Source organism: Ipomoea triloba, chromosome 12 (genome assembly GCF_003576645.1).
Source record: "Ipomoea triloba cultivar NCNSP0323 chromosome 12, ASM357664v1".
Taxonomy (NCBI): Eukaryota; Viridiplantae; Streptophyta; class Magnoliopsida; order Solanales; family Convolvulaceae; genus Ipomoea; species Ipomoea triloba.
The window spans coordinates 24115717-24186048 of NC_044927.1; the positions used below are offsets into that span (position 1 = coordinate 24115717).

A 70332-nucleotide genomic window follows, 5' to 3' on the forward strand; every position below is an offset into this window, starting at 1 on the left:
TTCTATATTCATGCACGCCCGCACGTTACATTCACATACATAGAGCTATGCTTTCTGTTTTTTAATTTTATTTTTTATTTTACTGTTTGTAAACTGCTTCTGCACTTTTCAAGAGTAGCTTCGGATAGTGATTTTAGCAAATTTTTTTGTCTTTGGATTGGGGGAGTGGTTGAGTGGATTGACTGTTGCGGCGGGCGTGAGAATTCGACGTCTGTTTTGCAATTTAATTTACGCCAATGCTGGAAATCCTAGGGATTCGATTGATCAACAGTATCTTTAGCTTCAGTAGATCGGGATTATCTTACTTTTCTTGCTACTTTGTTTGTTTTGCAGCAGGAAGATGACGACATGCTAGTTCCTAATTCCGACTTCCCAGTTGAAGGCCCTCAGCCTATGGAAGGTATCTTTCTTCACTCTCGCTATCTATCTACGTGTGTGTGTGATTTATGTGGATTGTGATTGATAACCTATATAAAGTTTTGTTGTTTTAAACTTCATTTATCAAATATGCATGAATATACACTGTTGATTGAATTTCATAATGAGGTATCGTGAAAAGCTTGGCCTTTGGCCTTTTGCACATGTTATGATGATTTTGGGGTTGAAATTTTGGTAGTTGCTCCGGCTGAAGCAACAAACACAGTAGATGCTCAGGCAGTGGATGATCCACCCACAGCTCGGTTCACATGGACAATTGAGAATTTTTCAAGGTTGAATGCGAAGAAGATGTACTCTGAAATTTTCTATGTGGGAGGATATAAATGGTACGGAGTATTATATTTGCCATCTCTCTCTTCATTTATTTAGTTATTTTTAAATATAACTTTTGATGGATTTCTAGATGTTTTCTGTTTAAACTTTGTTTGCACAGTGAGAATTGGCATTTGATTTAGTTAAAATTTTAATGTGGCAGGAGGATACTGATTTTCCCAAAAGGGAATAATGTGGATCATTTGTCAATGTATCTAGATGTTGCCGATTCTTCAACACTGCCATATGGATGGAGTAGATATGCTCAGTTCAGTTTGGCTGTGATTAATCAGATTCATAACAAGTTTACAGTGAGGAAAGGTGAGAGATTCGTGGTGTTGATTGCACGAATGGTTTTTACAAGTTTGTGTTCTGTTTAGAATAATTGTCAGGTTGATTTTGCCAATATTGCTACTTTTAATTGTCTTATCACGCCCTTGTGGCATTAAATTTCTCACTCATGCTTTCATCATTCATGAGAAGAGGTTAAATGAAATATAAGGACTCTGCTTACTGGAGAAAGGTATTCATGTGACCATTTATTTCATGGGAAGTGGGGTTTCATTATTGTGATCCATGTAATTTTGGTTTTTCCTGTTGAGACTTGAGAGTTTCATACAAGTCACGATCAATGGTTTTTTTTTTTTTTTTTCCCTGGTTTTGGGTGGTAGTGTAAACCCACTGTCTTAGTAGCACCTTCTTTGTTAGTTAAACAAGTAAACAACTGCTTTCCAGTCTTCTATGTTTCTTTATTGTGATGTTCAATTGTATATGATTTTTGGAGTGTTTTAGTAAAATGCTTGCTTTTATGTAAATATTCATTTTTGTCCTAGTTGTAACTTAGTCTGCTCAATTAAGTACTTTCAAGTTATGCCGTAGATTTCTTTTGCCTGATGGCAATCGTTCTGTACAAAACCGAATAACCGATTGACTTTGTGGCCTGGTTTCTGAAACTATTTTTTTTAGTTCTGGGGTCTTGTTGCTAATTCCTTTGGTAGTTGTAGTCAGGGAAGGAATAAGCATACTTATTACTAGACCTTCTTTATAAGGTTGCTAAGTTGCTTTGTATTTCTATTTTATTGGTTTCCATCCTTTTAATTATATTTAATTAGACATTTTCTTTTGTCTAACCCACAGTCTTTATGAATTTGTTATCTCATATATCATTGATTGTTAAGTTTGAACTGTCAAGGTACTATCTAGTGTTCGAATATTTCTATTGATGACTGGCTCTTTGAGAGTTTTTTGATTTCCATGTTTTAGATACCCAACACCAGTTCACTGGAAGAGAGAGTGATTGGGGTTTCACATCTTTCATGCCTCTTAGTGAGCTCTATGATCCCAGCAGAGGCTATCTTGTGAATGACACAGTCATAGTTGAAGCTGATGTGGCTGTGCGTAGGGTGGTCGATTATTGGTCACATGACTCAAAAAAGGAGACTGGCTATGTTGGACTTAAAAACCAGGGAGCTACTTGTTACATGAACTCCCTCCTCCAAACATTGTACCATATTCCTTACTTCAGAAAGGTTAGTATATACATTTTCCCCTCTCTTAAGTCATTCCACAAAATGACTAATTCAAATCCGTGCTTTAGGCAGTGTATCATATGCCAACAACTGAGAATGACAATCCATCTGGGAGCATACCTTTAGCTCTGCAGAGTTTGTTCTATAAGCTCCAATACAGTGATACCAGTGTAGCAACAAAAGAGTTGACGAAGTCCTTTGGATGGGACACATATGATTCTTTCATGCAGCATGACGTGCAAGAGCTTAATCGTGTTCTTTCTGAAAAACTTGAAGACAAGATGAAGGTGATAGATCTAGTAACACCACACCTTTGTTATTGAGAAAATTAAATCTTGGACTCTCTCTCCTAATATTTCACTTCTCAAAAAATATTTATAGCCAACGGTTTCCAAGTTACATTCTTAAAATTGCCAATTTTCTTTGGCTCAGGGAACAGTTGTGGAGGGTACAATACAACAATTGTTTGAAGGCCACCATATGAACTATATAGAATGTATCAATGTGGATTACAAATCTACTAGGAAGGAATCTTTTTATGGTATGCTATTAAATCTGTAACTCTGTAAGACTGACATGACTTGCTTTATGCAGGATTCTGAACATAAGCTTATATTTTGGTCCATGTAATCTGCATCTTAAGACTTTGCCTTTGTCCTTTTTGTTTCTTTTTTTCCAGACCTTCAACTTGATGTCAAAGGGTGTCGGGATGTGTATGCTTCCTTTGACAAGTATGTTGAAGTGGAACGCCTTGAGGGTGATAACAAATATCATGCAGAACAGTATGGTTTGCAGGTCAGATGCCTTTAAACCTTTATGCATGTTGATTGTATTTTGGAAAGCGAGGGAAACATGTTTATTTTGTATTCTAGTTTAACTCTTTATCGATTAACTTATCAAGGTTTTCATACAACTTTTTTAAACCAAAGATGGTGAAACCTTTTGCATATCAAGATAATAAGAAGACAACATGCACACTCACAAAAGAGAACCACAAGTAAATTTACAAATAATATAAAATAGTCATTGATGAAATATGTCAAAAATCAAATACTGCATACATATCTCTTACTTTACCAATTATTTTGGATTGATTTTGTGGTAATAGTTTTGGAGTAGTTGATTTATTCTTTATAAAGTTATATGGTTTAATTCTATTTGTTTTTTCAAACCATGTTGGTTTTATTGTCTTCTAATGCTATAAATTTGACATTCTCAGGATGCTAAGAAAGGTGTCCTTTTCATTGATTTCCCTCCTGTTCTTCAACTTCAGTTAAAGCGATTTGAATATGATTTTGCACGGGATACTATGGTCAAGGTAACTAATTAATAGTCACCACCTTGTCTTATATGTAATCTAATGTGGCACCACTTATGTATTCTTTGCATGATATACAGTTTTGGGTTGACAGGAAAAAATGAATATAGTGCATCAGTGCCTTTTGGCCTTCTATGATTCTTATTATTTGGAGTTGGACGTGTACCTATATCTTCTGGAATAAAATTCCCTATCTAATGGTTTGATCAGCCTTATATCACTTTCTAGCAATCTATAGTCTGAGATTAATGTATACATTTGGGGTAAAATGTGGTCACCTAGAGACAGCTTTGAGCTGTTGCTAATACCTGTCTTCCTTTGAGTGCTCTGGAGTACTGCTGTACCAAACCTTGTTTTGTCATTACATATCTCTCTTGAAGTATGTAGTACAACCTCCTGTTTCATCACAGAAATCATTTGTTTGATATGATCTTACAGATAAATGACAGATATGAGTTCCCTTTGCAACTTGATCTTGATAGAGAGAATGGAAAGTATTTATCTCCCGAGGCAAATCGAAGCATTCGCAATCTCTATACTCTGCACAGGTATCTACTCCTTTTGTGTTTTTTTCCATGATATTTCAGATGTTACTCTGCTGCCATATTTTGGTTAAATGAGTCATTTCTTTTACTTGTAATCTGGCTAAACAAAGTTGTGTATTGTTGTTCCATGCTCTATATTCTGTCACTGGCAATTGATATCTGGCTAGATGTTGACAAGTCACTGAAGCCTTTTGTGCTGACACCTCTGTTGGTTGCTTTTAGTGTTTTGGTACACAGTGGTGGGGTGCATGGTGGACACTATTATGCTTATATCCGACCAACTCTCTCTGATCAATGGTATGTAGTATGTTCTGGATTGTGCTGTAGCATGTATATTTGTCTATATTCCTGTTTTCCATTTTCTAGGCTTAACAGGGGCAAATTGACTCTTTTAATTTGCATCTGCTTCCTGCTATACCTTGGGTGCTTCATTGTGAGCAGATATAGACATTGAGGCCTTTATTGCTGCTTTTCTTCTTTGATATATTTTTTCTGGCCTGCTTTGTTCTTGACCTTAACTGATTTGTACTTTTAGGTTTAAATTTGATGATGAACGGGTGACAAAAGAAGATATGAAGAGGGCGTTGGAAGAGCAGTATGGTGGTGAGGAAGAGGTATGAGCCCCACATTTTGTACGTTGAGTCATGTGTTTCAGTTCTTTCTTTACATTGTGCTATATTAATAATCTCTATTGCAACAGTTACCACAGACAAATCCTGGATTTAACAACTCGCCATTCAAGTTTACAAAATATTCAAATGCATATATGCTTGTGTACATTCGGGAATGTGATAAAGACAAAATAATTTGTAATGTGGATGAGAATGACATTGCAGAGCACCTTAGGGTAAGGTTTTGATTCTGTATTGTAATTTGCTTATTTATGTTTCCCCTCCAATGAAACTAATCCTATATAAGCAATGGTTCAGATAAGACTAAAGAAAGAACAAGAAGAAAAGGAACAAAAGAGGAAGGAGAAAGCAGAGGCTCACCTTTATACGATCATCAAGGTTTCACTTTGAACCCCTAAGTTCTGTATTTCAAGTAGTGCTTCCATATAACAGTTGCTTTTGGTTCTAGGTTGCTCGTGATGAGGACCTTCGGAATCAGATTGGAAGGGACATATTCTTTGATCTTGTGGATCATGATAAAGTTCGCAGTTTTCGTGTTCAGAAACAAATGCCATTCAATGTATTCAAGGTATTAATTGTTGTCACTTTATTTTTCAATAGATGGCATGCAAACATGTTTTTGCTACCAGAGTATTGGAAAAGTTCAAGGGGCAAATTGCTTTGAATTTCCTTGTGGTGATAGTAGCAGAAAGTTATGTACTTTACATTGTGTTCTAGACTTCTATTTTACCTTTTCTTCTCTGAGTGTGTTCTAGACTTCTATTTTTTTTGGATCCATGCCCTCCATTATGGAAGTGGCAATAGATATCTGTGTACCACCTTTGCAAATGTGTCAGCACTAGCTTAACACACTGAGTGAACTTGGAATGCTTTTTGGCTTGTTGCTTTATATGCTGTTTAATTCTGTGAAAAAGTGTAAATACCATTTAGTTGGAAGGGAGTTTGACATCCCATGTTTTTCAAATTTCAAGAAATTGAGGAGGTAAATTTAAGGATTGAAGAAGATTGTGAAATTGAGAACACTGGGGCATTCTAGGACTGATATAGTGGTATACTTGCACAGTTGCACCCAAGAAGGGAATGGAAAATTCTTTAGAAATTGGGTTGTGCAAAGGTACTGGTAAAAGCTTTTGGCTTACTAGGCCTTTTTGTGTGCCAACAACTTGTCTTCTAAAACAACCTTGATTCTCCTCAAGTTACATTTATGCTTTGGATTTGATTAGTAGCATTAATTTGCAGTAGTTGTATAATTTTACAATCCTTAATCTACTTGGTATAATGTTGTTTATTTGTTCATATGTCTGTTTTAGGAAGAAGTTGCCAAGGAATTCGGTATACCAATGCAATATCAGCGTTTCTGGTTATGGGCAAAGCGACAGAACCATACATATCGTCCGAATCGATCATTGACAGCTCTAGAGGAAACTCAGTCTGTAAGTTCTTTTTTTTTTTTTTTTTTTTTTTTTATTTCCAATCATTTTATTGTGCTGTTTGAAGCTAAAGTTGACATATGATCACTTTTGAAAGGATCCAATTATGGCAAATTTTATGTTTTTCAATTGCTTCATATCAGCAATTTGTCATACAGCAAAAGTGTGATATAAGCATCTGCTTAGGGCCAATTACCTAGGGATTTCAGTAACTATTTTCTGAGGCATTTGATATTAAATGCCCAGAACCGCTATGCTAAGACTGTTGGGAAGTGCAAACATGTACCCTGCCTTTTACACTAGGAACTAATGTGTAATGGATCGATTCTTCTTCAATGCTGGTCATTTCATGACTTGCGTTTAAGCCCATATGTTGTGACATCTTTTTAGGGAGGATACTTCTGAGAGGGTGTGGTGTTATCTTGAGTGTGACATGGAAAATTGCTAGCTAACAATTATTATGGAAACAGTATGGTTTTATGGCTTCCTTTGTTACAAATTACAATTATTTGTTATTCTTGACAACCTTTATGTTCTTTCATGATCTTGCTTGATTTGTTTTTTAGGTTGGGCAGCTGAGAGAAGTATCAAATAAGGCAAATAATGCTGAGCTAAAATTGTTTTTGGAAGTTGAACTTGGCCTGGTAATTCCTTGGGTGCCCATTTATCTTCCTCCTTATGAGGGCAGCAGTTATATTCTTATCTTTCCTAATGTAATCATTGAGTTTTAATTTGATATTCTATGGTGCATTTATGCAGGATTTAACACCTATTCCTCCACCAGAGAAGACCAAAGATGATATTCTTTTGTTTTTCAAATTTTATGACCCTCTGAAAGAGGAGATACGGTATGTGTTCTTGATCTGCATAGATTGAACACTTCTTTTCCATAGGATTTTGTTGCAAGTTTTTCTCATTTGATATCTCTTTCAATTGTTCTCCAAATGTTTTTTTTATGAAAAGGATGCATTGACATTCCAGACACTCTTGTGAATGTGATCATGTGATTTTGAAGTTATAAGGACATACTCTTATGCATTGACCTACTCAAGTGTATGGAAATGCTTAATACCTGATACTGTGTTAATTCTTCATCCAAAATTTAAATACTCAAATTCTCGACTTAATCACTACTTTGGCCAACTATCACTGTTATTGTCTCATTCACATGGTCTTAATGAGAACTTGCTGGAAAAGATATTTTTGTGCTTCAATTCTATATGATTCGAAGCTTGTGAGTGAAGTCTCTTGCCTTGGCATTGTTCTCAGTGGGCTTTTCTTCAATGTCAGGTATGTTGGATGTCTTTTTGTCAAAGCCAGTGGCAAGCCATTGGAAATTTTGACAAAGCTCAATGAGTTGGCTGGATTTTCCTTGGATGAGGAAATCGAACTCTTTGAGGTTAGTGTTTCTTCTTACTGTTAAATGCATCGCTCTCCTTTATGTTAGTATATGTTCTTTTTTCAGTTTCCTTATTCTTCCCCTTTCATGCACAGGAAATAAAGTTTGACCCTAATGTTATGGTTGAACACATTGACAAGAAGGTCAGCTTTCGTGCAAGTCAGGTATATGATATTCATTGCCAGTTTGTCTTAGCAATTTGATTTTCAATTATTCCATCTCTGCTGTTTAGTGACAGATTGATAGTAGTGGAAAGCATTGAGTTACACTTTTTAATTCTTCCAATTCTGAGTTCCCCCATTATTGCAGCTTGAAGATGGAGACATTATTTGCTTTCAGAAGTCTTTTCACAGTCAAAGCAGTGAGCAATGCCGTTTCCCTGATGTTCCTTCATTTTTGGACTACATGCATAATCGGCAGGTATATGGTTCTACCATGTTATAATTCCTCAGACTATGGAACCTTTTTTGAACAAATAGTTGGTGCTTAATGCATTTGTAGGCTTTCCTTGTGATGTGGACCACATTCTAATTCAAAAAGTCGCTGGAAACTTGTCTATATTGTATTTCTGAGAATCACAGAATGTTTTTGTATGAATCTCTGGGCATTAGTGTAATTGTTGCAATTCATAGGATGCTAAATGTGAATGAATGCTTTGATAGGCAATTTATTCAGTAGATCATAATTTGTGCAAAATATATGGTTGGTTTGATTGTTTCTTAATTTCCTGTTTCAGTTTAGGGTGATTAATGATACTGGTAATAGCTTGTAGTTCTTTACCTTCTTCTTCGATTGCACTCCTACAAAACTAAAAAGCCAAATTATCAATATTGTTTTCTTTTTCCCAAAGTAAGGGTGAAACATATTTGGATGTTATCCATTGGAGAGTGGATTGGAACTTGTTTATCTCCATGTCTAATAATAGTTTTTAGTGCAACCACATAATTCTTTGGCATTCTTTCATGCTTGCTTTCCCTTTTTTGCAAAAAGCCATGTCTTTTCAAGTATAGAATTCTGAGTTTTGGATTTAATAGTTCTCATTTTTTTAATGGTTTACTTATGAAAGCATTATGGTTCTTAGGTTGTTCGCTTCCGTTCTCTGGAGAAACCTAAGGAGGACGAGTTCAGTCTTGAACTGTATGTATTTAGTGTTTTATCTCATTGTCTGATTTCACAAATTTAGTCTACTTTTTTTTACCTATTGTTTTTCAATTGATGATGAGCAAACATCTAGGTCAAAGCAGAATAACTACGATGAAGTGGTTGAAAGTGTAGCTCGCCATCTTGGCTTGGATGATCCATCGAAAATTAGGCTTACATCTCATAACTGTTATTCCCAGCAACCAAAGCCCCAACCAATAAAGTACCGGGGAGTGGAGCGTCTTACTGATATGCTCATTCACTATAATCAGGTAGTTTAGTGGGAAGTGCCCATCACTGCTCCACTTTTCCTTGATAATAATAAACTTGCCCATCTGCTTGGCTGTTTCTAATATCATTCTTATGTTTGAACAGACTTCTGATATTTTGTATTATGAAGTCTTGGATATACCTTTACCAGAACTGCAATGCCTGAAAACTCTTAAAGTTGCTTTTTATAGTGCGGCCAAGGATGAAGTGAGTTCTAGAAGTTTTGTTCTGTTTTCATGTTTTGCTCACGTGTTGTTGTTGTTGTTCGTTGGTTTTTTTCCCCCTCTTTCTTCCTAATTTGATTTAATTCTGCCTTAAAATTTTAGGTAACTATTCATACTATTAGGTTGCCGAAACAAAGTACAGTGGGAGATGTCCTCAATGACCTCAAAACAAAGGTAGGTGATATTGAACTTTTGTGATTTCACTGCTGATGTTGGTATCTTTCAAACCCCCTTCCATCAATTTGAAGAAAACAAAAGAGGGAGGAGCATATTGACAATGGAAATTATAATCAAATGAAAAAATCCAAGCAACATGCTCTCTTGGACCGAAACCCCAATTGATTTGATGGGAAAACTTGTATTCAATGTGCTTGCTGCAATCTCTGGGTTTTCGCATAATTAGGTTTCCAAACATCTCTTGAATGAAATCTGCTGATTGGTTATATTGATATGGAACAGGTGGAGTTGTCTCATCAAGATGCTGAGCTAAGATTGCTGGAGGTTTTCTACCATAAGATTTATAAGGTACTGGAATCTTTTTTCTATTTTGTGAAGGTGTGGTGATTCCAACCCCACCCAAAAAGTGTCAGGTTAATCTTTCTTGGGCTTTGCTTATTTGGATGCAAAGTTATTGATGACCAAACAAGTATTTTTCTCGCTAAACACTCCCTTTTAAACACTGATTATGTGAGTGAGATACAATGAAGTTAAAACACTACTAACATGGATTGTCTTTATTCTTTGTTTGGTTTTGAAAACTTCCGAAGATGATTACTTCTGAGAGAAATTTATGAGTTACTTCATGAACTTTATTGTTATTATAATAATAATAATAATAATAATAATAATAATAATAATAATAATAATAATATTTGACTTGTTTAATAAAGTAGTAAAAATTTTAAGCAAACTGAAGCAATCGAGTTATCATCTTTAGAAAGTTTGTGGTTTGTAAAGCAACAGGGGAATTTACCAATATGTACGTATATGTTTATGCAGATTTTCCCTCCCCAAGAAAGGATTGAAAACATCAACGATCAGTATTGGACATTACGTGCCGAGGAGGTATTCTATAGTGTCCGGCTTGCTTCTTTTAAGTAGTATGGTGCCTTCTCTTATTCCTATTTGTGAAATTGAGATTTGAAAAAACCATGGTTGAAAAAATCGCTAGGCGCTCCTTGGGCGCCCGGGGAGCGCCTAGTGCGGTGATTAATGCGCCTGTGTATTTTTTTTTTTTATTTTTTTAAATTTGTTTAATTTTTTTTAAAGACTAATAATTATAAACTATTTAATACTTTAATAGTTACTACTAAAATATTAAATATTAACTTAAAAAACACACTAGGAATGGGAATCAAAATCATAGTTAGTGTTTGGTTGACAACTTTTTAAAAACACAACTATGGGATTTGATTATCCTTCAATTAAAAATTCCATTCCTTAATTAAAAAGGGGTATCATTCCATCTTATTGGTAATCTAATTTTTTAAGTTTGGATTAGTACTTTTAGATTTTGATTTTGATTTTTTTTGTTCATATTGATGCTTTTGATGTCATTGTATTAGAGGATCAATTACCTTGATTTTTTATTTTTATATTTTTAAAACATTTATTCCAATTATAGGGCCATATACAACCAAACATCAATATTGGTAATCATTCTAATTCCACCCTACTACCAAACATGCAAAATCCTTTCACGAAAACCCATTACGTTTACCAAGTATTTGATTTTCATTCCCATTCTGATTCCCATGGGCGAACCAAACACACCCTATGTGATTCCAAATTTCCAGTAGTAAACTGTTGGGCAACATTTAATGGTGGTATTTCCATCATATTATATTTCTTTTATTGTCTGGGACAGAGGGAGTGTATGTATCTAGGGAAGGCATGATAGTTTATAAACTGGAATTCAGAAGAGAGTAAAAAGGAATGCTGATGAATGATTTATTTTCCTGCTAGAGTTTTGTACTGGAGATCAGTGCTTCATACTGCCATTGAAGCTGTAGATAATCGAAGTGGCAGTTGCTTATTTTGGGTGGTTCTGTTTTTTTTGATTTTTTTTTTTTTTTTTTGCAGATTCCTGAAGAGGAGAAAAATCTTGGTCCTCAGGATCGTTTGATTCATGTTTATCATTTTATGAAGGATGCAGCTCAGAATCAAGCTGTAAGTACATGGAAATTTTTCAAAAACATTAATTTTTGGTTATCACGTCAGTTGCTGCGAATTGTTTTTTCATTCTCATGAAGGGAAAGTTCAACTGACTGTTAAATCTCTTGTGTTCTGTATTAAAGCATGTTCAGAATTTTGGTGAACCCTTCTTCCTTGTTATTCATGAGAGGGAGACATTAGCTGATGTTAAAACACGCATACAGAAGAAATTACAAGTTCCCGATGAGGAGTTTTCAAAGGTACTTTTTAATTCATCATATATCTATAGCAGCATGGCAATGGGCATAAGCTCAGTAACATTCTTTACTTGTTACTTAAAACCCTTCTTTAATGTTTTGTATTTCTTTTACTATATTCTTTTTGACGTGCAACTACTTGTTATCAGTGGAAGTTTGCATTTTTGTCCTTGGGTCGGCCTGAGTATCTACAGGACAGTGATATTGTGGCTAACCGTTTTCAAGTAAATCCCTCTCTTATTGCTCTCCTGATGTGTAGTTATCGTAATCACCTTTGGGAATTATCCATAATTTATTTATTTATTTATTATTTTTTTAAATCTTTGTTCAGAGAAGAGATGTTTATGGTGCTTGGGAACAGTACCTTGGATTAGAGCATACTGACAATACACCTAAAAGATCATATGCCGCCAACCAGGTATGAACTTGTATACTTGTATAGAAATATGGGCTTGTGAAATGATCAACACAAGCCCAAACAAGAGAAGTGAATATTTATCTACTGATAGATTGAATTGAATAGCTCTATATGACACCCTTTTTCCCTCGAGTTATAGAGACCTTGATTGCTCAAGTTGGCATGTCCTACTTGGTAGAACATTGTATATAAGTACATCTTTGCGATGAAACCTCCAAACCATAGCGGTTTGGGAATCTAGAGGTTCTCATTTTAGTTGGCTAATTCAAAGGATAATTTGAACAAAAGAGCCGATATTGACAAATTAACTTCTGGCCATGATCTTGCAATCTGTCCATGTGGCATTACTGACAAAGCTCTTTAAACTGCAGAACCGACACATATTTGAGAAGCCGGTTAGAATCTACAACTAGAGAGATTATGCGAAACCTTGAGCTGCATCTGCGTTGGCTGGACAACAAGTACCCGACATGTACAATTTTGTGTAAAGAGGCGGGAAAATTTAATTGGAACAGTTGGGCAGTCGCATAATTCTTTTTTTTTTTTTTTTTTTTTTAAACATTATGTTCAGAATACAAGTTACAATCTATCTAGGGAAAAAAAACTGGCTTTGTTTCAATTGTAAGTTAGGAAATACAGATGATTTTGACAAGGCATGTATAGATTGGTACAATTGTTTGTTTTGGCCTATATTCTTCCTTCAGGCTTTTGACTTATATGGGCGGACAAAAATAGACAACTTTTTAAACTTTGACAAACCTCGGAAAAACGCTTTTGGGATATGCCCCTTTAATAGGCCCCTCAAATGCATTTCCCCAAAACCCTTCTTCATTCCTTGCCCCTCTAAGTCCTTTATGTCTTTTTTTGCTCTCTTCTTTTGATCTCCTTCCATTCATCAGGAAAATGGAGATGGGAGATCTATGTCAGATAAGTACTCACTGTAATACTGTTCATATTCATTTCGAAAAGATAAATATATTCTAAATTCAAAAATAAACAACGAATACCGAAACGATGCCAACTACTTACTTCTTCATTTTTGATTCGGTGCATTTATTTATTCTTATTTAATCTCTAATGGATTTTTGCTGCACAAGTCAGATCAATCCCAGAAACATTAACGTAGTGAATTTAATATAGAAATCGTTCATTTCCGGTAGTAGTGATCGTATCAGGTTCATGCAACGTAAACAATCGAATATGGTATTATGTATTTAATTATATTCTTTCCCACTGGAGAAGAAAGAAGACAAAGGTACTGGAGTCTCCCTTTCTTCTTTTTTGATCATCTTCACTTCAACCTTCTCAAAATCAAGCACCTTTTGGCATGCATTTCATCCCCTCCAAGTTTTTCTACGATTCATAAACAGTTTATGAACTTCTGATGATTGTTTTACTGGTAGGGATGGGTCAATATCATAAGCAGATTCTGTTGCTTTGGTTTCTGATTTTGCTGTCACAAAGTTGCCTGTCATGGGGAGGCTGGTTCTTCGGTTCAGGCAAGAAAGACGAGGAAGAAAAACAGCAATTTTCGAGCAATTTCCCCGAGGGAAACCAGGCAGGCTCCAAGATTGTGGGCTCAGGATTCTCCATGGAGCCTTTCAACAATGCAAAAGGAATCAGACTGGTAGAAAACGCAAGGCAGAAGATGTTGATGGGCGCTGATTCTTGTTGGCAGATGGCTTATCAGACTGTGTTTGCAGAGTGCTCAAAGGCCCTTCATAATGAAGAGTTAAGGTCTAGGCTTGCTTGGCATCTCAGTGATTGCTTTCAGAAGCACTCTGGCAGGCCTTCTTTCCCTTTCTGTCACCCCAAATCCCCCATGAATCATTGCCTTAAGACCTTGGATGATCTTGCTCAGAAGGTCTACCTCGAGTTCTTTCTCGAAACCAATTCCATTTGCCATCAATTGCAGTAAGTTATCTTGTGGTCTTGCTTTTTATTTGTCTGTTGTTAGGAGTTTTCCTCTCAATCTTTTGGTATTGGTTTCTGCATTCCCATATAGTTACATAGTAGGATGCATATATATATTGCAGGATGGATGCATTTAAATATCAGACAGAGAGACTGGTGAATGAACTGAAGAGAACCGCAGAGAATGCAGAGGAAAAGATAGAGAACATAGAGGAGCGGGGGGAGGTTCTGCTGCAGAACTCGAAAGAAATCCATGATTCTTTATCCATGGTTGATCTCCGAACTCAAAACTTAGAAAAGGCTTCCAAGAATGTGGAGGAACACGTCGACCTTGTGCTGGCACATTCAAAGGCAATACAACAACAGTCCAGGGCGATCGAGGCCTCTCAGAAGGAGCTAACAGACGAGCAGGCGCGAATGAAGGGGAAACTAGTTGAAGGAATGGAGATTCTGCAGGCTTCGTACAGTAATCTCGACAGAGAGATCAATGAGTTGAGGAGTGAGGCTGAGGAGATAGAGAAGGAGATTGGTAGAGTCGGGGAGGAAATGTATTCGAAAATGAGAGTGCTTCAGAGTAAAGCTGATGATATAGGGAACATTGCTGGGGTTTCTTTGGATAAACAGAAAGAACTGTTGGATAGTCAGTCTGTTGCACTTGAAGGCCTTCATGTTCTCACCAAATTCCAGTCTCAAGCTCTTGAAGAAAGCAGGTAAAACATATGGAAAAAAGCTCAAATCTTTTGGTCAGTTAAGCTTTTCGAGTTGAGCATATAGTATATAAACATAAATGTGCAATCCAACTATCAGCTTAGACTAGACAGAGCACATACTTCAATTTGGTATCAGAACCAACCTCATGCAAAAGGTTATAGGACACGTGAAGGGCTGTGTTGAGCATATAGTATATAAATATAAATGTGCAGTCCAACTATCAGCTTTTAGTTGAGACGGAAACATATCCTTCAATTCTTTGGTTTCCATACCTGTTTTCTGTGGTTACTTTTGCAGAGGAACTCTGCAACAACTAGCAGAAACTGGAACAAAACAGCAAGAGGAACTTCTTAGGAGGCAAGAACAGCTTCAACAAGCACATGATCACCTTGTCGAGAACTCAAAAACAATCCTAGCCGCTCAGGTAAGTAATCTGCTTGCAGTTACATTAGCAGTTCGTTTACTGAAACATTGTGTTGCAGGAAGCATTCGGGTCCAAACAGGCAAGCATGTTTGTAGCCATAGACAAACTCTTCGCTTTGCACAACGCTATCCTGCTCGAATCAAGGCTGATGAAAGCTTTCCTGGTTTACTCACTCTCAATCTTTCTGCTCTACATGTTCACCAGCACAAAACAGACTTATAACGTTAGGCCTCGGCTTTATATAGGTACATTACAGACAATTGAAGTCTAAGTTGTCCCCATGTGCACCATCTCAACTAAAAGTCTAAACTGATAGTTGCATTGCATATTCATGTTTATATATTATATGCTCAACACAGATAAAACTTTGCTACAGATTTCAAGAACCATGCTCAGGACTTAACCTGTATTTCGATTTTTCAGGGCTGTGTGCAACATTCTTGATTGAGTTCTGCATACTTAGATATGGGGCAGATGAAATGGAGCAGCAGTCATGGATGATAAGCATGGTGAGATCAGTGTCAGTGGCCATTGCATCAATCCAGCTTCTGTATGCCATCTGCACATACAGGTACAGATATGAGATCTTGAACCTGAACCATCTCTGTGGCTATTGCATCATGCTGAGCATATAATATATACACATAAATCTGCGGTCCAACTACCAACTTATTTAAATGGAATAATGCTTCAGTTTAGTATCAGAGTCAACCCATGCCAAAAGTCGTGAGTCGGTTCAGTCCAACTACCAGTTTAGACTTTTAGTTGAGATGGAACACATGCTTCAATTCATCAGACATTAACTAAGTTCTGCAACATTTGCAGGGACTATGAGATGTTGAACCATCAGATGCTGCTGACACTGATGGAGAAGGTGAATGGGATGCAGAAACACAAGAAGGAGAGTTCATGGGAGGAAATGGGGAGTGATGATTCAGATGGTGAAGTGGAAGACTGGGGTTCGTGGATTGAGAATGAGTTGGCAGAAGAAGTTGATAAAGTGCAGGACCCTGACTATTTGTTGCCAGAAGAAGAAGCTGCACAAAATTCTTTGGTTACCAGTAGTGCAATTGTCACACGGAGATATGATCTCAGAAATCGCTATCAAAGATTCTGACTTTTCACCAACAACTATGATTAGTGCCAAGTCCCTATCTAAAAGTCTCATATAGATTTTTTTTTTTGTCGTATTACGTATTCTATGTGACACAATTAATGATTAGTTATCTTTATTTGTGAGCCCTAATGAAAATATTAATATCAAAATTTTGTAATCAGTTTGGTACTTTGGTGGGACTTCTAAAACCACTGTACCACATTCTCATTTTGCTCCAAATTTGCTAGTCGCCATGTAGATAGATAATTGGATAAAAGTAACAGCATATAGTACAAGATTTAATGAAAAAAAAGAGGTTGAGGCTCGGGATCTTCATTCCGTAAATAATTTAATCGAATTAATTGAATTTTTAAAATACTTTACCGGTTAATAGAATAAAAAAGATTTTTTTTTGCTTAACCGAAATATTTTAGTCAATAGTTTCGGTTATTTGATCAGGCTTGTTTAGTTATCAGCGGTTAGAAGTTAGCGTTAGTGGTTATCAAAGAGCGCATTGTATTAGCGGGTTTGACCAACGGATTGTATTAGCGGGTTTGATTCGTCAAAATTTAGCGGATCCATCAATAATCAAACATGCCCATCATCTGCTCACCCCTAACTATCTCTAGGATTTAGTTTCAAAACATGAGAATGTCAACATTTAATTAAAATTTAGATTTATGATATTATAGAATAAATATTAAGAAAATTTACACTTTTTATCCTTATGTTATATGATAATGGTAGGATTCGTCCTTAATTGAAGTGCTGACTTTTTGTTCTCAACTGACAAGCTTAACGTTTACTTAGGATTTTTTTTTTTTTAATGCTAGTGACTCTGTTACAATGTAGTATATGATCATAACTACTTTCTCATTCATGTGAAAGTATTTTCTAGGACATTAGGTGCCATTAGACCACAAGGTCTTTCACACTTAGATTTAAAATAAGTAAAAATGATAAAGTAATGAGCTTTGAAGACAAATCATTGTAACTTATTTACGAAAACTAAATAAATTGATATAATTTGCCGTTTCCAGTAAACCAAATTCTACCGGTGATCTCCCTCGCAGTCGCAGCTTATCACAGACGAACACGAAGTCGCCGGAGACAACGGTCCAGGACTAGGAGCACCTCCCAAGTTGCGGTTGACACCTCACTCCTCAAGTGATCAACCTAGGCGTGTTTCCGTAGGTAAAGTTGAGTACTTGATCTATTTACAAAAGTTGAGTAATTGCTATAATCAGTTGTAATTCGAGATTGTATAGTTGGAGGGATTAGAGATTTTAAAAATTAAGCATGAAAACAAAACTATACGGAATTTATTTGACAAATCATATACATAGACAGAGCACAGGCAAGAAAACAAATTGTCTCATTTGCCTTGGTTTCCATCAGACTCAGACAACAAAACCTGTTAGTCATAGTTTAGATGGGAGAGTGAGTTTGAAGTCCAAAAGCAACAGCATTATCCCCTGGCTAACCTGCACTCCACATTCACCCTTAGCATGTTTGATGAAATGCCTATGAGAAGTAGGTTCTTCAACTGGCATTTCTTTACTGTCTATAATTTTCCATAGGTCTATTGGATACAAAAAGTATTTTGGAGTAGAAAATATTCTTGTAGATTGTCAGAGGTAGAAGGCATTAATGTTGTTATAAGCATTATTTTTAGTAATGACTTCATTTGATAGTAACCTTATCTATTCTTCTTCCATCAACATCAGTGTCAAACCCTAAGCCTCTGCCGGAAGAAACCTTGGTGGGACAGTTGCTTTCTTTCTAAAAACATTTCAACCTATCCCGCCCCTTCTGCCGCCCAACTCTCGCCCTCCCCACTCACCCTCGTTACCTCAAGCCTGAACAACAAGAAATCAGGCAGCAAATCAGTTTGCAGCAGCACACTATTTATCAGCCTCCCAAAGCATTCTGTGAGGCAATGAGCCTTGCCTAAAGGTTTTGGATCACCCGTTACTTCAGTATTTGGATTAATAAGTTAATTGATTCGTGTATAGTGTTGTATCATTTATGTTCATATGTGTATTGTGCTATTATTAACTTGATATGTGCTGACAAAACATTATATGAGATTGTTCTTTAGCTTTTCTCTGCAAGTATGCTTGCTTTAGTATTTATAGTGGAGTTGAAGGATAACAAAATGCTCATTGTTTAATTTGAAATTTACTGTACTGTAATTTTATCCCTTGGATTGCAATACTGCTATACAAATCAAATGGAATAGCAAGTATTGGACTATTGATCACTCTTCTGATGCAAAATAATTGAACAAAGCCCTGATCAGTGAATTCTGCTTCCACCATGCATTTATAATTGACTGTTGTTATGCACTAAGATTGGGCTAGGGTCACTCAATTGAGCTATAATGCACATGGGCCAAACCACACTAAAAGATTGAATCCAACCAATTAGCTAGTCTAATCCCTGTTGAGTACAAGCTGTATTATGGACTGGAAGTATTTTGGTAAATTGTTAGAGGTAGAAGGCATTTATGTTGTTAAGCTTTATTTTCAGTAATGACTTGATTTGATAGTAACTGTATCTATTTGTGGGGCATCTTGGGTTAGTAGTTGATTGATTAATAACTTAATATAATACTGAACTTCACCTATAAACTCCTAATAACTGTTTCAAGTTTGGACTTATCTGCTTGATTTGTGCTTTCTAAAGAGTAAACTACAGAAGGAGTTTATCAAAATAAGGTCAAAGAAGATTTCCAGAAGTTAGCTGAAATGTCAAACGTATTTAACTTGATATGAACATATTTGATGGAGCTCATGTAAAAGCTTTTATCGTAAATCACTTGTTTAAACCTATAATTGTTTGAGTAACCATCTTCTCCAGGACCACTGATATTTCTTTGCTTTCAGATATTATTTACAACTAGTGATGTCCTTACGTAGACCACCACTTCCTCGGCTTCTCCTTAATAATGTAGCTTGCATGAGAAATGCCCAGCAAATCCTCCGCCATGTAAATGTTTCTCTCCACGATGGTGGCGCCCTTGTACTGACAGGCACTAATGGCTCTGGAAAAAGTACCTTTTTGCGCATGTTAGCTGGTTTTGCAAAACCGTCAGCTGGTGAGATACTGTGGAATGGTCATGACATCACTAATTCGGGAGTTTTCGAACAGTACAAACTTCAGCTCAATTGGCTCTCTCTCAAGGATGCTGTGAAGGAGAAGTTCACGGTGCTAGACAATGTTCAATGGTTTGAAGTTCTTGAAGGCAAGCAGGGGAAGTCTTTGCCTGCATTAGAACTTGTGGGGCTTGGGAGATTAGCAAACGATAAGGCAAGAATGCTTTCCATGGGACAAAGGAAGAGGTTACAGCTTGCCAGGCTGTTGGCAATTGATCGGCCTATTTGGTTGCTTGATGAGCCTTCAGTGGCGTTGGATGATGATGGCGTGAAATTGCTTGAAACCATTATTGGTGAGCACAGAAAGAAAGGTGGCATTGTCATTGTGGCCACACATCTACCTATTACAATTGATGATGCCATGCATTTGAGGTTACCTCCAAGGTTCCCTCGAAGAATGACATTGGTGGACATGCTTGATCGTGGCGGATTGGAGTAATACTATAACATCAATAGCCGTTATCTGTGATGTGAAGTTACCTAACTTTTATTTCAGACACCTGATTAACGACCTTTAACAATTAAAGCAAGCACGAGGTTTTTTTTTTTTTTTTTTTTTTTTTTAAATATAGATACAAGAGTGTATGAAATGGAGCAGCAGTCATGGATGATAAGCATGGTGAGATCAGTCTCAGTGGCCATTGCATCAATCCAGCTTCTGTATGCCATCTGGACATACAGGTACAGATATGAGATCCTGAACCTGAACTATCTCTGTCAGTCTGTGGCTATTGCATCATGCTGAGCATATAATATATATAATATATAAGCATAAATGTATAATCCAACTACATAGAGCATATGCTTCAATTCGGTATCAGAGTCAATCTCATGCCAACTATCAGTTTAGGCTTTTAGTTGAGATGAAGTATATGCTTCAATTCATCCTACATTAACTAAGTTTTTGCAACATTTGCGGGACTATGAGTTCTTGAACCATAACGTGCTGCTAACACTGATGGAGAAGGTGAATGGGATGCAGAAACACAAGAAGGAGAGTTCATGGGAAATGAGGAGTGATGATTCAGAGAATCAGTTGCCAGAAGAAGTTGATAAGCTGTAAGCAACAACTATGATTAGGGCCAAGTCCCTATCTACAAGTCTCATATAGATATTCTTTTGGTACGTCAGAGAAGAATTTCGAGAGTATCTACTAGTTAATCCTTTGTGTCATGATACCGTATGTGTCGACCAGGAAAAGATCTCGACCAGGAAAAGATCTCTCAAGCAATCTGGTGGGCCTCTAGAACCATCATACTCCATCCCCAGTTTGCATTGAATTTGCTATCCAAGTGGATATATGTATTAGTTGACACGTTCGGAGATTGAATTAACCGTTAACCAAATTAAAATATTTCAATTATAAAATAATTAACTAAATTTTCACCAAAACTTTTACAGGTCTATTTTTTCATGATCATAATCCATCACATTGTGAGACGAGTGAGACGAGTGCGAGTTGACCCGTAAATTTTGACTCACTTTGTACTAGTTTCACCAACTAAACAAAAGAATTTACTTACTTTTAAAATTAAGTGAGAATTATATAGGAATGAAATTGTAATTTTCAGCCAACAAACGTGACTGGTAAGGTTTCTCTGTTATGAGGCAATATGTACAGACGGAAATTTGAATGGAATGCCGTTGACAAATTTGATTCCTTAACGACACGCTTACGTTTATGACGTAGCAACGACCTCATCAAGGTATTCATCGACATTTCCACAGTGATCTCGGACTTTCCTTCAAACCTAATAAAGCTTGAATCGCGCCACCATTTTAGAGCAGAAAGAATCGCGAGTTCTGACGATGGCGGAGATGTTTCAGTTTCACAAGATTGTTTACGAAGAGCCTTCTTCCATTTATGTCAAAGTCTTGTCTGGTTTGACCCTTCTGTTTCTGGGATTTTTGGGCGTCTCAGAATTGCTCGGAAACCACCTTAAATATTCCAAGTTCTGGAATTCCAGTCCCAATTCTGCCTCTCAGGTCAAAGTGTCCAGCGTGCTTGGAATGTTCATTTTGTATGCCCCTGCTTCCCTTGCTGGTCTTGCTTCCTTTGTGATCTTCCCAGATGGAGATTCAAGGTTCTTCATGGTCAAATTGGCTGTTACCATCCATTTCCTCAAAAGGGTCCTTGAGGTGACAACCCTTTTCCCTAACAATTTTAGAGAAAAAGGAAAAATTTAATCTTGTTATCAGTTGTAGGTTTCTATGTTTTTTTTAGTTACTAGAATTTGCAACCATTATCTGACTTGTGATCTTAGTCAACAAAAGACAATAAATTAGTCTATTTTGTCCATACCTGAAAGGCTCAAATTAAGAAGGTGTCGCTCCAACAGCCCGACGAATTTGGATGGTTCCTAGGTTTCTATGTTTTGAATAATGTTATGAGTGCTTTTTATTGGGGAATAATGCTTCTCTTGTCAATTAGTAGAATGTTTGGACGATTAATTTCATTTATTTTGAGAATAGCTTCACTAAATATGCAAGGTTAGTAATCTCAAGATGTTAGGCACTTAGGCTGCAAATGGTGCCTTAATTGGTGTTGTGATTATGCCCAACTGCATAACCTACTTGTCTGAGCCACTCTGAGGACAAATTTTTCCATCTGAGCATATCTGATATAAGCCAAATATGTCAGTTTCCTGCAATTTCTGCCAATTCCATATTATTGGCCTAGTCCCTTTTTGTTGGGCTGTCATAATCATTTCTTTTTTTCATTTTATTAATATGCTGGAGAAGATTATTTTCCAGTCAGCACAGCCAATGAATTGTTGGGGAAGTGGAAAGTAGCTTTTCTTCTGTCTTCACTTTGTATGAATAGTTATTGATATCTGCATAGGCAATAATTGTTGGGGAAGTGGAGATTAGCGTTTCTTCTGTGCTCACTTTGTATGAATAGTTGTTGATATCTGCATAGGCAATAATTGTTGGGGAAGTGGAAATTAGCTTTTCTTCTGTGCTAATTTTCTATGAATAGGTATTGATAAAACGAGGTGTATTTGGCTTTAGTATGGTATGTCAGTGTGTTATTAAGTGAACATTAAATGTATGTACATTTGGTAGTGCGGTATACTTTTTTCCCGAGGGAAGGGGTTGGTAAATATTCAATTCTTGATTGGTGCTTCTGATATATGAGAGTTACATTTGCTGCTGATTCCATAGGTTTAGCTGGGCTGTTATAACTTTATAATCATTTATGGATATGCTGGAGCAAATTATAACGGGTCTGGCAACCAATTGATGAAATTGCTCGTTCTATTTGCAGGTTCTGTTCATTCACAAATACAGTGGCGGGATGATGTTGGATTCTGTCATCATTATTTCGTCCAGCTATCTATTTGCTGCTGCAGGCGTGATATATATCCAATCCCTAACTCAAGGATTTCCCGAGCCGCCAATTGATCTCAAGTATATAGGTTTTCTGATATTCCTCATTGGAATCTCAGGTAACTTCTATCATCATTACCTCCTTTCCAGGATGAGAGGCAAGAACGAGAAGGGCTACAAAATCCCGCAAGGTGGACTCTTTGGTTTGGTTATATGCCCTCACTATCTTTTCGAGATCATTGCTTTTGTTGGGATTTNTTTTTTTTTTTTTTTTTTTTTTTTGAAATATAGATACAAGAGTGTATGAAATGGAGCAGCAGTCATGGATGATAAGCATGGTGAGATCAGTCTCAGTGGCCATTGCATCAATCCAGCTTCTGTATGCCATCTGGACATACAGGTACAGATATGAGATCCTGAACCTGAACTATCTCTGTCAGTCTGTGGCTATTGCATCATGCTGAGCATATAATATATATAATATATAAGCATAAATGTATAATCCAACTACATAGAGCATATGCTTCAATTCGGTATCAGAGTCAATCTCATGCCAACTATCAGTTTAGGCTTTTAGTTGAGATGAAGTATATGCTTCAATTCATCCTACATTAACTAAGTTTTTGCAACATTTGCGGGACTATGAGTTCTTGAACCATAACGTGCTGCTAACACTGATGGAGAAGGTGAATGGGATGCAGAAACACAAGAAGGAGAGTTCATGGGAAATGAGGAGTGATGATTCAGAGAATCAGTTGCCAGAAGAAGTTGATAAGCTGTAAGCAACAACTATGATTAGGGCCAAGTCCCTATCTACAAGTCTCATATAGATATTCTTTTGGTACGTCAGAGAAGAATTTCGAGAGTATCTACTAGTTAATCCTTTGTGTCATGATACCGTATGTGTCGACCAGGAAAAGATCTCGACCAGGAAAAGATCTCTCAAGCAATCTGGTGGGCCTCTAGAACCATCATACTCCATCCCCAGTTTGCATTGAATTTGCTATCCAAGTGGATATATGTATTAGTTGACACGTTCGGAGATTGAATTAACCGTTAACCAAATTAAAATATTTCAATTATAAAATAATTAACTAAATTTTCACCAAAACTTTTACAGGTCTATTTTTTCATGATCATAATCCATCACATTGTGAGACGAGTGAGACGAGTGCGAGTTGACCCGTAAATTTTGACTCACTTTGTACTAGTTTCACCAACTAAACAAAAGAATTTACTTACTTTTAAAATTAAGTGAGAATTATATAGGAATGAAATTGTAATTTTCAGCCAACAAACGTGACTGGTAAGGTTTCTCTGTTATGAGGCAATATGTACAGACGGAAATTTGAATGGAATGCCGTTGACAAATTTGATTCCTTAACGACACGCTTACGTTTATGACGTAGCAACGACCTCATCAAGGTATTCATCGACATTTCCACAGTGATCTCGGACTTTCCTTCAAACCTAATAAAGCTTGAATCGCGCCACCATTTTAGAGCAGAAAGAATCGCGAGTTCTGACGATGGCGGAGATGTTTCAGTTTCACAAGATTGTTTACGAAGAGCCTTCTTCCATTTATGTCAAAGTCTTGTCTGGTTTGACCCTTCTGTTTCTGGGATTTTTGGGCGTCTCAGAATTGCTCGGAAACCACCTTAAATATTCCAAGTTCTGGAATTCCAGTCCCAATTCTGCCTCTCAGGTCAAAGTGTCCAGCGTGCTTGGAATGTTCATTTTGTATGCCCCTGCTTCCCTTGCTGGTCTTGCTTCCTTTGTGATCTTCCCAGATGGAGATTCAAGGTTCTTCATGGTCAAATTGGCTGTTACCATCCATTTCCTCAAAAGGGTCCTTGAGGTGACAACCCTTTTCCCTAACAATTTTAGAGAAAAAGGAAAAATTTAATCTTGTTATCAGTTGTAGGTTTCTATGTTTTTTTTAGTTACTAGAATTTGCAACCATTATCTGACTTGTGATCTTAGTCAACAAAAGACAATAAATTAGTCTATTTTGTCCATACCTGAAAGGCTCAAATTAAGAAGGTGTCGCTCCAACAGCCCGACGAATTTGGATGGTTCCTAGGTTTCTATGTTTTGAATAATGTTATGAGTGCTTTTTATTGGGGAATAATGCTTCTCTTGTCAATTAGTAGAATGTTTGGACGATTAATTTCATTTATTTTGAGAATAGCTTCACTAAATATGCAAGGTTAGTAATCTCAAGATGTTAGGCACTTAGGCTGCAAATGGTGCCTTAATTGGTGTTGTGATTATGCCCAACTGCATAACCTACTTGTCTGAGCCACTCTGAGGACAAATTTTTCCATCTGAGCATATCTGATATAAGCCAAATATGTCAGTTTCCTGCAATTTCTGCCAATTCCATATTATTGGCCTAGTCCCTTTTTGTTGGGCTGTCATAATCATTTCTTTTTTTCATTTTATTAATATGCTGGAGAAGATTATTTTCCAGTCAGCACAGCCAATGAATTGTTGGGGAAGTGGAAAGTAGCTTTTCTTCTGTCTTCACTTTGTATGAATAGTTATTGATATCTGCATAGGCAATAATTGTTGGGGAAGTGGAGATTAGCGTTTCTTCTGTGCTCACTTTGTATGAATAGTTGTTGATATCTGCATAGGCAATAATTGTTGGGGAAGTGGAAATTAGCTTTTCTTCTGTGCTAATTTTCTATGAATAGGTATTGATAAAACGAGGTGTATTTGGCTTTAGTATGGTATGTCAGTGTGTTATTAAGTGAACATTAAATGTATGTACATTTGGTAGTGCGGTATACTTTTTTCCCGAGGGAAGGGGTTGGTAAATATTCAATTCTTGATTGGTGCTTCTGATATATGAGAGTTACATTTGCTGCTGATTCCATAGGTTTAGCTGGGCTGTTATAACTTTATAATCATTTATGGATATGCTGGAGCAAATTATAACGGGTCTGGCAACCAATTGATGAAATTGCTCGTTCTATTTGCAGGTTCTGTTCATTCACAAATACAGTGGCGGGATGATGTTGGATTCTGTCATCATTATTTCGTCCAGCTATCTATTTGCTGCTGCAGGCGTGATATATATCCAATCCCTAACTCAAGGATTTCCCGAGCCGCCAATTGATCTCAAGTATATAGGTTTTCTGATATTCCTCATTGGAATCTCAGGTAACTTCTATCATCATTACCTCCTTTCCAGGATGAGAGGCAAGAACGAGAAGGGCTACAAAATCCCGCAAGGTGGACTCTTTGGTTTGGTTATATGCCCTCACTATCTTTTCGAGATCATTGCTTTTGTTGGGATTTCTTTTATCTCCCAAACGCTCTTTACGTTTTGCTGCACTGTGGGTATAGCGGTGTACCTAATGAGTAGGAGTTTTGTCACTAGGAAATGGTACCTTTCCAAATTTGAAAACTTCCCCAAGAATGTAAAGGCTTTGATACCCTATGTATTCTGATTTGCAGTTGATACTTCATATTTGAAGTTGAAACTATAAAAGTTCTTATAAGATCTGTACTGTCATTCTCAAAATAAAAAGAAAGCTGTTGAATCATTCTAGCAAAATTATATACAGTTTATTACTATCTGTTTCCTCTATTTCATTCTGTACTTTTTAAGGGATGGGTATTGATGGTATTGGTCTTCATATGGCAGAAGTTAGGTATCAAGTACCAATAAATAATTGATCTTCAAAAGGACCACATGATTAGTAGGTTCAGAAAAAGGCATGGGGACTTTCACTTTTTACTGACGTGATATGTTGTGATTGCTAGAAAAAAAAAGTGGGTCATAGTTTTTATTCATTTTATTTTATTTTTCAATAAAATTAAGACATGTGAGTAAAGTGCTTGCACAAGCAACTCATTTAGTTATTGGCTGGTAGATTGTGGGCAAGGACATATGACCGAGCCTTGACAATTGCAGTGTTGGAGTTATACTCAATGTGGTGAGCTTTTTGTAGGCATTGGTCTTCTCATCTAACAGGCAACTAAATCACTGTGATTTACCCTTCCACTATTTTGTAGGCCAGGGTGTGGGATCCTAAGGGCAAGGAAGCTTCGTGGGCGAAGACATGTGGCTAAAGTTTTCGTGGGAGCAAGAGCAAGCTTACCCTTTTCCAATTTCCATAGGAAATTAGGAATAGAGTATGAGCAGTGAGCTTGCCAGCATTGACCAAACTTTAAAGCTAAAGAATTGACCCCTGACTGACCCTATGATAGATGACCACAAAATTATGATAGTACACACATGTTCTATCATCCACCAAATCATATTTTTAAAATAGTATATATATATACATATATTTTAAATTGACCTGACTTTGAACAGTCTACTGGGAAGTCTTCTTCTTGTGCTATTGGAAGCAGATTTCAAGATACATTATGTAACAGCAGAAAGATGAAGTTCTGTTACTGAAGCTCTTGAGTGCTTAGATGGATTGCCATCTGTTCAATGCTGCAATGGATGGGAACGTTGATATTCTCGGGCGACACAGGCATCTGCTCCCATTCAAATTCACCCCAAACATGAACACAGTGGCACACGTTGCAGCCCAGTTTGGCAGGAGCCAGTGTGTGGAAGAGATCTTGAAGATGTGCTCTTTGCTGCTGTGGCAGGTGAACGCTAAAGGCGAGACGTGTCTGCATATTGCATCGAGAGAAGGGCACGCTTCTGTAGTTCGAGTGATCATTGAGACCGCGAGAAGATTTGGAAAGGACTTGGAGAGCAGTGTTGGTGCAGCCGAGGGGATAATCAGGCGGGAGAATTGCCAAGGAGATACTGCTTTGCACTTGGCGGTGAGAAACCGCAAAACTGAGGTTGTCGAGTTCCTGCTAAAGGAAGATCCCGGGTTCCCCTATTATAGCAACAAGGCTAGAGAAGCCCCGCTTTACTTGGCTGCTGAGAGAGGATATGACGATCTGGCTGTCATGATTTTGCAGGCCTGTGATTCAGCCGCCTATGGCGGTCCTAAGAATAGAACGGCTCTGCACGCTTCAGTTATCTGCCACAATCAGCGTAATTTCGATTTCCCTAGTTTCAATTCTCAGGTTCTCATGATTATTTACTGTATGCTTTCTTCTTTAGATATGCAGTTTCCTTATAATCAGTTCTAATTATGGAAACTGTTAAGAGTTCTACAAACATATTGGTTTATAAGGCCATAGGTTAGACAAGCTTATTGATTGTATTCAATCTTTTAGTGTGATCTGGCCTTGGTGCATTATACCCGAGTTAGCTCAATCTTAGATTATAACATGGTATCAGAGCTGGTTCGGCCCTTAGAGGCTTCATTTAAACTAATGTGGATTTTCTTTTCGACTTCCACCAGATTTGACAGCAAAGATACTGGAACTGAAACCGCATCTAACTAAGCTAGTTGACGAAGATTGGTGGAGTCCCCTTCACTTTGCAGCGCATTTTGACCATGCTATGATTGCAAGGATGTTGCTCGAGCATGATTCGTCGATAGCGTATAATAGGAACAAAGAGGGGAAGACTGCTCTTCATATTGCAGCGAGTCACGGGCACACGAACACAATGTTGGAACTGATTCTGCAATGCCCTGATTGCTACGAGGTGGTTGACTATAGCGGGAGAAATGTTCTTCACATTGCTGTGGAGAGTAACCAAGCGAGTGCGGTAAAAGTGCTGCTCAACAATCCTTTGTTTAACAGCCTCATTAATGAGAAAGACGCTGAAGGAAACACGCCTCTTCATCTGCTCGCCATGCACGGCTCTCACATCCAGAATCTTATTTGTAATCCCAGAGTGGATAAAAGTGTTTATAATGCAGCAAATTTAACGCCACTGGATATTGCATCGTCTAGTCGTCACTTCACAACTTTGAAGGTATGAAAACTCGATAGAGAGACCTTTCAATACAATACAGAAACAGTTCTCTCTGTTGGATTGCATTCAATTTTCGTTTTGATCAAATGGTTGGTTTATGTGCTGCAGAGTCTTATTAAGAGAGAGCTGAAGCTTTTTGGTGCCACTCGAGGTCTACGGAATGTGATCAACAAAGACGACAGTGACAAAGAACACATGAGGAAAGAACACCTAAAGAAACTATGCGAAACGCATTTGATTGTGGCTGCGCTTATTGCAACAGTAACTTTCACGGCTGGTTTCACCGTGCCAGGCGGTTTCAATGCTAATTCCGGCCCAGAAGAAGGCCTCCCGGTGCTAATGAGAAAGATGGCTTTTAAAGCGTTCTTCATATCAGACACGGTATCCCTCGTGCTATCAACCTCTGCGGTTTTTATGTACTTCATCACCGCGCTTTATGCAGACCAGACTAAACTCTTTAACCGCCTCGTCTGGGCGTTTTGCTTCACCATAGTTGCCATGGGAGCAATGGTCATCGCCTTTGTTACTGGCACGTATGCAGTACTGCCTAGTGGTTCCGGACTCGCAATTTCATCGTGTGTAGTCGGTTGCTGCTTCTTCCTCGTGTATTTTCATCTGTTGAAGAAGCTGCATTTCGACAAGATAGCCAAGAAAACTCGTTTGTGTGGTCATGCATATGGAAGAACTCATAACTCAGTTGTCGTATGAAAAACCATTCCCTCCAGGATTCCAAGGTAACCAAACCGAATGTTTGGACTTGGTTCGAAGGCTAAACCAAGAATTCGGTTTGGGTTCGTGTAAAAACTAGAGGAAAACCTCTAGGCATCAGTTTGGACTAATGTTTGTTCAATTGTGGAATATAATGATGTTCTTTGAAATGCTTAAGTTCATTGATTAGCTACATCTTCTAACATGGAAAAACACATTGCTTTGCATCTTTGAGAACACACTATGCTTCTAAGCAGGCAAACACTATTGTTGCCAACAACATAAAATGAAAGGGTTATGCCTTAGAATCCAAGGCAAGAATGGTGCTGAGATTCATGGGAATCATATACTCTGTGGAGCCAGTCATGATCTGCTGAACAATTATTCTGTTCGCCTTCTCGGATGGGTGGAAGGGATCCCAGAATGCATACTGATCTCTATTCCAGCACAGGTTGGACGACGACGTGCAAAGGCCAATGCCATTATATGGCCCTTGCCCACAGCATGCCATTTTTGATGTTACAAATCCTGCAACATTGCACAAACAGTTAATAATCCATACATTACTGCATTTTGTTTTCTGAGAGTTTGCAGTTGAAATGTGATCAAAGTAGAAGGTTTCAGGGAACTCCAGCCAAATTAGTTAGACAGCTGACTTGGTAACTATAAGATTACAAGTTTGACCCTTAGCAGAAGCGATCTATTGGCCTTCTTAGTTTGAGCTGGTCAGCTATATGCAACCTAGATTGGTTTATGGTCCTGACTAGGAACACAAGGTGAGGTTTACCCAGTACACACGTTCAGGTAGTGATTGCGGGTTTCCTTGGTCACTAAAAATGTATAGGTTTTCAAATTTTCATACCAAATGCATGAGGATTGGTGATGAAATCAGTGTGAACTTGGTGTGTATTTGCAGCAATGAAAACTGAGCTGCCTAGTCTTGTGTTAAGCCCCTGCAACATCTCAATGAGTTGTGGGTTGAATAGAGATGCAGCCCTTTGCAGCTCAGATGCACACTCCCCTCTCTTGCTGCGCTGTGCCAATTCTGCAGGGACACACCCAAGCGGTCCTGTGCCTGTCACAAGTACCCTCCGAGCTCCCAACTTATACAGCCTCTGCAACCCTAAAAAATTAAATATGGTCCGACCAACAACTAATAATACTAAAAAAACTGTTTAATTCAGGGATTCAACTTTGGAAGAAGAGAAGAACTGTTTAATTCAGTTTTGATTATCTTCTAATAACCTAAATCGAAATGTTCACCCCTAAAAAACCACTTACTGTCAAAAGTTTTTGGTATTCGGAGATGAGATGGCAGACATAATGTGGGAGATCGAATTGTTGAGACCTGGTGGAGTTGGGAGTGAGATAGTAGTTGTTCACAAAATCATTGCCTCCCACGGCGATGAGAACCAGAGCCTGGTTCACGAGCTCTCTGGCGCGGTCGGCTCCGATCTGCGCACGCAAACGGTGCTGATATTCGCTGAAGTAATGCAGCTGTTCCGGCATTCTGATTATACTTTCCTGCAATTCAAATATCTTCGCCATTGTTAAGAGCTTCAAGCAACAGAAATGTAAGAATGCATCAAATTAAAAGGCGACAGATTTTGATTTGGTATTACGAATTGTGTTCCGGTGTCGTTAAGAATTCCGACTCCTGCTGATGCAAAATTGGCACCGGCAAGCAGCCTTCCTCTTTCCTGGTGAATCTCCGGGCTCAAGTACGGCAATGGCGACTCCCGTGCACCGATCTGCTGACCTGCAAACGTTCATGCATTATTTCCAAACAACTTGTTACAATGCGTAATAAAGGAGGTTTTTCCATTTCTGTCCCACCACTATGAGACTATATTCACATTTGGCCATCGATTATTAATTTTTTTTACATTTGTACCTACGATTTTTAAATCCTTATCTCATTTGGTCCTTCGACCTAATTAATCATTGTCACATTTGATCCCTCCGTTCTAATTTTTGATTACCTGTGATTGGTAAAATTGTCAATTTTAATTACTTTTTCCTTAAACTTTTCTGGGAAGGTAGTGGAAATGACAATTGTACCCTTCAAAAAGAAGTTACTTGCTTAAAATTTGCTCACTAATAACTGAAAATTAGGTCGAAGGAAGTAAAGATTTAAAAATTATGGAACCAAATGTGAAAAATTAATAATCATAATTAAATATGGAAATGATCATCATGTTTTATGTCTTGGGACCAAAAGTGAAAGGACCAAAAGTGGAAAAAAAAACTAGCTAGTAAACTATAAACTACACATGTTAAACTAAGGTTGCGCATTTAATTTCATGCATATATAAATCTGAAGTAGTTTTGTTTATGAAGAATATAATAAGCTAGCATGCAAGCTAATTAAGGGAAGAAACTTAGTGGTGTGTACTGAACTGAGAATGTCGGCGATGTTGAAGCCGTTTGAGAAACGGCCGGTGGGGGAGTGAGTTGGGTAGTCAAGGCCATAGGGCGGCGAGTCTGCCCGGGCACACGACCCAATATAGTTGTTATTGCCCGCGTCCACAAGAGAGTCGCCGAACACAAACAATGCTCGACCCTTATTATCAACTTGGGTAGCAGAAGAAGAAGAAGAAGAAGCCCCTAAGATCAAGATAATGAAGCATAATAAAACCATGCAAAGACGATAGTACTTTTGATCACTAGTAGTAGGCCAAGACCTAGCAATGGCCATTGCCGGAAATGCCTAGCTACACTGTATCTACTGGATGTTTTTGGTTATAACAAGGGAGTTGATACTTTCTTGGGTTGTTTTCTTGTAATGTAAAGTGAGTAGTGGATTTATAGGTAGGATTCGATGCTGGACACTAGCTACAACCTTACCTCACAAGTTACAATTATTGAGCACCCTTGAAATATTTGATCATTTAATAGTGATCAGAAATCTAGAATTTTTAGGCCTGTTTGGTAAATGACTGTTAGCTAATTAGGTTAGAAGGTATAATTAATTGATAATATAACTGATGGTAGAAAAGTGTTTGATAAATTATTAGCTGTTAGCTAATAGTTGTTTGGTATAATTTCTTTTCTCGAATGACTAATTGAAAATGTTGTTTTGAGTAGTCTTTTGAAATTTAGTATTTTGGAGTCACAAAAAACTTATTAACCAAACACTTATATTGATGTTTTAACCAAGTCAAACAATTAATAATGGTCAAATAAGCCAAAATTGGCTGACTAATTATTTATCAAACAGGCCTTAGTCTAGCAGGTTAATTTTTTATCACTTTCAGCACATCGAATTAAATTTTTAACTACTTTTTCGATGGTCAGAATTTTTATCACACAAGTCCATGCGTGAACTTGAAAATTCTCAATATATATCCTACCTTAATTAAGGGTCTTATGCCTCAATGTGTTAAAAATGAAAGCTTATTATACTAGTGTCCCACCTTCCAAATTATGTTAGTGCAGTTAACGGATGAACTCTACTAGCTACTTTATATCTATAAACGCTGTTGAGACTTATCTTATTATGATCTTTACAATGCTTAATTATTTTGGGAGCTTTACTGGATACTTAGAACTTGGAATGGCCCAAGACACATTTAAGAATTCCTAGCTCTCTGCTCCTGCATTTGGTAATTGAATTGGTAGAGGAAGTAAATCGGGATGTACTCCACTACCTGACCTATAGGTCTTTAAATACTTATACACTAGTGACACAATAAAGATAAATTCATATATTCTTTTTCAGTATTGATAAATTTTGAACTTTATTTTCTGCGGACTGTGATTGTTAGCAAAATAATACTTCTAAAATTATTTTGATGTGTTTGATTAATTAAACTGTGATGTGAACTCAATTATTTTACTTTGATTATATTTGACATGAGGGTGTCCAAATCATAAAATGCTGCAAAGTTGGGATCTTGGGGACGTACCACTTTGCAAACTAGGTCTGCACTAGGCATAAATTACGTCAAAGACTAAGGGGTTTTATTTTTATTGATTGTATTAAATATGCTTTACTTTTTTTTCATCACATTTAAGCCAAATGATCAACAATGTTTTCCTATAGCTTATGTCCTTACTAAGATGATAGGGTCTCATTCTGTTCCAATCATCGAGTTATCTTACCAATTACCACCCCTCATTGTATTTAGGATTTCTTTATTCCTCATGAATGTCATTTTTGCTTTTATTATTATTATTGGTGTTGTTGTTGTTGTTAGAGATAGCCGTACGGCGGGTCAACACAACCATAAAACAAAAAAAAAAAATACTGAAAAACAATGAGATAGATAGAGTAACTGTTCTTGTATTAAAATCTCAACCTCTCACAATGTGACCGCAGATAGTATTTATACAAGAATAATGAACCTCTAGAAGGAAAGCAATATGATCTTTAACAAATTTGACTTTAGGAAGGTTGCCTAAACTACCAAAATCGCCATAATTGTTGCCTAATATGGACTAGGAAAGCATACTGCCAAATTTGGACAAGATCCTCAGGAATCTCGCCTCGCCACCTCTGAGTGCTGCACTCGGTCAGGCGCCGCTACCAGACTGCCTACGCCAAGCGGGCTAGTGGGCAACTGAGCCCGGCCCATCCACTGATAAAGGTGGTCGGTCTGTGGGCTCTAGATACTAGACACCACTTCCTAGCAAAGTCAGTCGCACCCTCACTACGACATGTTTAGATCGTCGACTTTTACGTGCGCTGTCTCATTACTTTTCAGTATTTTATTATTATTTCCTTTGTTTTACGATTGTGTTGGTCTGCCATACGGCTACCTCGTGGCCATAAAACCACCACCACCACCACCACCACCACCACCAACAAAAACAACAACAACAACAACAACAACAACAACAACAATAATAATAATAATAATAATAATTATTATTATTATTATTATTTGAAACAATGAATTAAACTCTAAACTATTTGATTGTCATTATCTACTCTAAATAAAGATCCTAAATATTTGATAAATACATTGTGTTTAGACTATTTCAAAATTAAATTATTATCAAATCTTAAGAAAAGAAATTGTTGTTCAAAAAAAAAAAAAAGAAATTAAAAGAATCTCAACTTGGTCAATTACTTCATTATTGTTTTAATCACAAAAATGAAATTCAAAATTAGATAGTTGGTAATAATAATGCAGTGCATTGAATAGCATAATTAGTAGCCAAATAAATTGCCATTGAAATGAGGTGAAGAATAGTAATTGGGAAGGGGGCCAATTCATGGTCATATTCCTGCCTAGGTTGCTTGACCATGACCGCATAATAACTGTTTGGTTGGCAGCAAAATTACATAACACTTTGAATACCAACCTTCAATATTTATTGATCGAACCCTTGACATTTGGTTAAGGATGGATGAGTCTCTTCCGCTCAATCGCATCCTCCAGATTATATAACTATAATATGTTAATATGCCATCTGTCACATGCAACACCTTTGTCGAGATACTCCACATAAAGTGGTTGGACACTTAAATTGATAAGAAGTAAGATTCTAAATTGAACTCTTCATGAGAACAATTTATTAGCCTTCTTGATTTGAGTCGATGACAGCTTAAGTTGAGTTATCTTCTTTATCGATTAAAGTCACAAAGCTTACTTCATAGACGGATACATAGAAACCTTAAAAACCGCAATTCAAGCCTATATTTTTGGTTTTACATTAATGCATCAGATAGATATTGCCTCTAAACTAAATTAAACCACTATAACTATATGTATTTAATGCAACTTACGACCCAATCCTGCATGAGATTGACCATGACTGATCGAAGAAGGGAGTTGATGGGCCAGCCCAGTATCACGATCTTGCCAAATTATTATGTGGACTCGGGTTATCTTAGGGTGGACTCGGATCCAAAACACACCGTTTAAATACTTAATGTTCACAATTTACATAGTGAATGTTCACAATTTGAATTATGAACATTTAGTATGTAAATTATTATGAGTCCACCTTGCAAGGTGAACCCGAGTCCATTGTATAACTATTGCTCGATCTGATGTGGACTGCTATCATTAGGCCATCCCCATTAGTGTAGTTTTTATTGTGGATTTTGAATAGTGTGATTAGGAAAGAGAAGATGGTAGAAAAATGAAAAATATATAAAAAATAAATTAAAAGCTGATTTTTAAAAAAAATATAAAAAAATTAAAGTTTAACTATTACGGGCGCGGTAGTAGCTGTCACACAGCTATCAGGAAGTGCAGCAAAAATGAAATGGGTCCCACTACTCTGTAAAACCCTTTTATTTGCAGGAGAAAATTTCATCGTCTCTCTCCTCCTTCTCTCTCTTTTAAGTGGAAAATTCTTTCTTAAAACTTGTCATTTTGGTCCACTAACTATAAGGGTCTTGTTAATTGCAGTCCACGACTTTCAAAACTGTTAATTGCATACCATGACTATTCAATTTTTATCAATTTTGGTCACTCCGGCCAAATTGCCGGCCAAATGTCGCCGGAAAATTTTAAAAGTTAAAATAGCGAGGGTATTTTAGTCATTTCACATTTCTTTTCTTCTTCTCTGGCGAATTCTTCTTCTTCAATTCTTCGGCCAAGCGATGCAAACCTAGGTCTTTTTAATCAAAATTCGAACAAATTAAATATGCCAAATGTATTTGCATGCATGGTTAAGATAGTACAGGAATGAGAAGAAGAATTTATACTTGGCGGTGGAGAACAAATAAATAGTATTATCTGTTTCTGATAAAAAATTAAATCTACCAGCTAAGAAATTTGGCAGATAAAAAATTAAATCTGAACCATTTTTTTTTAATCTTGTTCAGCAACGAGAACAAATTAAATCTGCCAAATTTTTTATCAGAAAACATGGCGTTGGAGAAGAACATGGCGATGACGATGTACAGTAACGAGAAGGATGAGGTGAAAGAAGCGGCGGCGGCGAACAAGCTGAGATCGATGGAGAAGAAGAAGAATTCGCCGGAGAAGAAGAAGAATGCGCTGGAGAAGAAGAAGAATTCGCCGGAGAAGAAGAGAAAGATGTGAAATGACTAAAATACCCTCATTATTTTTACTTTCGGCGACATGTGGCCGGCAATTTGGCCGGAGTGACCAAAATTGATAAGAATTGAATAGTCATGGTACGCAATTAACAGTTTTGAAAGTCGTGGACTGCAATTAACAGAACCCCTATAGTCAGTAGACCAAAATGACAATTTGCTCGCTAAATTAACTATTGGAGAGGGCCTTACCGATTTACCGTAGTCCGATGAGTTCTGATTTTTGACTATTGAAAATATTAAAAATAAACGTGATAAATTATTAATAATCAAGTACTAAATCTACTCTGTCAATTTTGAACTCATCAAGGAGAAAAAGTTAAGTGAAAATATGCAATATAATATATAGAGAGATCACTTTTGAAATTGAGTAATATTACACTTACATTCACTTTTTACTCCTCTTTTTACTCCTCGTTGATACATGTCGATCTTGACAGATTTAAAATAAAAGTTGGTCATGATTTTTATCATCACTTCTTTTTATATCTAGTAAAATCTAGACATGTGATAAGAATTTTACTTAGTGAAAGTAATTCTTTTTCCATTAAGATTAATTATAAAATTTGTCTCATAAAAAATATATGAACCATTTTCTCATTTTAAATATTACATCAAGATTTTTTATTTTTTTCTTTCCCTTTAAAAAAAAATATTACATCAAAATTTGTTTTGCATGAAATTTGAAAATGAAAACACAAGTGCACCTTTAATCGAGTCTATCACATAAGGTATTTTTAATGTAGTTTATTTCTTCTGTATAATTTGTGAGTAAATATATATAAGAACGAGATTTACTCATTGCATCTGGTAAGAAATTTTCTCCTTAACAAAAAATAGAAAAGGAAGAAACAAGTGTAGCAACTTCTATGGGTCCACGATTTGAACAAGTATGAATTGAAAGTCAGACAATAAAAATATAGTGTGCCAAGTGTATGACTAATTCTTCCTTGATTAAAAAAAGTTGATGAAATGCTTAATGTACACTTATAACTACTTCATACTCAACCAAATCGTCAATAACAACGGCCAGGATAAAGGGATTTATTTATTTATTTATTTTGGGTCAAAATTAACCTCACCTCATGGTATTACATGTCAAGTATTATTTTAATGCATATTGTCAAACAATCAACACTTTCACTTAACCTTCTTCTTTGTCTCTCCCACTTGCCCTACACTTTTTGGGTATATGACCAACCTAGTTGGTGTGGACGCACAGATTTTCCGACAAGTATATTAGAACAAACGAGGCATGACGGTCGTCCTAAGTTGCAATGAAAAGATGTATGAAAGGGAAATGAGAAGGTTTGCAGGCAAGTCATAAAACAACCTACTTCTTGGATCCAAAATTTCATAATATGAACCACCCACCAATAATTGGCAAAAATTTGTGTGAAATCGTCTCATGGATCTTTATATGTGAGATGAGTTGGATCAAGATGAAATATAATACTTATTTTAGAAAATCTAATACTATATCATGAATAAAAGTATTACATTTTTCATAAAAAGTATTGCATGTTCCTTTATAAGTGCAACATTACTCTAACACATAAAATACAATATTCTAACTCATAAAATACATTATCTTACCTCAGAATGTTCATTATTCTAACATGTGTGTAGAGAATTTTTTTCTTTTAAACGACGTTGTTTTGGACTGTGATAACACAACTACACAATAAGTTGTCTGGATTTGTTTGCCTATTTTTGCAACTTCAATTCATTATTGGATTCAAATCCTTTATTATCATAAAATCATTCATTTTTCTCATTCCTTACTTAGCTTTTGAACAATGAAATAAAAAATTAGGAGAAAAAAATGTCATCATCCATGCTATCAATGTAGAACTTTAGTACATACATACATGCATGTATGTGTATGCATTCGATCTATATTTTTATTCATTCATTTATTTATAATTAGAATTATTTATTTGATTACAATTCTTATTTACAATCAAACAAATAAAGAAACTTTTCCACTAATTAAATCCTATTACAATTAACAAGGATTTGATTTCAATATTTGAAAAAAATGTCCCTCATTTAGTTCACGTACTCAAATTGAATTGTGTGAATTGGTAAACAATCTATAAACGCTATTTATATATGGTAAATTTCCTTTGCTTAAAATCACTTTAATTTGATTCTATTTGGCTGAACAGAGTGGGAAAAAGTAGTTTGTTTAGAAATTAAAAATAAGCCAAAGACTTTGTGGTCTAGTAGCTCTCGATGTCCCGGATTACACTCTCATATGAATGATGGGAGTGAGTTTGAGCCTCAGTGGCCTGAAAACTTAGTGAGTAATTACCAAAAAAAATCAGATATTCTCATTGAAACATTTTTTGGTGTAGTGAAATTAATTTTGAGTAGTTGAGACGGTGAATTTGGGGTAGTTGAATTGGACACTTGGACATCCAAACAACCTTGTTTTAGGATGTTTGAAGCGGTGGAACTCTCCCACTCCCACCGGCTCTAAAAATGTTAAAATGTACGTGTCCTCCAAGCCTACCCTTTTGCCAACCAAACATCATATTACCAAAAGGGAAAACAGAGGCTCCTTCCTACAGAGTTGACGACAATGTGTCAAACAAGTGACGCCATCCATAGCCATGCAGACAACCAGAATATATTGTTCCATTTCTCTTAACACATGTTCAAAACCGGAACTGTACTGTTCTCATTTGGACTTCAACCATCCGTGTTCGGTTCCTCAACCAGATTACTTGTCAAACCTTAAAAACGCGGCTAGCTAATTCCCAGTCAAACCACCCCCCTTCCGCAACTACATAAACACATTATGCACCCCCATCGTACTAACAATTAAACGCCACCAAATCAAATCCTTTTCGATCAAAATCACAACACAATCGTACGCCACCTTAATTGTTGCTGGTTTTATTAGGATCGAAAACGGAAACGAAAATGACGGCCTGCAACGCTAAAACGTCCTATGTGGCCGTCATGTTCTTGGTGTTTGTTGTTTTGGGTTGCCATGATGTTTGGGCGGCGAGGGTTATAGACGGAGAGCAATGGTTGAGGGTGAACTATAATCTGGTTATTCAATCACTTCCCAGGGGTCCCGTGCCCTCGTCTGGTGCTAATCCCTGCACGCAGATCCCCGGCGGAAGGCGGAAGGGGCGGTGCACCATGGAGAACACCGGTCAAGTCAACGCCGCCGCCGCCGCCCATGTAGAGACGGCTGTGGTCCGAGATGGAGCTGCGTCGGAGAAGAGTAACAGTAAATCTTGAAGGATCTGTTTGGTTGTCTTGAGACTTTAATTTGTACAGATTTTTATCCAACTATACACCTGTCTTTTTTTTTTTTTTTTTTTTTTGGATTTCCAATTTTGCTTTTTAAAAAAATTATTATTATTTCTTTTTTTTGTTAGAGATTGGGAGGTCAACCACTAATATTTATAGTGTGGTTGGATATAGAAACAACATCCGTCTGAGTCGGTTAAAAAAGTTAATTTGATAATCATAAAATTTCAAATTCAACTTTTTGTTAGAATTGTCTATTGAATTTTTTAGTTTGAGCCCGTCAGCTCAATACAAATTCATTTTTATTGTAATAAAACTATATGAGGCATAATTGGTGCCAGAAATCTTGTGGTCAAGAGACATAGGTGTTGCCCTCCCAAGTGGGAGGTCACAGGTTAGAGTCAACAGTATTCAAATAAAAAATATGAGGCATGATTGGCATTCAAATATGCTAAATGGATTTATTGAAGAATTAGTTTAAACATAACGCATTGTTTCTTAAGGGAAATGAGTGAAGTAGACTTGTGTTTATTTGGCAGCTAATTTGGTGTATAATTACTTAAAGGATTTTTGCTAACAATTTAATGTCGATGATATATTTCTCTATAAGTTTAAAAAACATTTTATTATTATACTTTTGCAAATTAAACTCTGAAAAATGTTTATTCTACCTAGTTGAAAAGTTAGTTGAATTTTGAAAAATTATAAGTTAAAAGTTGAAAGTTACAAAATGTTAAGATAGCTGAGTTGTTGGATAAAAATTACTCCGTATAAATTAGAAGTTAAAAATTGTTTAATGTACTCTTTACAAATGTTACTTTAATCATATGCTATGCTTTCATTCTAATAATAATAAATAAATAAATAAATAAATAAATTGATTGATTAATAATAGAAACAAGATGTTAATCTCTTGTTTACCAATAGATATGTGCTATGTCAGCATGGAATAAAAGTATATATATAGTAATTCAAATTCAATTCATCATGGACAACAATTGTTTATGAAATTAAAAAAAAAAAAATTGCTACAATGTTGTGCACAAAAATATTTCTTATTAAAAAGTTAAAAAAAAATAACATACTGTAATTTTGCTAAAGTAGCTACATTCTCTACTTGATTTTTCTTTTAATGTTCACCTATTTAATTATTACATGGTAATATATGATGGTTTAATAAGTATAGTTTTTAAAGCTTGATAGGGTTTGCTTATTCATGGTAACTAGTGAATAAATATTTTATTGCCACATCAAGGTAAACACTATAGGAAAACTAACTCCACACATCATCTCAAACAAAATCCATTTAAAAATACGAATAAGGGTCAAATAGGCCATTCAAATTTTATGAAAAATTAAATTAACCCATCAAACTCTAAATATCTCCAAATAAACCATTGAACTTGAAAGTAATGGTGCAATTAAACAAATTTTACCCCTATAGCATGTTGACAAGAAGCTAGCTAACTGGAATGCTACACCAAATCTTTGAATGCAAATTCAACTATTTATTGCTAATTTGGATACTAAATATGATAATAATAATAATAATAATTAGGGATGTCAACGAAACAAGGCGGGGGCGGGGAATATACTTCACATCCCTGTCCCCGAAACCCACCCTAATCCTTGGCCCCATCCCCGCCGAGGATGGAAAATCTTTTTCCATCCCCATCCCCGATCAAACTTTAATTAAATTAGTTTTTTTTTTGGGTTTAAATAATAGTCAAACTAGTATAATTCACAATTTTTTTTTTAATTTTTTTTGGTGGAAGGGAGGGACCTATGGCCCCGAGGATTAGTGACGTCTACAATAAGAGGAGCCTGAAGCATCCCGCTGGAGGAGGTTAACTAATCCATCCGGAGGTTGCTCCAGGAACTTAGTACCCCACTGAGATACCTGCCCCAGGTTCGCAAGGAAATCTGCGCAAGTGTTGCCTTCCCGATAGGAGTGGGAAATCTCGATCATATGGAACTGGCCCATGAGAAGCTTACAATCTGCAATGAGGATGCTACAAGATGGGATAGTATCCTCCGCACCGGACAAAACTTGGACAACGGCTTCCGAATCCAGCTCCGGTATAATTCACAATATTTAAGTAAAAACAAAAATTTAAATATCAAAATTTTAATCATATTATACTCAAATCTTCATTAATTATCAATAACAATGAAAATGTCAAATATATTATTTAAATATTTTTAATACAAAATATACCAAGTCCAATATCAAAATTCAATACAACATATCTACAACCTTAATAATAATAATAATAATAATAATAATAATTATTATTATTATTATTATTATTATTATTATTATTATTATTATTATTTATCAATTACATTTTTAGAATTTAATGACTTAATTACATTTTTTATAAAAGTTGAATGAGCTACTTATCAATTGTCCCTTAAAATTATGAAAATTCTAACTTGGAATTGCAATCAGGCTGTCCACGTCATTTTAAAAGGGCTTCCAACTGGGCTGAAAGTGGCAGTTTCGGCCCAAATCATTGAGTGAATGCTGACCACGTGCTCCTAGGTAAATTATGTTATGTACCCGGTTCACTTTGCAATGTAAATCAGGGTCCATGTTCAAAATTTTAGAACTCTATATTTACAATTTTAGATCTTAATATACAAAATTAAATTACTCAATATTTACAATATTTGAACTTTATATTCACAATTTTGTTGTATAGATTCAAAAATTGTGTTATCCTATTGAATATAGAGTTATAAAATTGTGAATATATATAGAATTATGAAATTGTAAATATAGAGTTCTGTAATTCTGAGCATAGAGTTCTAAAATTGTAAACATAACCCCGGACCAACTCCTGGTCCATGGCATAACAACGGGTGCGAAATAGACTATTAAATTACAACTAAATTGACATGTTTATGTATCTAATTGCAACTTTAAAAGGTTTGAGAGCCTAATTAATTTTTCAGATAAAGTTCGATGGTCTATTTGACACATTTTACACAAAAAAAGGTGACATTTAAATTTACCTGGTATCACATGTCACTAATAGGTAATTATGACTTGATAAACTAAATTGACATGTTTATGTACCTAATTGCAACTTTAAAAAGTTTGAGTGCCTAATTGATTTTTCAGGTAAAGTTCGATGACCTATTTGACACATTTTATGCTAAAAAAATACTACCTCCGTCCCAAAATGGTTGTCTGGTTCGTTTAACGATGCTTGACTGAAGTAATTTTTAATCCAAATTTTCATAATAATAAGTTTAGCATTAATATATGAAATTTATATATTTAGAAACTACATTAAAAGTGCTATTAAACACAAAAAATTAAATTTAAAAATAATAAAAAATTACTAAAGAAAATAAACAAAGAAGAAAGAGTTGGTTTGATCAATGAATAGTAAATAGGACAGGTAAAATGGGATAGAGGGAGTAACATTTACATTTACCTGGTATTACAGGTCACTGACAGATAATTACGCCTTGATGAACTAAATTGATATGTTTATGTATCAAATAAATTTTAAGGGCCTAAAAAAGTGACATTTACATTTACCTGTTATTACAAGTCGGTAATTATGCCTTGATGAAATAAATTGGCATGTTTATGTACCAAATTGCAACTTTAAATAGTTTGAGAGCCTAATTGATGTCTATTTGCCACAGTTTATGCAAAAAAAGTGATATTTAAATTTACCTGGTATTATAGGTCACTAACGGGTAATTATGCCTTATAAACTAAATTGACATGTTTATGTACTTAATTGCAACTTTAAAAGGTTGAGGGACTAATTGATTTTTCAGATAAAGTTCGATGGTCTATTTGACACAGTTTATGCAAAAAAAAGTGACATTTAAATTTACCTGTTATTACAGGTCACTAACAGGTAATTATGGCTTGATGATATAAATTGACAATTTTATTTATTTAATTGCAACTTTAAAAAGTTTGGGAAGCTAATTGATGCTTATTTGATACCTTTTATGAGAAAAAAAAAAGTAACTTTTAAATTTACCTGGTATTACAGATTACTAACAAGTAATTATGCCTTTATGAACTAAATTGACATGTTTGAGGGTCTAAAGAAGAAATTTATATTTACCTGTTATTACAGGTCACTAACAGGTAATTATGCCTTGATAAAATAAATTGGCAACTTTATGTACCAAATTGCAACTTTAAATAGTTTGAGAGCCTAATTGATGCCTATTTGACACATATTAAAAAAAATGTGACATTTTAATTTATCTGGTATTACAGGTCACTAACAGGTAATTATGCCTTATAAACTAAATTGACGTGTTTATGTACCTAATAGCAACTTTAAAAGGTTGAGGGCCTAATTGATTTCTCAGATAAAGTTCGATGGCCTATTTGACACATTTTATGCAAAAAAAAAAAAAGTGAAATTTAAATTTACGTGTTATTACAGGTTACTACCAGGTAATTATGGTTTGATGATCTAAATTGACAAGTTTATTTATTTAATTGCAACTTTAAAAGGTTTGAGGGCCTAATTGATTTTTCAGATAAAGTTTGATGGTCTATTTGACACATTTTGTGCAAAAAAAGTGAAATTTAAATTTACCTGTTATTACAGGTTACTAACAGGTAGTTATGGCTTGATGATCTAAATTGACATGTTTATTTATTTAATTGCAACTTTAAAAAGTTTGGGAGGCTAATGTGTCAACTTTAATTGCAACTTTAAAAAGTTTGGGAGGCTAATGTGCAACTTTACCTGGTACCTAATTGCAACTTTAAAAGGTTGAGCGCCTAATTGATTTTTCAAATAAAGTTCGATGGCCTATTTAACACATTTTATGCAAAAAAAAGGTGACATTTAAATTTACCTGGTATTACAGGTCACTAATAGGTAATTATGTCTTATAAACTAAATTGACATTTTTATGTACATAATTGCAACTTTAAAAGGATTGAAGGCCTAATTGATTTTTCAGATAAAGTTCGATGGTCTATTAGACACATTTTATGCAAAAAAAAAAAAATGAAATTTAAATTTACCTGTTATTACAGCTCACTAACAGGTAATTATGCCTTGATAAAATAAATTGGCATGTTTATGTACCAAATTGTAACTTTAAATAGTTTTAGAGCCTAATTGATGCGTATTTGACACATATTAAGCAAAAAATGTGACATTTTTATTTACCTGGTATTACAGGTCACTAATAGGTAATTATGCCTTATAAACTAAATTGACATGTTTATGTACATAATTGCAACTTTAAAAGGTTTGAGAGCCTAATTGATTTTTCAGATAAATTTCGAAGGTCTATTTGACAAATTTTATGCAAAAAAAAGTGAAATTTAATTTTTCCTGTTATTACAGGGTACTAACAAGTAATTATGTCTAATAAACAAAATTGACATGTTTATGTACATAATTGCAACTTTTAAAGGTTTGAGGGCCTAATTGATTTTTCAGATAAAGTTCGATGGTCTATTTGACACATTTTGTGCAAAAAAAGTGAAATTTAAATTTACCTGTTATTACAGGTTACTAACAGGTAATTATGGCTTGATGATCTGAATTGACATGTTTATTTATTTAATTGCAACTTTAAAAAGTTTGGTAGGCTAATTGATGCTTATTCGATACATTTTATGCATAAAAAGTGACTTTGAATTTTACCTGGTATTACAGGTTACTAACAAGTAATTATGCCTTTATGACCTAAATTGACATGTTTATGTACCTAATTGCAACTTTAAAAAGTTTGAGGGTCTAAAAAAGTGACATTTACATTTCCCTGTTATTACAGGTAACTAACAGGTAATTATGCCCTAATGAAATAAATTGGACTGTTGATGTACCAAATTGCAACTTTAAATAGTTTGAGAGCCTAATTGATGCCTATTTGACACATTTTAAGCAAAAAAATGAGACATTTTAATTTACCTGGTATTACAGGTCACTAACAGGTAATTATGCCTTATAAACTAAATTGACATGTTTATGTACCTAATTGCAACTCTAAAAGGTTGAGGGCCTAATTGATTTTTCAAATAAAGTTCGATGGTCTATTTGACACATTTTATGCAAAAAAAAAAAGTGAAATTTTAATTACCTGGTATTACAGTTTACTAACAAGTAATTATACCTTATAAAGTAAATTGACATGTTTAGGTACCTAATTGCAACTTTAAAAGGTTGAGAGCCTAATTGATTTTTCAGATAAAGTTCGATAGCCTATTTGACACATCTTATGCAAAAAAAGTGAAATTTAAATTTACCTGTTATTACAGGTCATTGACAGGTAATTATGTCTTATAAACTAAATTGACATGTTTATGTAAATAATTGCAACTTTAAATGGTTTGAGAGCCTAATTGATTTTTCAGATAAAGTTTGATGGTCTATTTGACACATTTTATGCAAAAAAAAAATGAAATTTAAATTTACCTGTTATTACAGGTCACTAACAGTTAATTATGACTTGATGATCTAAATTGACAAGTTTATTTATTTAATTGCAATTTTAAAAGGTTTAAGGGCCTAATTGATTTTTCAGATAAAGTTCGATGGTCTATTGGACACATTTTATGCAAAAAAAAAAAGGTGAGATTTAAATTTACCTGGTATTACAGGTCACTAAAAGGTAATTATGTCTTATAAACTAAACTGACATGTTTACGTATATATTTGCAACTTTAAAAGGTTTAAGGGTCTAATTGATTTTTCAGATAAAGTTCGATGGTCTATTTGACACATCTTATGCAAAAAAAGTGAAATTTAAATTTACCTGTTATTACAGGTCACTAACAGGTAATTATGTCTTATAAACTAAATTGACATGTTTATTTAAATTGTTGCAACTTTAAAAGATTTGAGGGTCAAATTAATTTTTCAGATAAAGTTTGATGGTCTATTTGACACATTTTATGAAAACAAAAAAAAAAGTGAAATTTAAATTTACATGTTATTACAGGTCACTACCAGGTTATTATGGCTTGATGATCTAAATTGACAAGTTTATTTATTTAATTGCAACTTTAAAAGGTTTGAGGGCCTAATTAATTTTTCAGATAAAGTTCGATGGTCTATTTGACACATTTTATGCAAAAAAATGTGACATTTAAATTTACCTGGTATTACAGATCACTAATAGGTAATTATATCTTATAAACTAAATTGACATGTTTATGTACATAATTGAACCTTTAAAAGATTTTACGGACTAATTGATTTTTCAGATAAAGTTCGATGGTTTATTAGACACATTTTATGCAAAAAAAAAAAAAAAGTGAAATTTAAATTTACCTGTTATTACAGGTCACTAACAGGTAATTATGTCTTATAAACTAAATTGACATGTTTATTTAAATTGTTGCAACTTTAAAAGATTTGAGGGTCAAATTAATTTTTCAGATAAAGTTTGATGGTCTATTTGACACATTTTATGAAAACAAAAAAAAAAGTGAAATTTAAATTTACATGTTATTACAGGTCACTACCAGGTTATTATGGCTTGATGATCTAAATTGACAAGTTTATTTATTTAATTGCAACTTTAAAAGGTTTGAGGGCCTAATTAATTTTTCAGATAAAGTTCGATGGTCTATTTGACACATTTTATGCAAAAAAATGTGACATTTAAATTTACCTGGTATTACAGATCACTAATAGGTAATTATATCTTATAAACTAAATTGACATGTTTATGTACATAATTGAACCTTTAAAAGATTTTACGGACTAATTGATTTTTCAGATAAAGTTCGATGGTTTATTAGACACATTTTATGCAAAAAAAAAAAAAAAGTGAAATTTAAATTTACCTGTTATTACAGGTCACTAACAGGTAATTATGCCTTGATAAAATAAATTGGCATGTTTATGTACCAAATTGCAACTTTAAGAGCCTAATTGATGCCTCTTTGACACATATTTATCAAAAAATGTGACATTTTTAATTACCTGGTATTACAGGTCACTAACAGGTAATTATGTCTTATAAACTAAATTGACATTTTTATTTACCTAATTGCAACTTCAAAAGGTTGAGGGCCTAATTTATTATTCAGATAAAGTTCGATGGCCTATTTGACACATTTTATGCAAAAAAAAAAAGGTGACATTTATATTTACCTGGTATTACAGGTCAGTAATAGGTAATTATGTCATATAAACTAAATTGACAAGTTTATTTATTTAATTGCAATTTTAAAAGGTTTGAGGGCCTAATTGATTTTTCAGATAAAGTTCGATGGTCTATTGGACACATTTTATGCAAAAAAAAAAAAGGTGAGATTTAAATTTACCTGGTATTACAGGTCACTAATAGGTAATTATGTCTTATAAACTAAACTGACATGTTTACGTATATATTTGCAACTTTAAAAGGTTTAAGGTTCTAATTGATTTTTCAGATAAAGTTCGATGGTCTATTTGACACATCTTATGCAAAAAAAGTGAAATTTAAATTTACCTGTTATTACAGGTCACTAACAGGTAATTATGCCTTATAAACTAAATTGACATGTTTATGTAAATAATTGCAACTTTAAAAGGTTTGAGGGCCCAATTGATTTTTAAGATAAAGTTTGATGGTCTATTTGACACATTTTACGCAAAGAAAAAAGGGAAATTTAAATTTACCTGGTATTACAGGTCACTAATAGGTAATTATGTCTTATAAACTAAACTGACATGTTTACGTATATATTTGCAACTTTAAAAGGTTTAAGGTTCTAATTGATTTTTCAGATAAAGTTCGATGGTCTATTTGACACATCTTATGCAAAAAAAGTGAAATTTAAATTTACCTGTTATTACAGGTCACTAACATGTAATTATGTCTTATAAACTAAATTGACATGTTTATGTAAATAATTGCAACTTTAAAAGGTTTGAGGGCCCAATTGATTTTTAAGATAAAGTTTGATGGTCTATTTGACACATTTTATGAAAACAAAAAAAAAAAGTGAAATTTCAATTTACCTGTTATTACGGGTCACTACTAGGTAATTGTGGCTTGATGATCTAAATTGACAAGTTTATTTATTTAATTGCAACTTTAAAAGGTTTGAGTGCCTAATTAATTTTTCAGATAAATTTCGATGGTCTATTTGACACATTTTATGCAAAAAAATGTGACATTTAAATTTACCTGGTATTAGAGGTCACTAATAGGTAATTATGTCTTATAAACTAAATTGGCATGTTTACGTACATAATTGCAACTATAAAAGGTTTGAGAGCCTAATTGATTTATCAGAAAAAGTTCGATGGTCTATTTGACACATTTTACGCAAAAAAAAAAGTGAAATTTAAATTTACCTGGTATTACAGGTCACTAATAGGTAATTATGTCTTGATTAAATAAATTGGCATGATTATGTACCAAATTGCAACTTTAAGAGCCTAATTGATGCCTCTTTGACACATATTTATCAAAAAATGTGACATTTTTAATTACCTGGTATTACAGGTCACTAACAGATAATTATGCCTTATAAACTAAATCGACATGTTTATTTACCTAATTGCAACTTTAAAAGGTTGAGGGCCTTATTTATTTTTCAGATAAAGTTCGATGGCCTATTTGACACATCTTATGCAAAAAAAAGTGAAATTTAAATTTACCTGTTATTACAGGTCACTAACAGGTAATCATGGCTTGATTATCTAAATTGACATGTTTATTTATTTAATTGCAACTTTAAAAGGTTTGAGTGCCTAATTGATTTTTCAGATAAAGTTCGATTGTCTATTTGACACATTTTATGCAAAAAAAAAGGTGAGATTTAAATTTACCTGCTATTACAGGTCACTAATAGGTAATTATGTCTCATAAACTAAACTGACATGTTTATGTACATAATTGCAACTTTAAAAGGTTGAAGGCCTAATTGATTTTTCAGATAAAGTTCGATACCCTATTTGACACATTTTTTGCAAAAAAATGTGACATTTAAATTACCTGTTATTACAGGTCACTAATAGGTAATTATGTCTTATAAACTAAACTGACATGTTTACGTATATATTTGCAACTTTAAAAGGTTTGAGGGTCTGATTGATTTTTTAGATAAAGTTTGATGGACTATTTGACACATCTTATGCAAAAAAAGTGAAATTTAAATTTACCTGTTATTACAGGTCACTAACAGATAATTATGTCTTATAAACTAAATTGACATGTTTATGTAAATAATTGCAACTTTAAAAGGTTTGAGGACCTAATTGATTTTTGAAATAAAGTTTGATGATCTATTTGACACATTTTATGAAAACAAAAAAAAAGTGAAATTTCAATTTACCTGTTATTACAGGTCACTACAAGGTAATTGTGGCTTGATGATCTAAATTGACAAGTTTATTTATTTAATTGCGACTTTAAAAGGTTTGAGGGCCTAATAAATTTTTCAGATAAAGTTCGACGGTCTATTTGACACATTTTATGTAAAAAAAATGTGACATTTAAATTTACCTGTTATAACAGGTCACTACAAGGTAATTGTGGCTTGATGATCTAAATTGACAAGTTTATTTATTTAAATTGCAACTTTAAAAGGTTTGAGGGCCTAATAAATTTTTCAGATAAAGTTCGATGGTCTATTTGACACATTTTATGCAAAAAAAGTGAAATTTAAATTTACCTGTTATTACAGGTCACTAACAGGTAATTATGCCTTGATTAAATAAATTGGCATGTTTATGTACCAAATTGCAATATTAAATAGTTTTAGAGCCTAATTGATGATTATTTGACACATATTAAGCAAAAAATGTGACATTTTTATTTACCTGGTATTACAGGTCACTAACAGGTAATTATGCCTTATAAACTAAATTGACATGTTTAGGTACCTAATTGCAACTTTAAAAGGTTGAGGGCCTAATTGATTTTTCATATAAAGTTAGATGGCTTATTTGACACATTTTATGCAAAAAAAGGTGACATTTAAATTACCTGGTGTTATAGGTCACTAATAGGTAATTATGTCTTATAAACTAAATTGACATGTTTACGTACATAATTGCAACTTTAAAAGGTATGAGAGCCTAATTGATTTTTCAGATAAAGTTCGATGGTCTATTTTACACATCTTATGAAAAAAAGTTAAATTTAAATTTACCTGTTATTACAGGTAATTATGTCTTATAAACTAAATTGACATGTGTTATTACAGGTAATTATGTCTTATAAACTAAATTGACATGGTTATGTACCTAATTGCAACTTTAAAAGGTTGAGGGCCTAATTGATTTTTCAAATAAAGTTTGATGGTCTATTTGACACATTTTATGCAAAAAAAAAAAGTGAAATTTAAATTTACCTGTTATTACAGGTCACTAACAGGTAATTATGTCTTATAAACTAAATTGACATGGTTATGTACCTAATTGCAACTTTAAAAGGTTGAGGGCCTAATTGATTTTTCAAATAAAGTTTGATGGTCTATTTGACACATTTCATGCAAAAAAAAAAGTGAAATTTTAATTTACCTGTTATTACATGTCACTAACATGTAATTATGGCTTGATGATCTAAATTGACAAGATTATTTATTTAATTGCNAAACTAAATTGACATGTTTGTGTAAATAATTGCAACTTTAAAAGGTTTGAGGCCTAATTGATTTTTCAAATAAAGTTTGATGGTCTATTTGACACATTTTATGCAAAAAAAAAAAAAAAAAGTGAAATTTAAATTTACCTGTTATTACAGGTCACTAACAGGTAATTGTTGCTTGATGATCTAAATTGACATGTTTATTTATTTAATTGCAACTTTAAAAAGTTTGAGAGGCTAATTGACGCTTATTTGTTACATTTTATGCAAAAAAAAAGTGACTTTGAATTTTACCTAGTATTACAGGTTAATAACAAGTAATTTTACCTTTATGACCTAAATTGACATGTTTATGTACCTAATTGCAACTTTAAAAAGTTTGAGGGTCTAAAAAAGTGATATTTATATTTACCTGTTATTACAGGTCACTAACAGGTAATTACGCCATGATGAAATAAATTGGCATGCTGATGTACCAAATTGCAACTTTAAATAGTTTGAGTGCCTAAATGATGCCTATTTGACACATTTTGAGCAAAAAATGTGACATTTTAATTTATCTGGTATTACAGGTCACTAACAGGTAATTATGCCTTATAAACTAAATTGACATGGTTATGTACCTAATTGCAACTTTAAAAGGTTGAGGGCCTAATTGATTTTTCAAATAAAGTTTGATGGTCTATTTGACACATTTCATGCAAAAAAAAANATCTAAATTGACATGTTTATTTATTTAATTGCAACTTTAAAAAGTTTGGGAGGCTAATTGATGGCTATTTGATACATTTTATGCAAAAAAAAAGTGATTTTGAAATTTACCTGGTATTACAGGTTAGTAACAAGTAATTATGCCTTTATGAACTAAATTGACATGTTTATTTTCCTAATTACAACTTTAAAAAGTTTGAGGGTATAAAAAAGTGACATTTACATTTACCTGTTATTACAGGTTACTAATAGGTAATTATGCCTTGATGAAATAAATTCGCATGTTTATGTACCAAATTACAACTTTAAATAGTTTGAGAGCCTAATTGATGCCTATTTGACAAATTTTAAACATAAAAAGTGACATTTAAATTTACCTGGTATTACATGTCACTAACAGGTATTTATGCCTTATAAACTAAATTGACATGTTTATGTACTTAATTGCAACTTTAAAAGGTTGAGGGCCTAATTGATTTTTCAGATAAAGTTCGCTGATCTATTTGACACGTTTTATGCAAAAAAAAAAAAAGAAAAAAAGAAAAAAAAGTGACATTTAAATTTACCTGGTATTACAGGTCACTAATAGGTAATTATGCCTTATAAACTAAATTGACATGTTTATGTACCTAATTGCAACTTTAAAAGGTTTGAGGGCCTAATTGATTTTTCATATAAAGTTCGATTGTCTATTTGAAACATTTTATGCAAAAAAAAAGTGACATTTAAATTTACCTAGTATTATAGGTTACTAACAAGTAATTATGTATTTATGAACTAAATTGACATGTTTATGTATCTAATTGCAACATTAAAAAGTTTGAGGGTCTAAAAAATTGACATTTACATTTACCTGTTATTACATGTCACTAACAGGTAATTATGTCTTCATGAAATAAATTGGCATGTTTATATACCAAATTGAAACTTTAAATAATTTGAGAGTCCAATTATGCCTATTTGACACATTTTATGCAAAAAAGAAAAAAAAAATTGACATTTAAATTTACCTGGTATTACAGGTCACTAACACGTAAAGATGTGGTGCTAAACTTTTAAACATAATTTTTAATATATTTTAACAATTTAAAATTAATTAAAATTTTTATTAAAAAAAAAGAAAAAAAAATCATAGCCCTGCTTCGTATATGACCTGATGCTAAAAGTAGGAAGTTCTGCATAATGGTGCTGGTCTACCTGAAGCAGTTTTAAAGAAAAAATTTAGAAAACTACTTCTAAACTTTGGATTGATATGAAAATTTTTGTATATGTTCTAAACTTACTAAACTTCATATCTAGAAAATTTTGTATCAAAATGAATTGTCAATTCTTTTTAGAAAATTTTGCAATCCAGATCAAAGTTTCTGAAATTTTTGTCAGCTTTAGTTTCTTGTTTATCATGTGTTTTTGGTTTTGAAAATAGGAATCCTTGATTATCAAACTATAAAACTACTGCCCTGCACCCGTCACTTTCTAATTTGAATAAAGATATTTTTAGACATGACACTATTAAAAATAATCATATAATCCAATTATTCATCATTTCACTTTTTATACTAAAGAAGAAATGAAAAATTATTCAAAGAGAAATGAGAGGGTATCGAAAAGACAGAAATGGAATAAGATGGAGTACAACGTCAGGTACAGTCCACAAAAAGGAGAGATACCCCCAACTACCCTTCATGTCTGCAAAGCTGGGAGCATCCCTACTTTTTCTTCTTTTTTCTTTCATGAAATGATTCGAATATGGTATAGGAATTATTCCGCTTACCGGACTAACTCAGTTGGTTTCAATTCATCAATCATTTTAAAATCTTGCTCTAGCAATTTAAATTTCATTACCTAAGATTAATAAGAGACCTTGACGTATAAGAGTATGTCTGGAATGATAATATTTTATTGAGATAATCAGAATATATAGAGATACAACAAAGATAGTCTTGAAAGAGGTTACATATTAATTAGTAAGAACAACAAAAGACTTATTCTACAACAAATAAATATAACTGCTAAACTAATATAATTAATCTGTAATACGCCCCGACAAGATAGAGATCCTTCAGAAACTCTGGACTGAAAATGCATAAAAGAATCCCCCCAAGCGGTTTGGTAAGAACATCTGCTACTTGATCCTTCGAGCCAATACATGTAACACACAAAGAACTATCCATGACCCGTTCCTGAACCCCAAAAAAAAAAAAGAAATCCAAGTTAAAGGTGTTTCATCCGAGAATGAAAAACTGAATTTTTGTCCATGTAACTGCTAAACTAATATAATTAATCTCTAATAGACAGATCAGAGAAGTTGTGGTAGGGGACTAGAGGCGAGAACCCTTGAACTGATGAGGTGACTGGCGATGTACCTCCTTCGGTGGCTGAGATACATAATGTATATAAAAATAAAAAATAAAAAAAAATCACCGCCAGAGTTGATATACGCAACGGCGAGGAGTGCAGAGTGCAGGCATACCACCCAACCTCACAGCAATGTCATGTGTTGTTTTTTTAATGTTGGACAGCTCTGCGCACTGTCGCGTTGGACCAACTGTGCGGTACGTTAATCATAGGCCACCGGCAGCTTTACAAGTCGTCCTTTTTGGACCAGGTAAGGCATGGAGTGTGCGAAAAAGCTAAGGACTGGTTTTCAAGGTGCTTCGTCGGTACAATTTCCCTGCACACATATTAATGGCTTAATGGCTAGCTCTTGGCCCCTTGGGAGATAAGATGTCACTAGTGATGACAATTATACATTCACCCAACACGTTATCTATATCCTTGCCTCAAATCTCAATGGGGTATGGGGCAGGTGAGAGTGTAGAGATTAAGGCGCAGGACAATTAAAGGATGTGTGATGGAGTACAAGTACAAGTAACAAGTGGTCGTGCACAATTTAAATTTATGACTTTTGGTCTGATTTTGACTCTAATACTGTGTATATCATCACAACTAAGGGTATAATTTGACAATAGAATTTACATTATTTCATATTTTTATATACTATGTGCTCAATCTCATAATGTATAAGAGGTAGTGTCTTAACCCATCATTACTGATTGTCACATGTCATTCTAAGGGCAACCCTAGATCAAAGGTAAAATTTTTTTTTTGGAATGACAAGAGAAACTCACAATCATTACTCGAAAATATACACGGGATAAACTATATCTTGTGTTCATAACCTTTAAAGGACAACAAAGATATAAACAAATTTATGTTGCACATCATATAGTTGTTCAGGTCAAACCAAGTAAGCCAATTGGCCGCTCTCAATAGGAGCCGAACTTATAACCTCCATTGTGAGAGAGAGAGAGAGAGGCGGAGAGAAGGGAAAAACCATGCAATAGTAGTGATGACGCACCGTACCCATTGGGCATGCTTTGTGCGTAGACACATTGCACGACCCGTTTTTTTTTTTAGATTCTCAAAAATCGTACATGAATTTTTTATATTTAATAATAGTTATAATTTAATTAAAACCGTCAAAACAAAAAATATATTTTAATTTTAATTTAAAAAAAAAAAAAGCTCTAAAATAGTAAAATTTGTTATATATTTTTAAATTATAAAAACATTAGTAATTTAAAAGAAGAAGAAGAAGAATGACTAGAGCAATTATAGTTGCTCCGAGCCTCTGACCATATTAAAATGGAAGCCAACTTATATTAAATAGGAAAAAGAGGGACAAAGGAAGTGGTCACCAACCAACGATTATTATGATGTTTCAATTCCAAAGATACTCTATAGAAATTTATTATTATCTTTATTTTTACAAAATCCAAGTTCTAACTTTAAAACTTGATTTTAAAAAAAAAGTTAAAGTAAAATAAAAAGCCTCCCAAAAATGTACAATTAGAATGCTCTAAGGCGTATTTGGTTTCTTGATTGTTTTTCACTGTTCTCTTAGCATTGTCCTATGTTTTCCAGATGCTAGCTACTACATTATTGTGTATACTATTGCTTATTTATAGGACTGTTGTCTGTGTACTTTGTACGTGTTTTCTGAAGCCCAAGCTACAATGTTTTGACAACCTTTATTTGTACATGTATATAGTATAGTTGCCTAAATATTTTTCAGGTTGTACGTTCAATTGGATGTATTCCTATTTCCTAGGTTCATGACACTAAATAGTGTAAATTAAATAAGAGCATTCCGAATAGAAGTTTTTAGATGTATTTTACCGACCTTAAAAACTTAATGATGATTTTTGAACAAATGGATAAAAGATTTTTGGATGGTTTTTTTAATTTTTTTTTATTTATCTATTTACAACATAATTCAGTTTTTGAAGGCTTGAACCCACCTCCTTCCATATGGAAGTACAACCAAATGTCACTAGACCACAAGGTTTTGACATTATTGAATATAACTTAATCAAGCAAGGTAGGTTTGGTCAATATATATGAATCTACCTAAACTTAAATACTTTTTCTTGGTGCTATAATAGTGAATTGGTTATAGGTGTGTTGATATAGCACAAATGGGGTCATATAATATTAGTCTTTTAAAATTCTATTGTGACAATTTTGTCAACCTTTAAACTTGATATTAAAATGTAGTTTGATCTATAATCATTTTGTCTGAATATTCATGCTTTTATTTTATTCCCAATAATCATTTACTTTTAAAATCAATGCCATGCATATTCAGTTATATTGGAGTTGAGGTTATGCTCCAATTCAATAAATCAAGCTTATTGAGTCTGATAAGGATAACTTGGAAGATGGAAGAGGGCAAGTTTACCGACAGTTTTAGAGTACATATTGGCCACACAACATAGTATGATTATATCATTGACTAAAATTTTCAATTTTTTTACTACACTCTAACCTAACTATTTTTGTTGGTGTACCCAAAATTTCCACCGTCGAATACATTGATTAATCCCCAATGGATAAGTATCTTGCCACTAAAGACCACTTCGTGAATAAAATTTGGGCATTTTCGGTTATCTAAGCTATTCCAACGTGTAGTGGCTGTTAAGATTTGAGAGCAGATCTCCACGGCCACGACGTGGAATTCTTACCACTAAGTTACAGTCACTTTTATAAACTCTATAAGTTGTGGGCACGGTATTATTTAATGAGTAGGAAAGAGTGTAGTGTCATTTAAATACTATTTTTTTCATTAATCTCATGTATAAAATTTTATTATTGAATGAATCAGAAACCGTCTAGTATCCTTTAAAAACTATTTCACCATTTTTTTTCATTCATATAAACGATCATCTTATGGTATTTTCATATTGTTTGATTGATCTTATGTTTTGTTTATATAATGAAATAAATTATATTATCGAAAATCATATTTAATGTTGTAAAACATGTAGAATAATTCCGTATTTCGACACCACAAACGTGGCCATTCACCAGCCTCGGAGTTCGCGAAACTGAAACGGTAATCCTAGGAGAAGCAGCCGCGCGTGAAACCCAACGCCAAACTGTTGCGGGGAGAACGCGATGGGCGGAGCTTCAGGGGAGCGAATAGCGCGTTGAAGGCAAGATAAAAACAATCTGAAATTTCTCGAATATCTCAATGACTGGGTGACGTCAAGACCTTAGGGTGGGACCTATAGCGTCCGATGGGGCCCGGCCCGAAGTCCAACGTGGGCTATATTGTCTGTCCCTTCATGGATAGAAGTGTCGTAAAAGTTCTCTATATTTTATCATCATCCGTCACGTGACTTACTTTGGTGTCAAGACTTTTAAAAAGAGAGATAAAACCTAGAGAAGCAGGCGACAGCTGTAGCCTCTGCACCAGCTGGAAACAATGGTGTACCAAACTTGGACCAAAACTCCAAGCCTCCAAAATATCATTTACCTTTTGAAAAATACTACATGAACTTTTAAGTTAAACTCCCAATTTATATTTTCTCACACAAAAGTTTGATGTTGACACTATCTCAGGATTCATACGATGAAGATAACATATCATATCTTGGCACGTCAGGGAGTAAAAGTGATGAAGTAAAAAATGAGAATCCATGTTGTAGAACTCTTTACCTTTATAATGTACACTTTCATTTCACCGTACTGAGCTTTGAGTTCGACTTCTCGTGACAATTGTCTATTTTATTATTGATTTAAATCGATGAAAAATTTAAGATAGCTTAACTCAATGTAGTTTATTACCGCTTAGGTTACAATGTACGCTTAAACCAATTCAAAACACACATTCAAATAATGACAGTAGACCTTTTCGTAAATCGACGAGTTAAAGTATAAGATGGACTACTTTAAAAGAGGTGATAGAGTGAGCGGTGATGAGAGTTACAAGATGCGCTTCACCAAATTCAAAGCAGGGCGCACCGACTACTACCCAGTCTTTTCAGTAAATCAAAGAGTTAAAGTACAAATTGGATTGCTCTAGAATTGATTGCATGATTTGATTATAGAGTTCTTTACTATACATATACTCTAAGGAGGTGTTTGGTTGTATGGAAAATGTTTTTCAAATAATATTATATTTTATTTGGATTTGAAGAAAATTATATTTTCCTTTGTTTGGTAGGATCGAAAACATTTTCCTCAAGAACAAGGAAAATCTATTTTCCTGGTAATTTATTTTCCATGAAATTTGAATTTCGTTTCCTTCAACTATTTTCCAGCGAACCAAATGAGTTGTAACTGATAAACTATTTTTTATATGGGTCACACTTGTGTGAGACCGTCTCACGGATCCTTATTCGTGAGACGGGTTTGGTCGGATCGAAGCAAAATGCAAATGTCATACTTATATGTGTAAATGTCGTACTTATAAGTGTAAATGTCATACTTATAAGCTCAAATATAATATTAATCAATAATACAATTTTTGTTACTTATAAGAGAAAAAGCAATACATTTTTCATAATAAATAATGCTGACAAGTACCCCTTACTTATAAAAGGAAAAATATAATACTTTTGGAGAAAAATGTAATACTTTTAAATCGAAATATAAAAGTATTGTATTTTCGCTTAAAAGTATTACATTACCCTTATAAATAACAAACAAAAGTAACAAAATTTTTTTTATTCCTAATTAGTATTACAAGTATGACATTTGTATGTATAAGTATTACATTTACATCATGATTCGACCCGACTCAAGGCGAGACGATATCACACAAATTTTTACCTTTTTATATAGGTCTTAATAAAAATGTCTAAATCTAAGAGGTTAGGTATTAAATCTAAGAGTTTAAGTATGAGAATAAAAATTTTCTCAAAAAATAAAAAGTATGAGAGTAAAAATTGAGCACTTAATTATACATATGCATGAGCAGCATAGGAGGTGCAGGCAAGCAGCCTCTGCATTGTTTGCACTGTCCATTTCAAGGTCCCATCCTCCAGAGTCCAGTCTAACTATTCAGAATACATACACTCTTTAGGCCCCCTCTTTCTCTCTCACACACAAAACACACTCACAGCGAGAGAAAGTGATACAGTGTTGATTATACACATACAAATATTACTCCACTGGAAAATTTAGAAGTAGAAGGGCGGGCAGGAAGACTGGCCTGGCTGGGTATAAAAGGAGCTGAGCTGAGGTGGTGGAGATAGAGCATTGCAGCACCTGATACTGATGCATATGCAGCCCATGATGGCAGCCTACTATCCCAACAACGTCACCACTGACCACATTCAACAGGTCTTTTTTTACTTTAATTAATTTATTACCATCTTTCTTTAATCTCTTCAACTCTCTCCTCTCTGATCTTCTTCATTCTCTGCTCCACTGTGCCTGCTAGCTTCTGCCATGTCTGAGATCAGAGTCTTTAATTTGTTTATGTGGTAGAGTAGAGTTGTCTTTTGGTTGATTATATCACATACAACACTTGGCACTGTTCCTGTTTCATTACTTCCCTGCCTGCATTCTCCTGCTGCATGTCTCTTGTTTCACTTCTTGGTACAATAATCCCTCTGATCTTGGTTGGTTTTTTTGTACAATATACTCTAGGGTCAACAACAAACAAGAAAAAAAAATTAAAAGTGAAATATTTAATCTTTGGTATTTCTCACTCTTAATTGATCTTAATGTAGCAAATGAATTTTAATTGGCCAATTGATTATGTTTTTTGGTTTTCAATGTATGGTTCTTGGCACAACAAGAAATCCTCATCAATCACTTACTGAGGATCCACGAAACAAATCTCGCCCTGTAACCCTAATCAATAAAGGATCATAATGAAATAAATTACTTTAAAATTGTTCATAGATGACTGACTTAAATAAATAAAAAAAAATTTAGACTGTCAAACTTAACTTATAATATTATAATTACTAAATAAATAGGCCGATTAAATTGACTTTGTAGCCTCACATTATTTTTTTGTTGGCAGTTTCAAAGATTGGCCTTACTTTTTCCCTTTAAAGCAATAATACCAAAAAGATTTCTCCCTTTGACTTTGTAGCAGAACTAAGATTGTGTTTCTATTTTTTTTTTTTCCATTTTTATTCATTGTGACCATACTAGTATTATATTGGGGATGAAAAGAAGAATCTCCCACTCTCCCATCCAGCAATAATTTATGTTAATAATGGACTTACATAGTACAGTACTAGAAATGGTTATTTTAGTACCTCACCACTGTTCCTTCTGGTGTTGTGTTTGTGGTCAGTACTTAGATGAGAATAAATCATTGATTCTGAAGATTGTGGAGAGCCAGAACTCTGGGAAACTCTCCGAGTGTGCTGAGTAAGCATTTACACCCCTCAATGTCTTCTTCATTATTACTGCGTATTCATTTCTTTGATGCTATATATCCACATTTATTGAATGCATGTGTTACCTTGTATTTTCAATGTACTCAAATGTCAGGGTCATTATTGAGATTGTCAGATTTACCTAAATGATTGATACACCGATAAAATAACCAAACAATGTTGGTCAAATAAGTCTTATAAGGAATGCAAATGGTGAGTGTTTTACTTGCTCTCATCACTTAAGAGCGTGTATTAAGAGATAAATTTATTAGTCCAGTCTAAATTGTTCAGAGTTCAAATTAAGACGATCACATAAGACAACTTCAATCAAGTTAATCAGATTATTAACTTGAGAATCACAAGTTTACAAGTTCATGGTTTAAGTTTATGAAAATCTAGGCTAACTTGTCTCATTGTGGTCATTTTTTTTGCTAGGGTCATAAAGTCAAGTTTTCCTTTATGCACACTCTTGGTAGTGATATATGACATGTTTTTATTGTCATTCAAAAATAAATAAAATACTCGAATTTGTGATCTGACTCAATTTAGAATTAAGTGCTTACTAACCAAAAACTATAACTAATAGATGCACAACTTTATTTCTTTAAATCGTTATATTGTCAAGAGGTAGAGTGTTAGATTTTGCATTTCAGGTTGCCTTCCACCCTTCCTTAGCCATAATTGTTAGATTTGATCCTTCACTATTGTCCGTCCAACACTAACCAACTTAGCTAGGGCTAATTCCATGTGTCCGGGTAAAAGTTGAACCTCACATGTTATGATTAATGGTGATTTACTTTCCTAACAGGAACCAAGCGAGGTTGCAAAGAAACCTAATGTATCTAGCTGCAATTGCCGATTCACAACCGCAGCCTCCCAGCATGCATTCTCAGGTACGAAGATACTTCTTATGCCGGGTAATATTGGCATTATCAACTTTTGACTTAGTAACTATAAAGTTAAAGTTGAACTCTTCCCTCGAGAATAGTCAATTAATTTTACTGACAATCTAGATTGATTTATCTAGTGATATGCATATGTTTGTAGTAACATGAAATTAATGTTTGGTGATGTTGTTATGGTTGTCAGTACGGTTCGGGCGGGATGGTGCAAGCGGGGGCGAACTTTCTGCAGCCGCAACAGGCGCAGCAAATGATGACACAGTCGCTAATGGCGGCGCGTTCCTCCGTGCTGTATGGCCAGCAGACGCTGCAACAACAGCAGCAGGCGGCGTTGTACAGCCAGCTGGGGATGGGTTCCGGCGGCGTGGGGACCAGCGCCGGGCTTCACATACTGCAGAGCGAGGCGGCTCATCACCACGGCGCTGGGAGTTTCGGGGAGTTTGATCGCGCCGCGGCTGGATTGGGCGCCGGGCTTAAGCCGGATGAAGCGCGAGGTGGTGGGGGCTCCGCCGTGGATGGAGGCGAGTCTCTTTACTTGAAAGCTGGCGATGGTGAACACTGAGAGGGACCGATGGATGTGGCGGGCCGGCGCGGGTAGAAGCGAAGCTAAGGGTGCGTGTTTAGTTTATGATGTGTAATGGAATGTCGTGTTGTCGTGAACTTTTTGATCCAAATGTCTTATGTTGAGATAAGGTTTATGCAGTAGACAGTAGTGTACCAATGTAAATGTTTAGGTTATGTTCAATCTTTTATGTGCTACTTCCTTCATCATATCTCATCACCCAACTCTCCCCCCACCCCACCAAGTAATTAAAACTCAGTAACTCACCTAAGTTAATCAGCATGATTTGGTAATTATTGTAATAACAAAATTTTAAGTTCAATTTTTGTGGGAGTTAAGATGTTTACTAACCTTTTGGTTTGAGACAGTCAGCAATGAGCAATTAAAGTTGATTTACATTCTTTTATTGGCTAAGGGTACAATATGTGATTCACATAGAGCACATTTTTGGGTAGCTATTGCAAGCTTTTTCGTAAATTAAAATGAAAATGAAAAGGAAAAACAACAATTTTAGTATCTCAATTGTTAATGACTTGATGTAATGATTAATATTATTAACTGTACTGTTTCATTTTTTATAAGGTAATAATGTTGTCTCCACATCAACCGAAATAGTTAAAACTATGCATAGCCCATCGAAATAGTTAAAACTATGTATGCATAGTCCACCAAATAAATAATACAACTTATAGCTAGTCCAAGTAGTGGACTAGAAATAATAATGTAGTTCTGAGGAATCAAACCTTGGTGTTGTTGGTAGATGTTAATTAGGATCCCAAGTTACTGGACCGGAGAGGATTTAGTGAACCAATGGATAATCTCTAAAGGGAGACATCAAATAAACCCCTTATATAGTGTTGAAGACCTTCCGAATAGTTGACAAATGTACAACTTTAACTTGCCTTCATTATTGGCAATATATGTGTCCTCTCGCTACCTAGATGCCAACAATCTTCACATGGGTAAGTAGAGCATCATGTCTTCTAGTATTTAAAATCTAAATAGCTGGGTGATTGGTGCTTGTGTTGTTAACCCAATTGTCATAAGTTAAAATCTTGTTGGTTGTTTCCTTCCTCCTTAGCAATAAGAGTGGAGCCAAGACTTTCTCAATAAAATAGACTCCCGGGATTCACGGCATCATCACTAAGAAATATTGAAACTATCGCATTGTGAAAAATTGAAAAGTTAATAATGTTTAAATCATGAATTAACAGATGAAAAATTCTTAATTCAAATATAAATTTCATATAAACTTTATTTAAAAAAAAACTATTTTTCCTTATTTAATTTACTTAAATTTAGTAATATAAGGCTGTCTAACTATATATGATGCATGTTGAGTTGCAGTCTAACCAGTTGACAACTTGAGACAAATTGGGCTTGTATAGAAAGAAGGTGAGAATACAAAAGTGGATAGTGTTTATTTATAAGTGGTAGATTGCAGATAGCTAGCTAGGTGTAACGCGCGGCGCATCTTGCTACACATTTCCGAGAGGCGTGGAACACCTTACCGAGGGTTGCTACACTTTTCCGGACCTTTCTAGGGGTTGTACATAAGTTTCCATAGTTGGTAGATTAATCTAGAATCATATATATAAGAGTAGAGGTTGTAGGGAAATATAGAATATTCTAGAATATTGTGGATTACTCAAGTATGTAGAGATAGTTATGGAGTATTCTAGAGAATCAATATTAGCCGTAGGATTGAATAGATCACCACCATCCATTGAGGAGGTGGAATAGGTATAAATACCCCTCATGGGGACTCATTTGTAACGAATCCAAGGAATCCAACAAACCATCTAAGTGTGGAATAAAGTGTAGAAGTATTACAAGTTCCCTACCAAGTTCGAGTCTTTGTTTTAGCTTCTTGCCTAACTTATTTCCGTAGCCATCTCATCGCTTACTTTGCATACTTTTGAGGGTTGAACGAGGCTGACTTAGCTATTTGAGGGGAAATATAGCTAAGGCCGCACGTGATGTCGTTAGGGGAAAACGAGTCCGTGACAATTGGTATCAGAGCCAAGTTCGAGATTGGGTTGCTATTCTGTTGCGATGGCTAACGTGGAGGATATCCGTGTGTTGGACACAACCGAGGAACGAGGAGCGGAACCCGTTCCGTGGGGAGCCAGCAAAAAGCGTGATCAAAGCAGGGCAAAGGAGGTTGCCGCTTTGGACCATCTCGTGGGGAACTTTGGGGAAAACCTCGAGAGGGTCGAGGAAAAACTCGAGAGGGTCGAGTTTAATTTTAAAACACTCGAAGAACATGTAATTGAGGAGGTAGACAAGGTCAAAGACGAGCACCTTGTCCTAGAGGATCGTTTCGAGCAATTTGAGGAGAAAGTCATGACAATGCTCGAATCCTTAAAAGAAAGCATCGAGGCGATGCGTGAGGATATTGTGTTGTGCAAGAAGGCTGCTGTGAGTGGAGGGGCAGCTTCTTCAACGTCGATGCCAATGGTAGAGGTTCCAAGGCCAGCGTGCTTCAAAGGCGTTAGGGATGCCAAAGAGGTCGAAAATTTCCTTTGGCAAATGGAGCAATACTTCGATAATCTTGGTCTCAACGACGAAGCAAGGAAGATCAAGGCTGCTACCCCATACCTTACCGATACGGCCATGCTTTGGTGGAGACGTAAGCATGCCGATATCGAACGAGGGACTTGCCGCATAGACACTTGGGAGGATTTCAAGAGGGAACTCAAGCGACATTTCTACCCGGAAAATGTGGTCTATGAGGCACGTAGACAACTTAGGGTTTTGAGGCAACGAGGGACTATCCAAGACTATGTGCAAGAGTTTACCACTCTTATGCTTCAAATCCCCAACATGTCCGAAGACGAGTTATTATTCTACTTCATCGATGGATTGCAACCGTGGGCAAAACAAGAGGTGCAACGACGAAATATTCAATCAGTGGATGAAGTGATTGCCGTCGCCGAGTCCTTGATCGACTTTCGTCCTTCAAACAACTTCGATCCATCAAGGAGAAGGGATAAGAATCCGACAATAGGTGGGGGAGAGCAGCACGATGGCCAAGTAAGGGACAACCAAAGGAAGCCACCAACTAGGAATGGGGATAGGGGTTTCGCACGAAAGGAGTACGAGGAAAGGAAGAATGCCTTCGTGCCGAAGCTAGCGTGTTACATATGTAAGGGGCCGCATCTTATGAAGGATTGTCCAAAACTTGGTTCCCTTTCGGCAATGGTGGAGGAACACGAGACCAAGACTCATGAGGAAGAGGAGATGAGTAGGATGGGATCTCTACAACTCCTCACTGCCTTGGAAGCCAAAACAACGCCAACAACTTCGAGGAAAGGGCTAATGTACGTGGAAGCGATGGTGAACGGAAAGCTTACTCAAGCTTTACTGGATACTAGTGCTACAGACAATTTCGTGACCGAGGAGGAGGCTAGAAGACTAGGTCTTCGTTGGACGAAAGGGGAAGGTTGGCTCAAGGCCGCTAATGCGAGAGCTCAACCGCTTAACGGCGAAGCGCGAGGAGTAAGGCTACGCTTAGGCACTTGGGAGGGCCAAGTAAATTTTTCCGTAGCACCCATGGACAACTATAAGATTGTGCTTGGGATGGACTTTCTTCAACAAGCCACAGCCATCCCAATGCCATCGTTTAACACTGTGTGCATTCTAGAGAAAGGGGCTACATGCATGATTCCAACCACCGAGGGCCCCATAAAATGGGTGAAAGGAGGATCACATCTATCGGCCATGAGAGTTGTTAAATGGGTCAAGAAGGCCGATTCCTTGAGGGTACCAAAACGAGCACCACCTGTGGTGGCTAAGGCTTCCAACCAAGACAAAGAGTTGGTGCTCATGTCAAAGGATTTTTCCGAGGACGAGGCAACATGGGAACGCAAAGATGATATTTGGCACGTCCAAGACGATTGGAGGCATACAAGGCGACGAGGACGTCGCCGAAATAGGTGGGGGAGGATGTAACGCGCGGCGCATCTTGCTACACATTTCCGAGAGGCGTGGAACACCTTACCGAGGGTTGCTACACTTTTTCGGACCTTTCTAGGGGTTGTACATAAGTTTCCATAGTTGGTAGATTAATCTAGAATCATATATATAAGAGTAGAGGTTGTAGGGAAATATAGAATATTCTAGAATATTGTGGATTACTCAAGTATGTAGAGATAGTTATGGAGTATTCTAGAGAATCAATATTAGCCGTAGGATTGAATAGATCACCACCATCCATTGAGGAGGTGGAATAGGTATAAATACCCCTCATGGGGACTCATTTGTAACGAATCCAAGGAATCCAACAAACCATCTAAGTGTGGAATAAAGTGTAGAAGTATTACAAGTTCCCTACCAAGTTCGAGTCTTTGTTTTAGCTTCTTGCCTAACTTATTTCCGTAGCCATCTCATCGCTTACTTTGCATACTTTTGAGGGTTGAACGAGGCTGACTTAGCTATTTGAGGGGAAATATAGCTAAGGCCGCACGTGACGTCGTTAGGGGAAAACGAGTCCGTGACATAGGGCCCTATTATAATTGTAGGTTTTCTAAAGTTGCATTCGCCGTTAGCCCATAATTAACATTTTTTTTTCAATTCCCATTAGAGCTTTCAGCTTTCTCTATTTTTTTATTAGAAATAACAAGAAAAATCATTAATTCATATCAAAATTCAACATATCAAGGAGAAAATTAAAATGAATGAAAAATTAATTTCATATAGGCCCTGTTTGGTAAATGGGTGTTAGCTGATTGGCTTGGATGATTGGGTTAGAAGGTATAATTAGTTGATAACATTAGCTGATTGTGGAATAAGGTTCAAAATGGTCACTGAACGTAACCTGAAAGTGCAATTAGGCAACTGAACAAAAAATTAGTGCAATTAGGCCACTGAACACTCCAAATACATGCAATTTCACCAGATAGCAGGTTACCTTTCATTTCATCAGGTTGGTTGCTTATGTGGATGGTGAATTGACATTTTAAAATAATTTTTTAATAATAATAACATTAAAAATAAAAAATAAAAAATTAGATGCCTGCTTCCTTGTTTTTTTAAAAAAAATTAATTAAAAAATTAAAAATACAATGCGCTTGTTTGTTTTTTTTTTTAATTTGTTATTTATTTTATTTTTGTTTTTAAAGTTTAGTATTAAAAAAATTATTTTTTAATAACATTAAAAATAAAAAATAAAAAATTAAATGCCTGCTTCCTTGTTTTTTTTAAAAACAAAAGTAATTAAAAAAAATTAAAAATACAATGCGCTTGTTTGTTTGTTTGTTTTTTTTTTAAATTAAATTTTTAAATTTTTTATTTATTTTATTTTTATTTTTAAAGTTTAGTATTAAAAAAATATTTTAAAATGCCAACTTACCATCCATGTACGCAGCGACCTAATGAAATGGAAGATAACCTGCTATCAGGTAAAATTGCATGTATTTGGAGTGTTCAGTGGCCTAATTGCACTTTTTTTTCTTTCAGTGGCCTAATTGCACTTTGAGGTTACGTTCAATGGCTAATTTGAACCTTATTCCGCTGATTGTAGAAAGTTGTTTGATAGATTAGCTGTTCGCTGATAGCTGTTTGGTATAATTTTTTTTCTCAAAAAGCTAATTGAAAAGGCTCCTTTGAGTAGCCTTTTGAATTTTAGTATTTTGGAGTTATAAAAAGCTTATTAACCAAACAACTAATAGTGATCAAATAAGCCAAAATTGGCTGATAGGTTGATTATTTACCAGATTTAGATATAATTTCCCTAGTTCACAGATGTGTAGTTGTATTAACTTGTTTCTTAGCAAATACTAGTAAAGTGTAATCCTATTAAAGACCTAGGATGACACATTTTTATAGTAGACATCATGTGTTAGTCAGGTCTACACAACATTATATTGCAGTTGCAGTAACTTAGTTATTAGGTAATTAATGTAATATAATTTAATTGTACTATTTTATCAATTTGTAAAACTTTATCCAATTAAAAGACTTGATTGAACGATTTGTTTAAATTAGATGACTGATTTGATAATTTTATTAAAGGTCTAAATACAACAGTTTATTTTATGTTTTTAATGTGCTCCAAATTATAGAATATGCACACCTACACTTACGTGGCATCCTTAGTCTCTCCATTCCATATTAGTGACTGAGGTTAGTTTTGGTAAAAGCACATGTTCAAACTTCAAAGTCATATATACACAAATGTTGATAATTGAGGGTGACAGTACAATTGCTTGAAGCTTTGGTGATTAATTAGGTCCGTTTGATGACTTTCAGAATTGCAAAAATTAGAATAATATATATGGATGTGATGGGTCAAGCAATTTATATAGATCATGCACTTTCCAACTTGGGAGCTCCCCGTTTGTTTATTAATTATTATTTTATTCTTTTAATGAAGACATAACGGTCTTTTAAAAATCTTATGATAGTATATATTATTATATAAAAGAATAATTAAAGAGATGTCAAAACTTAAAATACCTTTTTTCATTGTCTTTTCCTCTTCACTTTATGTAGAGCCTTATATACTCCAAGTGTGAAAGGGTTTGTTCATAACTTGAATATTGAATAAGAAACTTAGCCAAAAAGTTTCAATATGTTCTATAGCTTTTATTAACATCTTAACAACATTTAATAGTCACATTGCAATATTGCATGCATGCTAAGCAAACCAGTCTTTTCTCTCCTTCTCTTCCTAGCAAATCAATTTGTTTTTCCACTGCTATTAAAGACCTAGGATGACACATTTTTATAGTAGACAAATTCAATAAGAGCAATCATAATAGAGTTATTGAGTGAGTTTTTTTGTGGGTCTCTTAGTGATGTGGAGGAGGGAGAGGGAGGGTTTGGATTCTTAACTTGTTGAAGGTGAAGTTTTTTGTAGGCTCCACTGATTATATTTATTTAAAAAAAATAATATCAAAACAAGTTGGCAATCGAGAGTTTTGCGCCTGCTGGGCGCATGACGGTGGCTACCAATTTTATTTTTTTTTCATTTTCATTTTTTTTCTTATTTTCCCCCTCTCTCCTTTCTCTGTCTTTCCTTGTTGAAGCTACAAAAATCCAACCGTTGGGCTTGCTCTAATGTCCCTTCTCGTTAACAAATGGAAAATATGTTTTTCCTTGGCCTCCTAAATTTTTTCTTAAATCTTTTTCTTCCTAATGTGTCTTTCATTCATTGAGTTTTAGGGGGAATTATACCTTGCATTGTATGTAGACTCTGGTCCAAAAATAACATTTAGATTCTGTATTTGTAGTTGACACATTGTGTACTTGTAAGTATCATATTATGTGTCAGCAATTATCAAGTTATTTGTTTACGCCAAAGACCTTGTGGTCAAGCGGTATCCGGTGTACACTCCCATGTGAAATGGAGTGGGTTCGAGCCTCAGTGGAGGCATCCTAAGGTGTTGTGTGTATACAAAATAATGTACGTTTATTCATGATCCACATAGTTGTTGATTGTGAGTATCATGAATTAATTGACAACCATTACTTAAAAAAGAATTTAATTGTCCAATCAAATTATACCACATTATGGGATAAATATTAGAGGGAAAATATAAAAAGATATGTAGGATTGCTCTTAACAAAATGTGCTCTCTTTTTTTCTTTTTCTTTTTTTTTTTTTGAGTACTACGGACTTACAATACAGTATCGGTTCATAACTACTCTCTCAACCTACTAAAACACACCCGAACCCACAACCTCCCATATGAAAGTACAACTTGGGCCACTAGACCACGAGTTTTTGGCACAAAATGTGCTCTTTAGTCCTTCACAAATCTCAAATCTCAAATCTCGATCACATGAATGCGGTAACTATGCTCTAAATAGTCTAGTTTATCGAGTTAAGCAAAAAATGAAATGCAGTTTATAATGTAAAAGTGTTGTTTTGTTACATGTTTCAATTAGTAAATGGTATTAATTTTGATACTATCTCCCCCACCAAAATTACCTGCATTTATCTCTTTATTTATTGTTATTTCTAATAATTGGCCTATTCAATAGGTTTATGTAAAAAAAACCTTTTAAAATTTAACCAATCTTGTTTTCAAGTTGCATATAATTAAGAATCTTCCACCACGGGTTTGGTTTGTCAAATTTAATACTTTTCTCATTTTATTCTTCTAGCTTTTCACATACCATAGTCAAAGTGTCAAACTGACAATTATATATTTGTATACTTCTAAAGAGAAACTCAATCTTATACATCCTATATGTGTCGATAGTATACTCTTTACGAACTCATGAATTGTATCGATATTTTAAATCATTTCAATTTTTTTACCTCATCAAATTATTATGGAACGTATTTTAAATCATTTCAATTTTTTTACCTCATCAAATTATTATGGAACGTATTTTAACTTCTTTCTAGTAGACATGATTGTATTGCAGTTCGGTT

General features: G+C 34.8%; 7 protein-coding genes and 1 long non-coding RNA gene across 9 annotated transcripts in view; 6 read left to right on the plus strand and 2 right to left on the minus strand.

Moving 5' to 3' along the window:
• Positions 1–12824, plus strand: part of LOC115998933 (ubiquitin carboxyl-terminal hydrolase 12-like) — a 12984-nt gene extending 160 nt beyond the window's left edge. Inside the window, exons 2-32 of the mRNA XM_031238600.1 lie at positions 334–400; positions 617–764; positions 914–1071; positions 2014–2279; positions 2348–2566; positions 2712–2820; positions 2959–3074; positions 3499–3597; positions 4036–4145; positions 4365–4439; positions 4678–4756; positions 4843–4989; positions 5072–5152; positions 5223–5342; positions 6085–6207; positions 6771–6848; positions 6964–7052; positions 7495–7603; positions 7699–7767; positions 7913–8023; positions 8685–8740; positions 8838–9015; positions 9119–9220; positions 9340–9411; positions 9697–9762; positions 10237–10302; positions 11320–11406; positions 11535–11651; positions 11798–11872; positions 11980–12066; positions 12438–12824. Of these exons, the coding sequence (XP_031094460.1) occupies positions 334–400; positions 617–764; positions 914–1071; positions 2014–2279; positions 2348–2566; positions 2712–2820; positions 2959–3074; positions 3499–3597; positions 4036–4145; positions 4365–4439; positions 4678–4756; positions 4843–4989; positions 5072–5152; positions 5223–5342; positions 6085–6207; positions 6771–6848; positions 6964–7052; positions 7495–7603; positions 7699–7767; positions 7913–8023; positions 8685–8740; positions 8838–9015; positions 9119–9220; positions 9340–9411; positions 9697–9762; positions 10237–10302; positions 11320–11406; positions 11535–11651; positions 11798–11872; positions 11980–12066; positions 12438–12479 (3321 nt within the window). The 3' untranslated portion in view covers positions 12480–12824. The remainder of the gene's footprint in view (positions 1–333; positions 401–616; positions 765–913; positions 1072–2013; positions 2280–2347; positions 2567–2711; positions 2821–2958; positions 3075–3498; positions 3598–4035; positions 4146–4364; positions 4440–4677; positions 4757–4842; positions 4990–5071; positions 5153–5222; positions 5343–6084; positions 6208–6770; positions 6849–6963; positions 7053–7494; positions 7604–7698; positions 7768–7912; positions 8024–8684; positions 8741–8837; positions 9016–9118; positions 9221–9339; positions 9412–9696; positions 9763–10236; positions 10303–11319; positions 11407–11534; positions 11652–11797; positions 11873–11979; positions 12067–12437) is intronic.
• A 364-nt stretch (positions 12825–13188) lies between these two features.
• On the plus strand, positions 13189–16232 carry LOC115999559 (protein GAMETE EXPRESSED 1-like). Its single transcript, XM_031239400.1, has 7 exons — positions 13189–13321; positions 13470–13980; positions 14103–14690; positions 14989–15115; positions 15174–15360; positions 15539–15686; positions 15941–16232. The coding sequence occupies exons 2-7, from the start codon at positions 13472–13474 to the stop codon at positions 16230–16232; spliced, it is 1851 nt and encodes a 616-aa protein (XP_031095260.1). The 5' UTR covers positions 13189–13321; positions 13470–13471.
• Positions 16233–17231: 999 nt separating this feature from the next.
• Positions 17232–20237, plus strand: LOC115998631 (ABC transporter I family member 1-like). Of its 2 annotated transcripts, none has more exons than XM_031238254.1 (2): positions 17232–17411; positions 19100–20237. In XM_031238254.1, exon 2 carries the CDS (start codon positions 19119–19121, stop codon positions 19806–19808), a length of 690 nt encoding a protein of 229 aa, XP_031094114.1. In that variant the 5' UTR covers positions 17232–17411; positions 19100–19118; the 3' UTR covers positions 19809–20237. The 2 variants fall into 2 exon arrangements, with proteins under 2 accessions (XP_031094114.1, XP_031094113.1); XM_031238253.1 differs by having other exon boundaries at positions 17233–17405.
• A 3904-nt stretch (positions 20238–24141) lies between these two features.
• On the plus strand, positions 24142–26264 carry LOC116000158 (very-long-chain enoyl-CoA reductase-like). Its single transcript, XM_031240194.1, has 2 exons — positions 24142–24557; positions 25687–26264. Exons 1-2 carry the CDS (start codon positions 24228–24230, stop codon positions 26155–26157), a joined length of 801 nt encoding a protein of 266 aa, XP_031096054.1. The 5' UTR covers positions 24142–24227; the 3' UTR covers positions 26158–26264.
• Positions 26265–26734: 470 nt separating this feature from the next.
• LOC115999676 (ankyrin repeat-containing protein At5g02620-like) lies at positions 26735–29435 on the plus strand. The gene is made up of 3 exons (XM_031239535.1): positions 26735–27716; positions 28030–28550; positions 28659–29435. The coding sequence occupies exons 1-3, from the start codon at positions 27134–27136 to the stop codon at positions 29256–29258; spliced, it is 1704 nt and encodes a 567-aa protein (XP_031095395.1). The 5' UTR covers positions 26735–27133; the 3' UTR covers positions 29259–29435.
• LOC115999678 (GDSL esterase/lipase At5g33370-like) lies at positions 29419–32014 on the minus strand. Its single transcript, XM_031239536.1, has 5 exons — positions 31659–32014; positions 30881–31017; positions 30540–30782; positions 30121–30373; positions 29419–29786 (listed from the first exon to the last, which is right to left on the minus strand). Exons 1-5 carry the CDS (start codon positions 31954–31956, stop codon positions 29554–29556), a joined length of 1164 nt encoding a protein of 387 aa, XP_031095396.1. The 5' UTR covers positions 31957–32014; the 3' UTR covers positions 29419–29553.
• A 21663-nt stretch (positions 32015–53677) lies between these two features.
• On the minus strand, positions 53678–54865 carry LOC116000328. Its single transcript, XR_004094091.1, has 2 exons — positions 54220–54865; positions 53678–53978 (listed from the first exon to the last, which is right to left on the minus strand). It is a non-coding gene; the product is annotated as an uncharacterized LOC116000328 (long non-coding RNA).
• Positions 54866–59135: 4270 nt separating this feature from the next.
• On the plus strand, positions 59136–62157 carry LOC115999984 (GRF1-interacting factor 1-like). The gene is made up of 4 exons (XM_031239969.1): positions 59136–59427; positions 60398–60474; positions 61291–61375; positions 61572–62157. The coding sequence occupies exons 1-4, from the start codon at positions 59362–59364 to the stop codon at positions 61944–61946; spliced, it is 603 nt and encodes a 200-aa protein (XP_031095829.1). The 5' UTR covers positions 59136–59361; the 3' UTR covers positions 61947–62157.
• Positions 62158–70332: the final 8175 nt, after the last annotated feature.

What these genes read in the sequence shown, in the direction of transcription:
- LOC115999559 (XM_031239400.1), top strand. Translation starts at nt 13,472, where the DNA reads ATGGGTCAATATCATAAGCAGATTCTGTTGCTTTGGTTTCTGATTTTG. An exon ending in CAAGCTCTTGAAGAAAGCAG is followed by an intron (nt 14,691 to 14,988) that starts GTAAAACATATG and finishes TTACTTTTGCAG; the next exon opens with AGGAACTCTGCAACAACTAG. An exon ending in TATGCCATCTGCACATACAG is followed by an intron (nt 15,687 to 15,940) that starts GTACAGATATGA and finishes CAACATTTGCAG; the next exon opens with GGACTATGAGATGTTGAACC.
- LOC115998631 (XM_031238254.1), top strand. Translation starts at nt 19,119, where the DNA reads ATGTCCTTACGTAGACCACCACTTCCTCGGCTTCTCCTTAATAATGTA.
- LOC116000158 (XM_031240194.1), top strand. Translation starts at nt 24,228, where the DNA reads ATGGCGGAGATGTTTCAGTTTCACAAGATTGTTTACGAAGAGCCTTCT. An exon ending in TCCTCAAAAGGGTCCTTGAG is followed by an intron (nt 24,558 to 25,686) that starts GTGACAACCCTT and finishes TTCTATTTGCAG; the next exon opens with GTTCTGTTCATTCACAAATA.
- LOC115999676 (XM_031239535.1), top strand. Translation starts at nt 27,134, where the DNA reads ATGGATTGCCATCTGTTCAATGCTGCAATGGATGGGAACGTTGATATT. An exon ending in AGTTATCTGCCACAATCAGC is followed by an intron (nt 27,717 to 28,029) that starts GTAATTTCGATT and finishes GACTTCCACCAG; the next exon opens with ATTTGACAGCAAAGATACTG. An exon ending in GTCACTTCACAACTTTGAAG is followed by an intron (nt 28,551 to 28,658) that starts GTATGAAAACTC and finishes TATGTGCTGCAG; the next exon opens with AGTCTTATTAAGAGAGAGCT.
- LOC115999678 (XM_031239536.1), bottom strand. Translation starts at nt 31,956, where the DNA reads ATGGCCATTGCTAGGTCTTGGCCTACTACTAGTGATCAAAAGTACTAT. An exon ending in CAACATCGCCGACATTCTCA is followed by an intron (nt 31,018 to 31,658) that starts GTTCAGTACACA and finishes GAACGTTTGCAG; the next exon opens with GTCAGCAGATCGGTGCACGG. An exon ending in ACGACACCGGAACACAATTC is followed by an intron (nt 30,783 to 30,880) that starts GTAATACCAAAT and finishes TTTGAATTGCAG; the next exon opens with GAAAGTATAATCAGAATGCC.
- LOC115999984 (XM_031239969.1), top strand. Translation starts at nt 59,362, where the DNA reads ATGCATATGCAGCCCATGATGGCAGCCTACTATCCCAACAACGTCACC. An exon ending in AAACTCTCCGAGTGTGCTGA is followed by an intron (nt 60,475 to 61,290) that starts GTAAGCATTTAC and finishes CTTTCCTAACAG; the next exon opens with GAACCAAGCGAGGTTGCAAA. An exon ending in CTCCCAGCATGCATTCTCAG is followed by an intron (nt 61,376 to 61,571) that starts GTACGAAGATAC and finishes TATGGTTGTCAG; the next exon opens with TACGGTTCGGGCGGGATGGT.